This window comes from Salvia miltiorrhiza, chromosome 5 (assembly GCF_028751815.1).
Source record: "Salvia miltiorrhiza cultivar Shanhuang (shh) chromosome 5, IMPLAD_Smil_shh, whole genome shotgun sequence".
In the NCBI taxonomy this organism is placed as follows: domain Eukaryota; kingdom Viridiplantae; phylum Streptophyta; class Magnoliopsida; order Lamiales; family Lamiaceae; genus Salvia; species Salvia miltiorrhiza.
This window is the reverse complement of record NC_080391.1, coordinates 29,042,036-29,112,271: the sequence shown is the minus strand read 5'-3', so window position 1 is coordinate 29,112,271 and position 70,236 is coordinate 29,042,036. Positions and strand designations below refer to the sequence as shown.

General features: G+C 37.2%; 9 protein-coding genes, 1 non-coding gene and 1 pseudogene across 15 annotated transcripts in view; 7 read left to right on the top strand and 4 right to left on the bottom strand.

Annotated features, from left to right (window-relative positions):
• LOC131025767 (zinc finger BED domain-containing protein RICESLEEPER 2-like) overlaps positions 1–1,237 on the bottom strand; it is a 1,323-nt gene extending 86 nt beyond the window's left edge. The window contains exon 1 of the mRNA XM_057955552.1: positions 1–1,237. This exon is cut by the window's left edge and continues 86 nt beyond it. Within this exon, the coding sequence (XP_057811535.1) occupies positions 1–1,237 (1,237 nt within the window).
• LOC131026342 (zinc finger BED domain-containing protein RICESLEEPER 2-like) overlaps positions 1–1,506 on the bottom strand; it is a 4,871-nt gene extending 3,365 nt beyond the window's left edge. The window contains exon 1 of the mRNA XM_057956199.1: positions 1,383–1,506. The gene's annotated coding sequence lies outside the window, so the exon portion shown is untranslated. The remainder of the gene's footprint in view (positions 1–1,382) is intronic.
• A 3,239-nt stretch (positions 1,507–4,745) lies between these two features.
• Positions 4,746–5,570, top strand: LOC131025765 (uncharacterized). The gene has a single exon (XM_057955551.1). The coding sequence runs from the start codon at positions 4,746–4,748 to the stop codon at positions 5,568–5,570; it is 825 nt and encodes a 274-aa protein (XP_057811534.1).
• A 4,708-nt stretch (positions 5,571–10,278) lies between these two features.
• LOC130987291 (small nucleolar RNA R71) lies at positions 10,279–10,385 on the top strand. The gene has a single exon (XR_009089680.1). It is a non-coding gene; the product is annotated as a small nucleolar RNA R71 (small nucleolar RNA).
• A 20,363-nt stretch (positions 10,386–30,748) lies between these two features.
• LOC131025764 (uncharacterized) lies at positions 30,749–31,459 on the top strand. Its single transcript, XM_057955550.1, has one exon. It carries the CDS (start codon positions 30,749–30,751, stop codon positions 31,457–31,459), a length of 711 nt encoding a protein of 236 aa, XP_057811533.1.
• Positions 31,460–31,833: 374 nt separating this feature from the next.
• On the bottom strand, positions 31,834–34,912 carry LOC131026341 (alpha-glucosidase-like). The gene is made up of 4 exons (XM_057956198.1): positions 34,556–34,912; positions 33,828–34,483; positions 33,506–33,736; positions 31,834–33,445 (listed from the first exon to the last, which is right to left on the bottom strand). The coding sequence occupies exons 1-4, from the start codon at positions 34,771–34,773 to the stop codon at positions 31,902–31,904; spliced, it is 2,649 nt and encodes an 882-aa protein (XP_057812181.1). The 5' UTR covers positions 34,774–34,912; the 3' UTR covers positions 31,834–31,901.
• A 6,198-nt stretch (positions 34,913–41,110) lies between these two features.
• LOC131025763 (uncharacterized) lies at positions 41,111–41,716 on the top strand. Its single transcript, XM_057955549.1, has one exon. It carries the CDS (start codon positions 41,111–41,113, stop codon positions 41,714–41,716), a length of 606 nt encoding a protein of 201 aa, XP_057811532.1.
• An 815-nt stretch (positions 41,717–42,531) lies between these two features.
• On the top strand, positions 42,532–43,791 carry LOC131025762 (uncharacterized; annotated as a pseudogene).
• Positions 43,792–44,215: 424 nt separating this feature from the next.
• On the top strand, positions 44,216–47,874 carry LOC131026340 (gamma-soluble NSF attachment protein). 3 transcript variants are annotated; one of them, XR_009102247.1, is made up of 10 exons: positions 44,299–44,444; positions 44,561–44,628; positions 44,790–44,874; positions 44,993–45,151; positions 45,781–45,918; positions 46,250–46,328; positions 46,634–46,713; positions 46,937–47,066; positions 47,253–47,432; positions 47,646–47,874. XR_009102247.1 is itself a non-coding variant. In XM_057956197.1 (9 exons), exons 1-9 carry the CDS (start codon positions 44,401–44,403, stop codon positions 47,352–47,354), a joined length of 885 nt encoding a protein of 294 aa, XP_057812180.1. In that variant the 5' UTR covers positions 44,216–44,400; the 3' UTR covers positions 47,355–47,611. The 3 variants fall into 3 exon arrangements, 1 of the variants encoding a protein (XP_057812180.1); XR_009102248.1 differs by having other exon boundaries at positions 47,643–47,679; XM_057956197.1 differs by lacking the exon at positions 47,646–47,874 and having other exon boundaries at positions 44,216–44,444; positions 47,253–47,611.
• Positions 47,875–47,998: 124 nt separating this feature from the next.
• Positions 47,999–52,739, bottom strand: LOC131026339 (subtilisin-like protease SBT2.3). Its single transcript, XM_057956196.1, has 10 exons — positions 51,944–52,739; positions 51,177–51,330; positions 50,588–50,985; positions 50,370–50,465; positions 50,220–50,292; positions 49,754–50,036; positions 49,324–49,652; positions 48,973–49,243; positions 48,612–48,893; positions 47,999–48,533 (listed from the first exon to the last, which is right to left on the bottom strand). Exons 1-10 carry the CDS (start codon positions 52,174–52,176, stop codon positions 48,112–48,114), a joined length of 2,541 nt encoding a protein of 846 aa, XP_057812179.1. The 5' UTR covers positions 52,177–52,739; the 3' UTR covers positions 47,999–48,111.
• An 11,282-nt stretch (positions 52,740–64,021) lies between these two features.
• On the top strand, positions 64,022–67,943 carry LOC131026338 (probable ribose-5-phosphate isomerase 4, chloroplastic). Of its 4 annotated transcripts, none has more exons than XM_057956193.1 (9): positions 64,022–64,285; positions 64,464–64,591; positions 65,370–65,439; positions 65,721–65,825; positions 66,093–66,188; positions 66,267–66,323; positions 67,412–67,529; positions 67,604–67,670; positions 67,754–67,943. In XM_057956193.1, exons 1-9 carry the CDS (start codon positions 64,127–64,129, stop codon positions 67,830–67,832), a joined length of 879 nt encoding a protein of 292 aa, XP_057812176.1. In that variant the 5' UTR covers positions 64,022–64,126; the 3' UTR covers positions 67,833–67,943. The 4 variants fall into 4 exon arrangements, with proteins under 4 accessions (XP_057812176.1, XP_057812175.1, XP_057812177.1 ...); XM_057956192.1 differs by having other exon boundaries at positions 64,050–64,285; positions 67,604–67,651; XM_057956195.1 differs by having other exon boundaries at positions 64,152–64,285; positions 64,392–64,591; positions 67,604–67,651.
• Positions 67,944–70,236: the final 2,293 nt, after the last annotated feature.

Genomic DNA, 70,236 nt, shown 5'->3' with positions numbered 1-70,236 from the left:
CTTTCTCCCATTCCTCCTCACTCGGCAATGTAGTATATGAAGGATCCCTTTGTTGATATCTTGGAAAAACAGCTTTGAACTCCAAAGCACATGACAACATAAAATATGTTGCATTCCATCTTGTTACACAATCCAAGACAAGCTTCTTCGAAGATAATTCCAACTGCTTTGCAATTTCACCGAACATGATCACACGTGCCTCTGATGCTGCCACATACTTCACACTTTCACGCACTTTGGAGATCACATCCTGAATAGAAGATAATCCATCTTTGACCAAAAGATTAAGAATGTGCGCACAACATCTCACGTGAAATATTTGACCACCAAGAGGTAAAGTGTGTCTGAACAAGAGATTTTCTTTCAATATCCGAACAGCTACATCATTGTTGGAAGCATTATCCAAAGTGATTGTCCAAACTTTTTCCTCAATACCCCACTCTCGAAAGCATCTTTGCAGCACATCACTTATCACGACTCCCGTATGTGGTGGTGGAATATCACAAAAGTTCAAAGTGCGCTTTTGTAAATTCCAATTTGAATCCACATAGTGACCTGTGACAACCATATATGAAATATTTTGATCTGATGTCCAAAGGTCTGTAGTCACACTTACTCTACTAACACCTTTCAATTCGTTCATCAATCTCTTCTTCTCCAACTCATAAGAGGCCCAACAATCCTTCTTTGCTGTTGCACGACTAATCTTATTATATAGGGGAGTGGCGCTCTTCATCAACAAATTAAATAATTCATATTCAGGAAATCGAAATGGGAGCTCATGCACAATAATCATGTGTGAAAGTACCTCTCTGATCTTTGAGTGGTCATACTTAAAATTAGTGACAGAGCTCACCGCTTCCTTCTGAGCCATAGACATTGTGATGCTGATAATTTGTTGGCCTTTCGTGCTGTGAATTTGTTTAGCAGTGCATTTGGCACTATGTCTAGCCAAGTGAGTTGTACAACCAGTCTTGTTGACTGATAGCCGTGTCTTGCAGTGAATGCATTCGGCTTTCACATTTCCTTTTACATCAGTGATCTCTTTGAAGTCATCCCACACTTTGGATGTGCGTTTTCTTTTCTTTGTCATGTAGGGATTGTCTTGATTCTTTTCTCTAATCTCTGTCTCAACCTCATGGTTCGGATCTAGTTGATTTACATGGATACCAGCTGCTTGTCCATCACTGTGATTCTGAAGTGGCGCTGGAATTAGGGTTGATTCTTGAAGCGACATTTGAAAATAAAGACCTGCAAAAGAAACATAAAATATGCTAACTAGTAAACCATATTGGATTGGTCTGAAAATTTGCAGAAACCTTCGTAAGGCACTCTAGTTCTCTCTCACAAAGTTTCATAAATTTTGAAAAGTCCGAAGTCACAATATAATAGAAAAACAGAAAGTTCATCATAGTTAAACTATTTCTGCGAGCATCTTATTAAATTCAAGGAAAAATAGCAAAACATATTGGATTGGTCTGAAAATTTACAGAAACCTTCATATTACTCCCTCGTACTTTAGTACAAAGTTTCATAAATTTTGGAAAATCCGAAGTCACAATATAATAGAAAAACAGAAAGTTCATCATAGTTAAACTATTTCTGCGAGCATCTTATTAAATTCAAGGAAAAAAAGCAAAACATATTGGATTGGTCTGAAAATTTACAGAAACCTTCATATTACTCCCTAGTACTTTCGTACAAAGTTTCATAAATTTTGGAAAATCCGAATTCACAATATAATAGAAAAACAGAAAGTTCATCATAGTTAAACTATTTCTGCGAGCATCTTATTAAATTCAAGGAAAAATAGCAAAACATATTGGATTGATCTGAAAATTTACAGAAACCTTCATATTACTCCCTAGTACTTTAGTACAAAGTTTCATAAATTTTGGAAAATCCGAAGTCACAATATAATAGAAAAACAAAAAGTTCATCACAGTTAAACTATTACGTACTTGCTCTCAAAGTTCAGCAGCAGCGAGCATCGACCGACGGTGAGCAGCGAGCGTCGACTGACCGTGAGCAGCGAACGGCGGCGGTGATGGTTTGAAAACCTTGATAAGCTGAAAGATCGTGGGTATGGTGAACGGCGGCAAGAAGGGTTTGAAAATATGGAATGATGGAAAACGGAAAGACGCGTGAATCGTAATTACTGATTGTGAATTTGTGAGTTACGTGCTGAATAATAATTTCCATGTCTTTGTTTTTGCTTTTTATTTTTAATTTGTAATTTTATTTTTAATACATGTTCTGATATTTATATTTGAGTTTGTTAACATAATAACATATACGTGTGTGCTTATCCAAAAAAAAAAAAACATATATGTGTGTGTATATATATATATATATATATATATATATATATATATATATAAACTATTGATCAAAATAAGGATAGACTATATAGAGTATATTTATACGTTTGTTAACATAAATTATTAAAATATAGACTATATTACATGCATTATATATACAATATAGTCTATATTAAAATATAGACTATATTGCATGCATTATAAATAATACAATGATAGAATGATATAATATATTTATATTAATTTATTACTGTATATTATCTACTAGATATATATTTATTTTATATATTATATAGTATTATAATATGATGATAAAGTATACATGTTACTTATATAATTTCAATATGTAATGATATATATATATATATATATAGATAGACTATAACACATAAATTATAGTAGATAATTTGATTATATAGTATATATATGTTGTATTGTATTATATAATAATTTTTGATGTATTAGAATTTAAAAAATATGTATAAAATAAAAAAGAATAATGATAATATCGACTAAATGTAAGCGACGCTCATTCAAAGTATACAACATAACATGTATGATATATATAGATATAGATATAGACTATAACACATAAATTATAGTAGATGATTTGATTATATAGTATATATATTGTATTGTATAATGTCAATGTATGAAATTATTAAATGATATAAAAATGAACAAAGTAACAATGCTCGATTGTTCATTTTATTCGTTTATTTCGAGTTAAAATAAAAATGAACAAATTGAGTTTTGATTTCTTCAATTTGATAAATTAGTGATTTCAATAATAATTTTTTATGTATTAAAAATTTAAAAATATGTATTAAATAAAAAAGAATAATGATAATATCGACTAAATGTAAGCGACGCTCATTCAAAGTATACAACATAACATGCATGATATATAGATATGGACTATAACACATAAATTATAGTGCATGATTTGATTATATAGTATATATATTATATTATATAATATCAATGTATGATATTATTAAACGATATAACAATGAACAAAGTAACAAAGCTCGATTGTTCTTTTAATTCGTTTATTTGGAGTTAAGGTAAAAATGAACAAATTGATTTTTGATTTTTGCAATTTGATAAATTAGTAATTTCAATAATGATTTTTGATGTATTAGAATTAAAAAATATATGTATAAAATAAAAAAGAATAATTATAATATCGACTAATGTAAGAGGTGCTCATTCAGAGTATACGACATAACATTTATCCTTATACACACATGACACATACATCTATAATATATTTGAAATCAATTGTGTGACTATAATAAAATTGAAGGTTTATTAGTAAATTATGTTTTTCTTTTTATTTCTTTTTATAAAAGTTATATTTAATTAAAGATGTTTCAATGCATTGTCACGGAGCATGGTTGCAAATGCTAGCTACATATTATAAATATAGACATAGACATTGAGTATATTAATATATAAATATATATATATATATATATATATATATATATATATATATAAATTTATTTCTTACGTAATATACATAAAGTCATTTTTTTTTTTGTAATATATAAGAATTTATTAAGTTTAAATTTTACAACAATTGCTATATGTAGTTCAATGGCAATGGAAGTTGGAAGTTTATTTAGTGCTATTATGCCTTGAAGTCAAGGGTTCGAACCTTGTCTCATACAAAAATTTTTATTTGTCTTTCTTGAAGCATAAGCTCGATTGTGGGCTCGCGAACATGTTCGATTATAAACGAATCCGAACATGTTCGCGAGCCTAATGAGCCGAGCACTATAAAGCTCGGGCTCGGCTCGATAAAATTATCGAGCTCGATTTTAGGCTCGAGCTCGGCTCGTTTATTATCGAACCGAGCTTCGAACGAGCTTTTTTCGAGCCGAGCTCCGAATAGCTCGCGAATAGCTCTGTTCGTTTACAGCCCTAGTTAAAGTGTTGGGGACCACCTCTATTAGTTTAGTTGATTAGTTTTAGTTTAGTGTATTTGTGTATTTCTATTTAATGTTTTATTTGAATTTTAAATTTTGTAATTTTATAAATTTCACAAATGTTAATTAATTTAATTGTCCAGAATTTTTAACAAAATAAAAATTGACTTTTATTCATCCAGTTTTTTTTAAGCGTTTTTTTTAATCCAATTTTTGTTAATCATTATCCATATTCAATTCATGGTATATGCTTTTGGATTCAAGTCCAAATTAAATTAACACACTAAAAAGGCGTCTGCTCCCCTTTTAAAATGAAAAGAAATGCTCCAATTCTTTAATAAAGGCGCCAACATCAAAATTTCATTTCTAACTCAAGTTTCCCACCAAAATTTGACAACCAACCTTATAAAACAGGCTGCTCGTACCAGTTTCAAAACATACACACAATTTCTGTGTTAGAAACTCCACAGCCAAAAAAAGAAAAGAAAAGATGGGAAGAAGGAAAGATTTGTCAAGCCAAGAAAGGCAAGCCATGGCCTTCTTTCTTCTTCAAAACTTTACAGATGGGAAGCTCCGACATGGGACTATCACTGTTGCCATGGAGAAGTGGGGGTGTTGTCGAAGCTCCGTCGCGCGTTTATGGCAGGCTGCAAAAAAGGAGCACGCACAAGGTCAGTTAGTCTCCGTTCAAAGCAAAAAAATCAACAAATGTAGAAGAAAAAGAGTGCAAATAGATTTAGAACTCATAGCTAGTCTAGAGTTGCACAAAAGGGGAACCATTCGAAGACTTGCAACAGGTATAAATTGCTCGAAAAGTACAGTGGGTAGATGGATCTCTAAGGGGTTGATCAGAGCTCATTCAAGTGCTATCCGACCCGATTTGACGGCCCCCAACAAGTTATTGAGGCTACGGTTCTCTCTTGAACAGATTGTGTATGATAGGATATGCAATGTCCTAAAGTTCAAGAATATGCACAATGTAGTGCATATTGATGAGAAGTGGTTCTACATCACCAAAGCAAACCACAAATTTTACTTAACTCCAGAGGAAACTGATCCATATCGCACATGCAAGAGTAAGAAGTTTATAAAAAAAGTTATGTTCAGTTGTGCAGTGGCCAGGCCTCTATTCAATGAAGATGGGAGTGTGTTATTTGATGGCAAGATAGGGATTTTCCCTTTCACTGAGATGGTACCAGCCAAAAGAACAAGCAAGAATAGGCTGGCTGGAACAATGGAGGAGAAGCCAATCCAGTCCATCACTAAAGGAGTGATGAAGGACTGCTATATCTCCAAGGCAAGATATCTTAATTGAAGTTTATTCCAATTTGTAGTGTATTGCATTCAAATGTATGCAAATGAGCATTAATTTCAGTTTGTTATGCAAGATTTATTAATTTCAGTTTATTATGCCTTTTTAAATACAGTTAATTCCAGCAATTATGGCCAAATGGCCCCAATTTGCAAGCAAAACTATATATATACAGCAAGACAATGCGAGGCCACATATATTGGACAATGATCCAGATTGGAGAGCTGCGGCAACAGCCAATGGCTTTGATATCCATATTGTACAACAACCTCCAAATAGCCCAGACACCAACATCAATGACTTGGGTTGGTTTAGGGCTATTCAAAGCTTGCAAGTACAGTCAGTTGCCACAAATGAGCATGAGCTAGTAAAAACAGTTGAAAAATCATTTGAGGAGCTAAGTCCTCATACTTTAAACTCTGTTTTCTTGAGCTTACAGGGATGTTTAACTGAAATTATGAAAATAAGAGGGCAGAATTGTTACAAGCTTCCACACATGAAGAAAGGAGTTTTTGCAAGACAAGGTGCACTTCCAATGGCTTTAGAAGTGCCAAAAGAGCTCGTGGAAGAGTGCATTGGCTATTTGTTTGAAAAAGGAGTGGTGGAAGGCATAGACCAACTGAAAATGCAGTTGGGATTAGACCCCTCTCCATTTGAAGCAATGGAGGCAGCCTTCAATCATTTGAATATGATTGAGGATGCCTCCATTTAGTTAAAAATATGGTAGATATTTTTGTCAAAGCTTGAGAGCCTAATTTTTTGTAAAGCTCAAAGCATAGTTTTTTGTAAAGCTCATAGTATAGGCTTTTGTAAAGAACAGGGGGCAGTCTTTTGTAAAGCTCAGGGCATAGTTTTTGTAAAGCTCAAAGCATAGTAAGGACATTTTATTAGAAAGATCAGTTTTTATTAGAAAGATCAGGACAAACAAGAGGGACACACCCCTCATACCAAACACAATTAGTCACAAGAAAGAACCAGGGCACACACCATATTCAATCAAACACAATTAGTCACAAGAAAGAACCATGGCAACAACCAATCAACAAAATGTAGGGGACACAGCCCACAATCTCATTTTTTGACATTTAATCATAGATTTTTAGCATTATAGGGAAAATCAAACAAATGAGCATCAAGTTCATCATCTCAGCATTCAGCCCATCTACCACAACAGCACAGAGGGTCACACCCCTCATACCAACAGGACATAGAGGAACACAGAGGAATGAGAGCACAGAGGGCCACACCCCTCATACCAACAAGACATAGACGATCACAAATATCGGGACAATAAGAAAGATCTCACCCTTTTAAAGCAGGATACATGGTCTCCACCATCCTTCGCAACAAAGGGGAGCGCCGTCACCACCAGTCGCCGCCAACAGCCTCTTCCCGCTCGCGCACGACGTCGTCCCAGCTTTCCGTGCATAGGAGAGAGTCTAGCTCCGACACCTGCGCCTTCATCGCGGTAGAGGGGCGGCGATAGATGGGCCGCCGGATCAGACTCCTCGGAACCCTCGAATCCTCCATGAAAGCACCGCCGGTGGACTCCTCAGAACCTTGGAATCCGCCGCTCCCCTCATAGACAAAACCAGACGGCGGCGACGGCAACGGAGGTATGAGCTTAAAGAATTCTTCGTCCTCCGAATCGGGGACGAATTCGGAGTTCAAATATGCCGACCAACCCATATTATCGGCCATAAACGCGTATGGAGGTTGAGGACGACAGAATCTAGGGTTTCGGAGGAGGGCGGCGCGGATGGAGGTTGAGGACGGCAGAATCTAGGGTTTCGGAGGAGGGCGGCGCGGATGGAGGTTCAGGACGGCAGAATCTAGGGTTTCGGAGGAGGGCGGCGCAGATGAAGGATGAGGGCGGCGGTATCTTAGGGTTTCAGAGCGTGAGAGAGGCGGAGAGGCCGAGAGTTCGATCGAGAGAGAGAGAGGCGGAGAGGCCGAGAGAGTGAGAATGAAGATAGGGTTTTTTTTCCTTCTTATTTATACTACTTGAATTAAGGTGCAATTAGTAGTGTTAATTAACCCCTAATTCTTTCCTTATTTGGAGTGTGTCTTTATTATTGGGACATCCCAATAAGGAAAGTGTGTCTTCAATAGTGGGACGGAGGGAGTATTAAAAGTAAAATAAGAATAACCACCATTCATTCACAAACCCGAAATTCACATTGAAAACCTTATTCTCTTCCACAAATTCATAAAAATTAGCCAGATTCGAGACCAAAAACTAAGCATAGAAAAATAAATTTCGCCCAATTTATGAAAAATATAAGTTCCAAAACACCACCCCCACACTTAAAGTATGCCATGTCCTCAGGGCATAAAAGAAAGAAGAAGAGTTGAGAAAACATCCCTGATTTTCGGCATTTGAAAAACTGAATCATCGTGAGAGGTGGCGAAAAGGTGGGTTTGCGGTCTGTTGCAGAGGGGAGAATGGCTGCTCTGGTCAGGGCAGCGAAGTGAGTGGCTGCGCTGGACAGGGCAGCGAAGTGAGTGGCTGCGCTAGAATATGAAGACCTCCAGAAATCTGGCAGAGAAATCGCCATTTCTCTAGCCAGCTCAACACCGCACTAAAAACCCAAAACAAAACAAAAACAAAACGAAACAAAACTATACAAAAAGAACAAAAAACAAAACAAAGACAAACAGTTGGGTTACCTCCCAACAAGTGCTTAATTTAACGTCTAGAGCTCGACGATACCTCATGGCTCATGGAGGTCGGAAACAGCACTCTAACCATTGGAAAGCTTTTCTACTCTTGGGTGCTTTCTCCACCAAAACACTTCTCTTGGCTCTAACATCCTCCACAAGCATTGCCCCTTTCTCATTCTTGTTCCGAAAAATTCGGAATTTCACTTTCTTCTTCTTGGGGGTATGGGTTTTCAAAGACCCCCCATCATGCTTCAAGAACAAACACATCTCAAAAGTCAGAACTTCTTTTGGTTTTGGAGTCTTTTTCTTGGATTCATACGTGGGCAGCTCATTTTTCTCATCCTCTTCATCCTCCGAATTTGCTAGAAAACTGTCAGCCAAATTAATTACTTCGTTCTGGGGGACTTCCTTTGGTGGAGGTTTCTTGAAAATCACAGTTTCCCTATAGGCTCCCAATGTCATCGTCCCCCTTTGCAGATCTAGCTTTGCTCCACACGTGGCGAGGAAAGGTCTCCCTAACAGCAAAGGCATCTTTGGATCCTCCGGGATATCCAACACTACAAAGTCGACTGGGAAGAAAAAATCACTCACCTTCACAAGCACATCTTCCGCAACTCCCAGAGGTTTAGAGCAAGACTTATCAATAAGCTGAATTGTCTTGTTGGTTGGCTTCAAATCCCCCAGCTGCAACTTCCTATAAACTTTGAGAGGCATGACATTTATGCTTGCTCCTGTGTCACACATTACTTTCTCAAACAATGACTTTCCAATTTTCACAGGAATATTGAAGCTGCCCGGATCTTCTCTCTTTGGAGGCAACTGATACTCCTTTACTGCAAGCACCTCCTCAAATTCATTGAATGCACTCTTCTTTTCCATCACAGCCTTCACAATTTGCACCTCATTTGGCTTATTTCTCAAGATCTCCACGGAAGGAATATTCACAGCCAACTTCTTAAATGTCTCCAAAAATTGGGAGCTTTGCTCATCTAATCTTGGCCTCGGGAATGAAAGAGGGAAAGGTGCTACAGGCTTGTACTCTGGCCTGGGAAGTGTAGGAGTAGGAATAGGCTTCTTAACAGCAGAGGTTCCATTCTGGCCGTCCCGCTGCTCTGTATGATCTCGCTGCTCTGCAGAGGAATGGTGATTCCTCTGCTCAGTATGATTCCGCTGCTCTTCACGATTCCGCTGCTCTGCAGAGGAATGGTGATTCCTCTGCTCGGTATGATCCCGCTGCTCTTCATCCTCAACTGACTTATCAACCACCCGTATGGAATGACATTGCTGATTTTGCTGAGGCTGTTGATGTTGGCTCTTCGGATTGAACTGAGTGTTGCTAGGAAACTTTCCTGGTGTGTGCTGCGCAGCTACTTGGTTGGCCATCTGACCAACTTGAGTCTCCAACATCTGCACTTTCTTAGATAGTGCTGAAAAATTTTGCTCCATGTTGGAAATTTTGGTTCCCAGGTTTGTCGAGTTTGCCTCCATCCCGGTCACCTTTACCAACACTTGCTTCATCATCTCCTCTAGTGAATCCTTCTTCGGCTCATTGATGACTCCTCCACTAGACACAGAAAATCCCGGTGGAGGTTGCAAAGCATTGTTGGGATTTGAATAGGAAAAATCTGGATGATTCCTATTATTTGGATGATACAGGGGATTTCCACCCGGATGTCCCTGATAGTTTGGCCTATGGAATTGGTATTGCCGCTGGACAAAATTAGCATCTTCAGACTGTGCCACATCGGATAAAATCGGCTGCTGAGGGATTTTGGCTAGTAGTGCTTTTCTCTCCAACTCATACTGCTTTTGAAGAGCTTCGTATTTCTCTTTAAAATCATCTCTCTCCTCGTTCACAGCTGCAATTCTTCTCATAGAATTTTTGTCATTCGGCCATTGGTAACTGTTGGAGGCCATCTCTTCTATCACACGATAAGCCTCCTTTGTATTTCTATGGAGAAGGCATCCACCTGCAGTAGCATCCACCATACTTTTTGTCAGACCAGTCAAACCATTATAAATGTGAATGATTTGCTGATCCTCCGTGAAACCATGTTGTGGACAGTTCCTGAGCAGCTCACGAAATCTTTCCCAGGCATCATGAATGGTCTCATCTCCTAACTGGGAAAAGTGAGAAATCTCCGCAATGATTTTCTGAGCTTTAGAAGCAGGAAAGTATTTTGCTAGAAAAGCTCTACACAGATCCTCCCATCCAGTAATAGCACCTCTGTCCAAACTCTTGAACCACTCCTTTGCTCTGTCTCTGAGAGAGAATCCAAACATCTTCATTCTGATGGCATCAGGTGGCACTCCATTCTGCTTAATAGTGTCGCAAATATCTAGAAACTGAGTGATGTGAGCATGCGGATTTTCAGAAGCCGCTCCACTAAACTGTTCAGCTTGCATCATGTTTATCAATCCCGGCTTCAGCTCGAACGTGTTAGCCTGCACAGTTGGTCCCCATCTGCCTCCTTGAAATTGATCAACCCGAAGCTGAAACATGTGATTCAGTGGTGGCTCTGGTGGAGGAGCCCGGTTGCGCTCTCTCTCTTCGTCTAGCTGCCTCTGAAGGTTTTGTCACGGCTCGCACAAGAGTTTCAAGGTCCATGTTATTCTGTTGCTCTGCCATTGCTTGCTTCTTCTTTTCGCGGTTGTCTTTTTTGTATTGCTTTTCGATTTCCAAATTCAAAGGTTCTAGATGTTCTTTTCCTTTGGATCTCGTGATCATACACGCCTGAGACAACAACTAAGAACAGAAATTTAAAAACTAAAAAAAAAACTTATAATGCCTGAAATAATGCTTAAGTCTAATCAGAAATATTAAAGTCAATTCTAAACAGTCCCCGGCAACGGCGCCAAAAAGTTGATCACTAATTTCTTAGCAATAAAAACTGCAACTAACACAGGTAATTGTAGCAAGCAACAAGTAACCGAGTATCGTATCTACAGGGACTATTATGACGAATCACCTTAAGTAATCCTAATTTAACTCTAGTGGTGAAACGAGAAACCAACACCTAAACTAGAAAGCAGTAAACGACACTGGATTTACGTGGTTCGGTCGAGAAGACCTACGTCCACGGGCTGTTTTGGAGTTTTTTCACTATACTTCGAGAGAATTACATTTTTACAAGAGATGAAAGAATAAAATCAGATGATCCCCCCCTAACCCACTACTAAGTCTCTATTTATAAGCATGTAAGTAAGTCCTAGGGCCTCAAGCCCATTTACTAAGATAATTGGGCTTAAGCCCCTTTAATACATTGACCTTGGTCTGAATCGCCTGTGCTTGCTTGACTACGCCGGAAGCTCTATTATTAATTTTATTATCCCAAGTCTTCAATTAAACCTGCAGTGGTTAGCTTAATAATAATAATACTAATCATAAGCATAAATAGAAATGTTCCCATTATATAGTGCACAGCGCTGGTGCATATTTCAGTCCTCATCATCTAGTAATATTCAGGCAAACGAAAGTAAAGATTGAGTTACTTAAACGCAAATAACAATAATTAAAATCACGTAGGAAAAATATCAAAAATAAAAGACAACTGATCCTAGGGTAGTAAATTCATTAACTAAATCCATGCAATTAATCTATTAATCCTATGTACCAGTTTAATCCAGTTATGATGAGAGATCACTTAATTAATCAATTACTCTCGCTAGAGCAGCAACGATCGTAGATTAGTAAATTATCTATCTCCGTTAGGTCTCAAGAAAATCTACTAACTCCCAATAGCTCCTAAGAATAGCTCCCTATGATCCAGCTATCTCCGCTAGGTCTCAAGGTTAAAATCATATCATACATTCCTGAATCCGCTAAACAGTTATCTCCGCTAGGTCTCAAACCGAATAGCTAAACATGCAAACTATTGGCCAAATAATTCACAAGAAATTAAGCACCAGGAATTATGAATCATAAACTGGAAGGCACAAAGGTATTAACAAATAAATCACATAAATTCAATCAACTATTTACAAACCCTAGAATCAGCTAAAGTAAACTAGCCAGACATGCTTAAATAAAACATAAACATAATTAAAGAAAACGTAATTGTAAAAACTAAATTAAATAAAAGCTGAATAAAAACGATTGTAGCGACTTGAATCTTCAATCTTGTTCCAAGCCTTGAATACTAGAAAAACTAAAAATAAAGCTAAAACTATAAAACTGAAAATATAAGTCTGGGTGTCGGGGGCTGTCCCCCGAATAGGTCAAAAGAGAACCTATTCATAAGCTTCAGCTTTCCTTCAGATCACCATGGAAGTTGCCATGCAAAGTAGAATTCTAATGGTAATAGAATCGTGTGAATTAAGGCAATTCTCCAGCTGGATGCGCGCTTCTGGAAAACACTCCTACTCTCGCCAACTTCGCAGCTCTCGCCCGAGGAATGAGTGTCACCAGAGTAACGGGTCACGCCAGAAGAATGGGTGATTTCTCTGACCTCGCCAGCGGGATCGTCGCCAGCGGAATGATGATCTCTCTGCTATCGCCAGAGGAACGGCGATTTCTCTGGCTTCTCTGACTATTGAGCGCTGGACTTTACTTCTCTTATGCTGGCGCTTCTCGGCAGAGGAATAGGTGATTCCTCTGCTCTGGCTTCTCGATTCCTCCGACTTTTGATTCCTCTGACTAGCGACTCCTCTGACTAGCGACTTCGCTGATCTGGGCTTTGATTTCTCTGGCATGTTGATTTCTCTGGTGAAGTGATTTCTCTGGCGATTCCGCGCTCGCTTCGATTCCTCTGCACTGGAGACTTGATTCCTTTGACTCCAGTGGAATGGTGATTTCTCTGCTCTGGAGATGTCGGTTCCTCTGGAAAACGCCAGATTCATCCAAATTCATCCAAAACTGCATTCTTCCATCTCGAGAGCCTAAATCTCCTGCAAAGCATAAAATACACCATAAACGCACCAAATTCCAGAAGATTATCTTTAAACACGCACGTATAAACCCTCAAAAATAGAGTAAATTAAGCATAAATCAGTTCCGGAGGTTGATTTACGATCAAGCTTGCATCCACCGAAGTCTGAATCTGAATATCCGGTGAGCTTGATGTCGTCGTCTGCTGGGTACCAAAATCCTAAATTGGGCGTGCCTTTGAGATATCTCAAAATCCGCTTAGCTGCATCCAAATGAGCGTCCTTAGGATCTGATTGATATCTTGCACATACCCCGACTGCAAATGCGATATCTGGTCTGCTCGCAGTCAAATACAGCAAAGATCCAATGATTTCTCTGTACTTTTTCGAAGAAACAGAGTTTCCTTCTGAACCTGGATCAACTTTCCAGTTTGTGTTCATTGGGATCTTGACTGACTTCATGTGCTGAATACCGAACTTAGCTATCAGCTCCTTGGCATACTTGGACTGGCTGATCAGTATTCCTTCGTTGGTCTGCTTGACTTGCAATCCGAGAAAGAAATTCATTTCTCCCATCATGGACATTTGAAACTTGTTGGTCATGATGTCAGCAAACTTCTTGCACATGCGTTCGGATTTGGATCCGAAGATTATGTCATCGACATAAATCTGAACAAGCAAGAGATCTTCTCCTTCTTTGAAAGTGAACAGAGCTCTGTCCACAGATCCCTTTTTTGAAGCCTTGTTCAACCAGATACTCTGAGAGAGTATCATACCACGCTCTTGGTGCTTGCTTCAATCCATAGAGCGCTTTCTTCAGCTTCTACACCTTTTCTGGTCCAGCAACCTCAAATCCTGGAGGTTGTTCTACATAGACCTCATCTGTGAGCACTCCATTGAGAAATGCACACTTGACATCCATTTGGTGTACCTTGAAACCTTTGTGAGCTGCGAAGGCTAAGAAGAGTCTGACTGCTTCCAATCTGGCAACTGGGGCGAACGTCTCGTCGTAGTCGATTCCTTCTTCTTGACTGTATCCTTTAGCCACAAGCCTTGCTTTGTTTCTCACAACGTTTCCTTCTTCGTCTTCCTTGTTCTTGAAAATTCATTTCAAGCCAATCACCTTTGCATCGTCTGGTCGATCCACAAGCTCCCAAACTGAATTACGGTTGAATTCATTGAGTTCTTCTAGCATTGCGATGACCAACTGAGTAGACTTCAGAGCTTCTTCAATATCCTTAGGCTCTGTAGTTGATAAGAAACAGCTGAAATTCTTATCTTCGTTGATGCAGTTCTGGTTGATGTCGAAGACGAGGTTGCACATTGATCTCCTTTGAGTGGAGTTCAAACCATCTTCGATACTTCTTGATCTCTTCAGGGGAAGGAGGAGCTTCTTCGGTCAGAAAGCCTCTGGGGTGTTGAGCACTTTCTGGAGCAGGGGAGAGTTGAGCTGGGGCGGCTTCTGCGCGTTCAACTCTAACTTCAGCAATTGGAGTTCCCCCTTGACTGATGCCGTCTGTATTGGCTCCATTCTGAACTTCAGGCCTTTGGTTGATCTTCTGATACTGAAGCATCTCAGTATCTTCATCTTTGCCTGGTCCCCATATCAAGACAGTAGAGGGCTCGGTGTTGTGGATTTCAGCTCTGGAACCTTCAGTGTTTTGAACACACATTTCAGTTTCTTGTTCCCTGAAACCATCTGTAGACTCATCAAAGATCACATGAGGTGTTTCTTCAACACAAAGAGTTTGAGTATTGAACACTCGATAGGCTTTGCTTGAACGTTCTGTTCCAGAATATCCAAGAAAGACTCCTGGATCAGCCTTGCTATCGAAAGTGTTCAACCTTCTCTTATCATTGTTGTGTATGAAACACTTAGAACCGAAAGCATGAAAATAGGCAATCGATGGCTTTCTGTTCTTCCATAACTCGTATGGAGTTCTTCCATGTCTCTGAGTGAGGAAGGAGCGATTCTGCGTGTAGCAAGCGTTGTTGACTGCTTCGGCCCAAAACTTCAAGGGGAGTTTTAACTCGGCTAGCATCGTCCTTGCTGCTTCCTTTAGAGACCGGTTTCTTCTTTCTGCAACTCCGTTCTGCTGTGGAGTTCTTGCTGCATAAGTTTGATGACTGATTCCTTGTTCATCACAATACTTACGAATGACAGTATTGAGGAACTCAGTCCCACGATCTGATCTGATGCTGATGATGTTGACTTCCTTTTCAACGCTCAGTCTTCTCAGTAGCTTTGGCAGTTCCTCCAGTGTCTCTTTCTTCTTGAAGAGAAAGATAACCCAAGTATATCGTGAATAATCATCCACAACTACTAAGGTGTACTTCCTACCGTTGTAGCTTCTTGGAGTGATCGGGCCAAACAGATCCATGTGAAGTAGATGCAGAATCCTTTCAGAGGAGTGTCCTGACTTTGACTTGAATGACGTCCGCGTCTGCTTTCCTCTGAGGCATGCTTCACATTCTTGCTTCTTCTAGAACACAATAGAAGGAAGACCTTCTACCAGTTGATGTTTAGCAAGTTTGTTGATCGTCTTGAAGTTGAGATGGTTGAGTCTCTTGTGCCATAGCCAATTGAGCTCTGAGCTGCTCTTGCTGATAAGGCACGTTTCTGGTGGGCTATCCTCCCAAGAAACGACGTAGAGACTCCCTTGTCTGAATCCTTTCAGAACCACCTTCTTCTGATTGTTTCTAACAGTGAATTCATCCTTCTTGATCTTCACTGTGAAACCGTTGTCACAAAATTGACTCACAGACAACAGATTATGTTTAAGACCAGAAACAAAGCTAACATTACTGATACTGGGTTACCCATGTTGAGCACACCGTAGCCTTTTGTTTCTCCGATTGAGTTGTCTCCGAATGCAACTTTGGATCCAGCTTTCTCAACATACTGAGATAGATATTCTTTGTAGCCCGTCATGTGCTTCGAATAGCCACTGTCCAGATACCACGTTCTGATTGAAGCTTTGGCCTCTTCCTTCTTTTTATGTTTCCTGACATTGACCTGCAAGGAAGAGTTGCTTCAGGCACCCAATCAAGCTTTGGGTCCTTTGATGTTAGCTCGAGTTCCCTTTGGAACCCATATCTGCTTCAGAATTGGTCTGGCTGATCTCTTGCGCTTTGTTGATTGTCTGATTGACGTCGTTGGTACTTCAGCTGGCACATGAGCATTCTTCTGTTGAGAAATCCTTTTGAAGGTCTCACTCTTGTAGCAGTTCTGTCTGATGAGTGGATGAGGTCTTCTTTGCTCGGAAAAGTATCTTCCCTGAGATACACGAGTCTTTGCAGACTTTTGGAGACTTGACTGATGTCCAGTAGCTTGTCGTCGATGAAGTGGCATGGCTCGACTGGACTCAGCATTGCTTGATCTCCATGGATGTTGTTCCTTCTGAAACTGAACTGGGGATGTCAGTTTCTGACTGATATGGCTTTTCTTCCCCCTGGGTTGATGAGGAAGATTCTTCTTGGCTCCTGATGTTCCTTCCCTGATCTTTGACTGAAATCTGCTTTCCAGTCTTCTCAGTAGGATGATCTGGTTGGGGGCCTCCTTAGCTCGTCTGTAGCTTCGTGGAGGTGGAACATTTGATCTAGCCATCAGTCTGCGCTTGCGAACTTCATCCATATCATGATCTCTTGATTCTTCTGAGGTTGTGATTTCAGAAGGATTGTCCTTAGAGATGATCATGATATCCTTTCCTTTAACAGCTGCAACCTTTCCTCCGATGCTGTTGACCAGTCCTTTCGATGGAAAGTTGCTCATCATGGGGGACTGCATCATGCAGCTCTTGACTGTTTCTTCCAGTTTGTGATTGAGCCTCTTGATTTCATGAGATGCTCTTTCACATTCTGAATTGGAAATTCTGAGCTTTTTCTCCAGTCGGCTATTCTCCATGATTAGCTGATCAAGACAAGTTTCATCCGAAAAGTAGATGATTGTCTGATTCTTAGCTCGTTCATCATTGATCTCCTTGTCCAATGTCTGATTCTGCTTGAGGAGATCTTCGAACATTTTCCTCAGCTGACAGTGATCAGTCAAGAGCTGATCAAACTCGTCAGTTTCATAGGATGAGCTATCTCCAGATTCTGAGTGGTCTCCTGAAAGCATCAGGAAGTTATCAGTATAAGGAGTTTTTGAGAGAGAGTTTACCTCTGAGCCATCCATTCCATTGTCGTAGCTGTTGTCAACCACGCTTTCTGATTCGTTGGCCATCAGGGCTCGGCTCTCATCATCTGAGCTGGAACTGTCGAAATCGGATGATTCTGATGTGTCTTTGGAAGAGTCAGCATCGTCAGCAACCATCGCTTTCTTCTTCGAAAAGCCACGATCTTTCTTAGCTTTCAGTTCTCTGCGCTCAGCTGGAGTCAGATCAGGGCATTCATGTCGAAAGTGCCCTTTCTTTCTACATCCAAAGCATTCCATATCTTTGATGCCGTAAGCGGCTGACTTCCTTTCTCCGCTTCGATCTGTGGAATGTCTGGAGTTCCCTTCTCTTTCTTTTCCTTTGTAGTGCTGCTTGTGGAACCTTCTGTACTTCCAGAACTTGGACTCCATCTTGTTGAATCTTTCAGTCAACAAAGCATATTGACTGAAGAAGTTCTCTGGGTTGAATTCCGTTAGCTCCTTGATCTGCTTCTTGCCTTCTCTGGTTGAGGCCTTCAGTGCAACTCCTCTTGAGGTTGATGGACCGTCTTCGTCTGATCCTCCAACCTTCTTGCTACCAAGATTTCTCAGAAGGTCGAACTCATTTGCCATGAGATCGGAGAAAAGCTTGTTTGTCGGGAGCTGACTGAATCCTGGCTTATGCTGATGAGCGACTGAGTAGATCTGCCATTCTCCACGTGGCAGTGCTCGAAGAATCTTCAGGTTGATTTCTCTTTGAGTGTATTTGTCTTTGGAAATGGATTGAACTTCATTCAAGATTTGGTTGAATCTAAGTTCCATTTCCTCAACAGATTCATTCTTGAGCATGAGGAAGGAGTCGAACTTCTGGCAAGCTATGGATAGCTTATTCTCCTTGATTTCCTCAGAACCTACGCACATTCTTTCCAGAATGTCCCACATCTCCTTTGCTGTTCCGCACTTGATGATCTTCATGACATGCTTGTCTGGAACGGTGCCGGAGATGATGCTTTTGGCGAGGTTGTCTAACTCATCTTGCTTCCTTTCTTCTGTGGTGAAGTCTGCCTTTGACTTGGGCTGGACATCATCGTAAGGATCCTGATGGAGATCAGCAGGAACCCTTTTTATCGTTTCGGTGATGGTGATTGGTCCGTTGGTGATGACTTCCCACATTCGGCAATGTTGGGCGGTGAGGAAGCTTTCAAGCCGAAACTTCCATATGTCGTATTTTTCAATACTAAACATCGGTAGAGAAGACAATCTGCTGTGGTTAGTCTCCATCAAAAAAGAGAGAACAGATAACAGCAGATAGAGCAAAAAGCAAGTACAAAAAGAAAGAGTAAAACTTTTCCGAGACCTTTAAGACAAAGGATCTAGTTCAAGTAGAACCTAGTCAGATGCAGATAGTTCTTGCAAACAACCTGCTCTATGACAAACATGGTTTTCGTACCTCAATTCCACATGATTTGTTGTCATTTCCCTTCATATTTTACTTGCCAATGCGTGTTTGTACCATAATGTTGAGTTTTATGAAGATTTGATGTCTTGGTGTAGTTTTGGAGTAATTTCAGGAAAAATCAAGGATTAATTGGAGGATTTTGAAGATATTATATTGAAGTACGTCTCGAGAGGAATCCGTGAGCGCAAACGGCGATCAAATCCGAGTCCGGACGAGGGAGAACGGAGCAAAACGAGCGGACTGCGCATAACGCCCAGTAGCCCGCGGTCACCACCCGCGGCCGCGGGGTGGGACCGCGGGTCAGCTGCCCCCGACTCAGGAGACACCCGCGGTCACCACCCGCGGCCGCGGGGCGGGACCGCGGGTCCCCTGAGCATCCCCCACGTTTGAAGGCCGCGGACGCGGGCCGTGACCGCGGGAAAAGGGCGGGGCTTCCCCCAAGTGGGCCCCAGACGCGATTTTAGCCCCAAAACTCCATTTTTCCCTTCTTTTCTAATTCATTCACCACACACACCCACTTGGGGGAAGCCCCGCCCTTTTCCCGCGGTCACGGCCCGCGTCCGCGGCCTTCAAACGTGGGGGATGCTCAGGGGACCCGCGGTCCCGCCCCGCGGCCGCGGGTGGTGACCGCGGGTGTCTCCTGAGTCGGGGGCAGCTGACCCGCGGTCCCACCCCGCGGCCGCGGGTGGTGACCGCGGGCTACTGGGCGTTATGCGCAGTCCGCTCGTTTTGCTCCGTTCTCCCTCGTCCAGACTCGGATTTGATCGCCGTTTGCGCTCACGGATTCCTCTCGAGACGTACTTCAATATAATATCTTCAAAATCCTCCAATTAATCCTTGATTGTTCCTGAAATTACTCCAAAACTACACCAAGACATCAAATCTTCATAAAACTCAACATTATGGTACAAACACGCATTGGCAAGTAAAATATGAAGGGAAATGACAACAAATCATGTGGAATTGAGGTACGAAAACCATGTTTGTCAACCCCCCCAAACTTAAAGCGTTGTTTGTCCCCAAACAACAAAGAGAAGAGAAATAAAAGATAGCAAACATGTGAGAATGAATTGGTGTCATTTCAAGGGCTTCAACAATTTCAAAAATCTTTCAAAAGTGTATCACAAGTAGAAATGCATTCCAAAAAATCACAAGTGATGAAGAGTTCAATATTATGGCCTCCAAGCTTGAATCCTCACAAATGTGGATGTTTCAATGATGCACTCAACTCTCAAGTGTTTAGATTGGACGTGTTTGCACTCAAATTGAAACAATGTATACAATCTACCATAAGCTTGCCATTTATCCTAACTCTCTATACTTCAATGTGTTATAAATAATGATCAACAAGGGCTTTCATTGGGTTGTAATGAGGGCTCTTTGGTGAGGTGAGGTGTTTTTAGGCAAAGTGACTCATCCCACGATCAAATAATCATAATGAACAAATCGACTTTACTATTTCTCTTATCAAACATAAACCAAAATCCCTACATTTCATCTTTTCATCCTTAGTGATATCTATCATGGCTATGATTCAAAAGGCAAATCACTCCCCTTTATGCTCTTTTATTCACATTCATTTTCATTTCTTTTTCTTTTTGAGCTCATAGGGGATTAGTGATTTTCACACAATCAAAGCTTGATAAGCAATTTCAATCATTTCCCAAACTTTTTTCTTCATCAAAGCAACCACTAACACTCTAAGTTCTACCCCTTTATCATTGGTTCATTCAAAGAAAGGCTACAAGGCACAAAAGGGGTAAACTAGGATCATATGAGAATTTGGCACAATTGGGGTCAAGTGGCTAACAAAGATGGCCTTAAATCACTTCAATATTAACAACACATCTACTTTTATTTTCAAGAGAGGACTCATGGCAAGTTCTAGAGACCAACATACATGCTCAATCGATTTACACTCAAGAACAAAATGAGATTGTAATTGGATGACAATCAAGGGCTCAATTCTCACAAGCTCATTTTATTTGCAAGTTCTTGGAGGTAAAATATTTAGCTCATTTGTCACAAGTTCAAGCTCTACATGCAAAATCAACAAGTGAAACACAACAATTTCTTTTCAAAAGCAACATTCATATCATAAGCCCAACACACATTTCATCCAACTCATGTGTTTCAACAATCAAGCTCAAAAATAAAAGACAAGGAAAAGCTAAAAAAAACATAGACAAAACTAATTATTGTAACATAACTAAACTAACTAAATAAATAAACAACGAATAAATGAGATAAGTAACCCATCTTCACCCTCCCCCCAAACTTATTTCACACAAAGGAGAAATAAGTTTGGATGAAGGAGAAAATGGTTACTTGTCTCGTACTCACAAACGAGGTGGAGGCTTAGGCGGTGGCCATTTCTCATCAAATTTGCATGCTCCATCCACCGCGACCCAAAAATATGGTGGCTTTGCAATTCTTGAGACATCCCGGGCGTCATGATAATCTCGTTCACCATCTAGAGTACCACCACACTCAAACAATTCCTTATTAGACAAATCAAAGTGAAAATCAAAAGATGAAGATAAATAAAAGTGAAAGAAGCAAGCCTTCATAGAATCGCCCATGTCGAGGTAAGGATCGACAAAATTTTTGACTTTGCATTCTTTAAAACTTGTGAAATCTTCATCTTTTTGGAATTGTAGAGGTTGCGTTGGAAAAGTTGGGCTCTCGACTTCAAGGGGTTTGGAGAATTGATCCTCATCTTCTTTATACTCTTCTTCAACTTCTTGAGGCTCTTCACTTAGCATCGGCATTGGTTCCTCATACAAGGTTCCATTCCGTAGGCTAATGGCCATGCACAAATCATCAATTCGCTTTTGATTTTCCATAGTGGTAGCCAAAGACCTCCTTTGCTCATCTAGCATAACCTCCGATTTTGCTAGACTTTTTTCTATCCAAGCTTGTGTAGTTAAGAAGCATTGTAGGAGATCATCTTTCGAATTCGATTTCTCCTCTTGATAGTATCGATTTCCCCCTTGGAAGCCTTCTTGAGTGGAATAAGAATTTTCATAATTCCAACTATTGAAATGGTCCTCATACTCCAATGGTGATTGCCACTCCATGGCATTGCACCCCATGTCATAATACTCACCATAGGAAGGTGTTGGTTGGAAGGCTTTTTGGATCATTGGTTGCCTACAATTTCTTTTGGCTTCCAAAACACGCAACTTAAGTTGCATCAACGCCAATTGTAGTTGGAGTTGCTCAACCAACACATTCCTTCCATCATCCATTTTTGGTGCCGCTTTTACGGTTGTGGAGCAATTTTCTCAAACAAAAATAAATAAACATATAAATAAACAAACATAAAAACAATATCTAAATTAGATAAAAACAACTTTTCACAATATCAAAAGTAAAAATTCAACCAATCCCCGGCAACGGCGCCAAAAACTTGTTCGCTAATATTTTCACCACGCCGCAAGTATACGGGTAGTTGTAATATATGGAAGCAAGGTCGTATTCCACAAGGATTGGTGAATTTAAACTTCTAAATATTATTAATAAGTTATTTTCAATCTATTTAGACAAACCAAAGATGAAGAGATATTGAGAACTAAAACAAAGCTAAATAAAGCAAGTAAATAAAATAACGATAAGATAAACTTAGTTAATAAATTGGGGAATGACTCGAATGAAAGTTATCCTAGGGACTAAATTTCGATGGATCGTAATGAACTTCAATCTAAAGCAATATTAATCTTGATATGGCCTACTTATCTAGGGCGATCTCCCCACTAGTTTTAGCCCCCTCCCGGACGACTAAAACAGTAGATTATGGGTCATAATTGCCGTCCCCGGTCAATTTCTAACCTATAACTCCCAAGAGCACAAAAGATCAACAAGCCCTCACCCAACTCTCAACCTCCCGGTTTATTGAGATGATATGTATCAAACTCCTAATCTATTGTAATTATCCTCTCCCGATTCAAATCACAAATTAGAAATGCACAAAAGGTGGCCAACCAATCATACAAGAGATAAATCTAGGACTTGAAAAGATAACAATAAGCACAATCAAGATATATATAGAACAAAGAAATCAATCCATTACAAATCCATCTAATCTAATCCCTAAGATAAGAGATTTTAGCCAAGCATATTCATAATAAAAGCAAATCTCAAGTCATAAGAAAACATAAATAAAGATATAGAGAGATAGAGATTCATAGACAAATCCTATAATCTTGATCTTCAATCATGTAGTCTTGATGAGCTCCTTTCCAAGTCTTCCCCTTCTTTCTTTGATTTTGGTGTTGTTCTTGTGTGTGGAAGAGAGAAAAAATGGTAGAGAATAGAGGCTAGGGTTTGGAAATGGAGTGTTGGGGAAGATGAAGTGGGTGTGTGTGGTGAATGAATTAGAAAAGAAGGGAAAAATGGAGTTTTGGGGCTAAAATCGCGTCTGGGGCCCACTTGGGGGAAGCCCCGCCCTTTTCCCGCGGTCACGGCCCGCGTCCGCGGCCTTCAAACGTGGGGGATGCTCAGGGGACCCGCGGTCCCGCCCCGCGGCCGCGGGTGGTGACCGCGGGTGTCTCCTGAGTCGGGGGCAGCTGACCCGCGGTCCCACCCCGCGGCCGCGGGTGGTGACCGCGGGCTACTGGGCGTTATGCGCAGTCCGCTCGTTTTGCTCCGTTCTCCCTCGTCCGGACTCGGATTTGATCGCCGTTTGCGCTCACGGATTCCTCTCGAGACGTACTTCAATATAATATCTTCAAAATCCTCCAATTAATCCTTGATTTTTCCTGAAATTACTCCAAAACTACACCAAGACATCAAATCTTCATAAAACTCAACATTATGGTACAAACACGCATTGGCAAGTAAAATATGAAGGGAAATGACAACAAATCATGTGGAATTGAGGTACGAAAACCATGTTTGTCACTCTAATACCAATTGTTAGGTCCGGGGGGTCTCGAATAGGTGTATGGGGGGGAGGAATACACCTATAGGCTATTTTTACAACAATCTACCGACCTCAATCAGAGGGATCTCAGTCAGAGATTAGAACGAAACTTTGCATGCAAACAAGACACCTGTTTTACCGAAATTAGTTTTGACCAACAGGGTTGACGACTGATACTGAAAGCTCTTCAGTAAAGAGTTATCAGTTAAGTTGCTGGAACTTAACTGATCCAAGTAAGGGCTTCAGTCGTGTTTGCAAAGATAGAGATGATATCACTCTTCCTTACTATCAGAGGATAGTTCAGTCAGAATGATATCATACGCAGCGGAAATTAAACTTAGTTTCGTAATAGCCTCGGTGGAGCAGATAGTTGGATTAAGGTTTCTCTTTGCTGTTAGTCAGTGTTCAGTTTTATCAATTGAAATAGCACAAGTATGAATGTAAAACTGAAAGCTGTAAATAACACAAAGACTTTTACGTGGTTCGGAAAAACCCTTTCCTACATCCACGGCTGGTTGATCAGACCAACAATCCACTCCGCAAGTGCTTCACTGGTGCACTGCAAACCGTACCCGTGTGCTTGCCTGGTGCACACAACCGTAAACTGAAGATAACCCCTCTTCAGCACCCACACACCTCGCGTAGGATTTCCCTGCTAAGCACACCTCGTGCTCAGACTTTCCACTCAGAGTTCAGAGTACCTTCCTGAACTCCGAATCACTCAAACACTCTTATGGGAGAGAGGTTTAAACGAGTGCCAACTATACTTACAAAGAACAAGTTCTTTGAAGCAAGTTTGACCTTTGGCTTCTGGGTAAACAGATATATGCCTAGGGTCTAAGAGAATGTATGTAATCAGCAGCGACTGATTTTGGCTTTGGAATTCTCTTCTTCGATTCAAGCTTTGGGCGGTTAAGCTTTAGGCTGAGTAGCAATTTCGGCAGAGCTTCAGCTTATGTCGTTGAATCGGTGAAGATTGAAGTGATCATCGAGCGCTATTTGTAGGAGAACTCTTGAATAGATCCGTTGGCGTAAATCGTCCTCAAGATTTCTTCCGTTGGAGAGCAATTCGAATTTGGGCTGAGGCTTCAATCTTCAAGGTTCCTTGTCTGTGTGGAAACGGCTCTCTTTGATGGACAGGAGATGTGACATCTCTGAAAAGTAACCACCAGATAGGAATGACCTCTGCAGAGATAAGATATTCTGAGATCTCTGCATTTAATACGGCTATACTTGAGCGTACGTGGCTTCCTCTGAACGTTGGAAGATCAGTCCTAGGAGGAATGTTCAACTGATACTTGACTTTAGTATCAGTCCTTTGCGCGCATTAAATAATCAGTCTTCAACTGATTCTTCAACTGATTCTTCAACTGATACTTCAGTTGGTAACTCCAGTCTTCAGTCTTCAGTCTTCGTTCTTCAGTCTTCAGTCTTCGACACCGCAACTAAACTAGAAACGAACTCTAACACTTGAGTTCAAAACGATTCTAGTCTATTACACATAAGTCCTATGAATTTTGGTATCATCAAAACAAGGGTTAGGATATTCCACAAGGTTCCCAACATGCATTTTGTTTTACTATTAATTTTAAAGTGTCAATGTTAGTAACATATATGTATTTGTGTACAGCTTTAGTGTTCTTATAATATATTGTGATTGTTTTTTTTAGTATTTTTTTTTCCAGCGAATCCAATTTGTATAAGCAAAATGATGTGATTTAGAGAATAATTTGTAAATCTAAACTTTAAGATTGTTGAAGTGACAAACATAAAGTGGCGCCACTTATTTTTTTAGGTACATGGCGGTAGAATTAAATTTTCGTGTGTAGCGGTAAAATGAAATGTTTTGTTGAGAGGGAGCGGTAAATGAAATGTTTATAGTTGACATTCAATTTTAGATTTTATTAATTTATTTTTTATTTATTTTTATTTTCTTTTGATTTCATAATCTCCAATTAATTTTTCAGGAATCTTACTTCAATTTCATAATTTTCAATTGTATTTGCACAAATTTTACTTCAATTTTATAATCCCCAATTGATTTCCCATTAATCAAGATTCGATTTCAAAACCCCCCATTTCATTTCTCATTAATTTTACTTCGATTCAAAATCCCCAATTATATTTTTACTAATCTTAATTCGATTTCATAATCCCCAATTGATTTTCCACTAATCTTACTTCATTTTCATAATCCTCAATTGCATTTGCACAAATCTTACTTCAATTCCATAATCCACAATTGATTATGAACTAATCTAACTTCAATTTCGAAATCTCAATTGCATTCCCACTAATCTTACTTCAATTTCACAATCCCAATTGATTTTCCATTAATCGAACTCAATTGCATTTGCACTAATCTTACTTCAATTCCATAGTCCCCAATTGATTTTCCACTAATCGAACTTCGATTTCATAAACTCCCAATTGCATTTACACTAATCTTACTTCAATTTCATAATCCCCAATTGATTTCACACTAATCTTACTTCGATTTCATAATCTCCATTCTCCAATTGATTTCTAATGTTATAATTAGAAAATTCTTACTAAGAATCTTAGATTAAATTAGTGAATCGCTAATCAAATCAAGATTCTTATGTTATAATTCTAAGATTCTTACCAAGAATCTTAGATTAGATTAGTGAATCACTAATCAAATCAACAATCTTATTAAGAATCCTGATTTTTAACAAGAATCTTATGTTATAATTCTAAGATTCTTACTAAGAATCTTGAGTTCTTACTAATAATCTAAGATTCTTACTAAGAATCTTAGATTAAATTAGTGAAGAATCTTAGATTAAATTACTGAATCACTAATCAAATTGAGATTCTTATGTTATAATTCTAAGATTAATATTCTTACTAATAATTTTGAATTCTTACTAAGAATATTAGATTAGATTAGTGAATCACTAATCAAATTAATCAACATTCCGACTAAGAATCTAGATTTTTAATAAGAATCTTGAGTTCTTACTAATAATCTCTGTGTTATTTACAGCTTTCAGTATTTACCTTCTTACTTGTGCTCTTTCATTCTTAAACTGAAAACTGATTAATTGCAAAGAGAAACTTAACTGCTGACAACGTGATTAATATCACAGGCTATTTCGAAATAAAAGTTTTTCGCTGCGTGTGTTATCAGTCTAACTGATCTATCTTCAGATAGTCAATAAGATTCATAACATCTCTCTGTTTAGCAAACTCGACTGAAGCCTTACGTGTATCAGTTAAAGTCTTTGACTTAACTGATAACTCTTTACTGGAGAGTATTCAGTATCAGTCGCCAACCTTGTTTTGATAAAACTCTTTTCACAAAAAGGTTGAGTCAGTTTGTATTTAAAGTGTTTCGTTTTCAAAAATAGCCTACATGTGTATTCCTCCCCCCCCCATACACCTATTCGAGACCCTCCGGACCTAACAAAGAATATTAGATTAGATAAGTGAATCACTAATCGAAATAATCAACATTCTGACTAAGAATCTTGATTTTTAATAAGAATCTTATGTTATAATTATAAGATTCTTACTAAGAATCTTGAGTTCTTACTAATAATCTAAGATTCTTAGTAAGAATCTAAGATTCTTTCTAAGAATCTTAGATTGAATCACTAATCAAATTAAGATTCTTATGTTATAATTCTAAGATTCTTACTAAGAAACTAAAGAAGTAAGAATCGTAGATTAGATTAGTGAATCACTAATCAAATCAGGATTTTATGTTACAATTCTAAGATTTTTAGTAAGAATCTTGAGTTCTTACTAAGAATCTAAATTCTTACTAAGAATCTTAGATTAGATTAGCGAATCACTAATCAATTCAACATTCTTACTAAAAATCGTAGATTAGATTAGTGAATCACTAATCAAATCATCATTCTTATATTATAATTCTAAGATTCTTTCTAAGAAATTTGAATTCTTACTAAGAATCTTATATTAGATTAGCGAATCGCTAATCAAATCAACATTCTTACTAAGAATCTTGATTTTTAATAAGAATATTATATTATAATTCTAAGATTCTTACTAAGAATCTTGAGTTCTTACTAATAATCTAAGATTCTTAATAAGAATCTAAGATTCTTACTAAGAATCTTAGATTAAATTAGTGAATCACTAATCAAATCAAGTTTCTTATGTTATAATTCTAAGATTCTTAGTAAGAATCTAAGATTCTTACTAAGATTCTTAGATTAGATTGAATCACTAATCAAATCAACATATAGAATACCGCCAGCCGTTATTCCGACGGTAATATTTGATAATACCGTCAAAATAATTGATAATACCGTCGGACAAATTGAGAATACCGCCAGGGAAAATATAGAATACCGCCAGCCGTTATTCCGACGGTATAATTACACACCACGACGATATTCTCAATTTTAACGGTGGTATTCTAAAATTTCCTCAAGGTATAATTATTTAGCATACGAGAATTATGTCAAAATACCTTAATAATTTATAGAAACATTACATAAAAGTTATGAGACTTAAATATGTGTGATAATACCGTCGAAAAATGAGAATACCGTCGTGGTGTTTGACTATACTGTCGGAATAGTTCAGAATACCGGCTGGCGGTATTCTATAATTTTCCCGACGGTATTCGTAATTTACCCAACGGTATTCTCAATTAATCCGACGGTATTCGCAATCTTCCACTTTGATATCAAATTGGACTTACAAATGGGGTTACTACTTACAAATGCTAATTACTACTTTAATTTGAGAATCCCAAATTCATATCCATGAAATGATCAATGAATTTGAGAATCCCCTAATCAATTTCATCAAATCTTACTTTAATTTGAGAATCCCCTAATCAATTTCATCAAATCATCATTGAATTTGAGAATCCCCAATTCATTTTCATGAAATCATACTTGAATTTGAGAATCCCCTGATCAATTTCATCAAATCATCATTGAATTTGAGAATCCCCAATTCATTTCCATTAAATCATACTTGGATTTGAGAATCCCCTAATCAATTTCAACAAATCATCATTGAATTTGAGAATCCCCTAATCAATTTCATCAAATCATACTTGAATTTGTGAATCCCCAATTCATTTCCATGAAATCATACTTGAATTTGAGAATCTCCAATTCATTTCCATGAAATCATACATGAATTTGAGAATCCCCTAATCAAATTCATAAAATTATACATGAATTTGAGAATCCTCTAATCAAATTCATAAAATCATACTTGAATTTGAGAATCCCCAATCAATTTCATCAAATCATCATTGAATTTAAGAATCCCCAATTCATTTCCATGAAATCATACTTGAATTTGAGAATTCCCAATTCATTTCCATAAATTAGTAAAGAATTTGAGAATCCCCTAATCAATTTCATCAAATCATACTAGAATTTGAGAATCCCCAATTCATTTCCATGAAACCATACTTGAATTTGAGAATCCCCAATTCATTTCCATGAAATCATACATGAATTTGAGAATCCTCTAATCAAATTCATAAAATCATACTTGAATTTGAGAATCCCCAATCAATTTCATCAAATCATCATTGAATTTAAGAATCCCCAATTCATTTCCATGAAATCATACTTGAATTTGAGAATTCCCAATTCATTTCCATAAATTAGTAAAGAATTTGAGAATCCCCTAATCAATTTCATCAAATCATACTTGAATTTGAGAATCCCCAATTCATTTCCATGAAACCATACTTGAATTTGAGAATCCCCAATTCATTTCCATGAAATCATACATGAATTTGAGAATCCCCTAATCAAATTCATTAAAATCATACTTGAAATCATACTTGAATTTGAGAATCCCCAATTCATATCCATGAAATCATCGATGAATTTGAGAATACCCTAATCAATTTCATCAAATCATACTTCAATTTGAGAATTCCCTGGTCAATTTCATCAAATAATCATTAAATTTGAGAATCTCCAATGCATTTCCATGAAATCATACATGAATTTGAGAATTTCGTAATCAAATTCATAAAATCATACTCCCTCCGTCTCACAAAAACATGAACGTTTTTCCATTTTGGGGTGTCTCACAAAAACATGAACCTTTCCATTTTAGTACATCATGACCCACCACTACTTTTCCTTAATTAATTCATTACTCTCACAATACCTTTTAAAGTGGGACCCATTTTCCACTAACTTTAACTCTCAACTAACATTTCTTAAAACCCGTGCATTTCTCTATGTTCATGTTTTTGTGAGACGGAGGGAGTACTTGAATTTGAGAATCCTCAATTCATATCCATGAATCATCAATGAATTTGAGAATCTCCTAATCAATTTCATCAAATCATACTTGAATTATATACTACATTCGTCCATCAAGTGTATACAACAGTTACTCGATTTAACGTTCATTTGAGAATATACTATTTTTTTAGGATATGAATATTCTATTTCTAACCAAAATCACTCGTTTTTTAAATGGTGAGACCATTTTATTCCCTAAAAAAAATCTATCAATTTTTTTTTAAATAATTACTCACTATCCTTTATTTTCCAGATTTAATTTCTTAGAATTAATTTTGTTGACTTATTAACTTATAATTATTTTGATATTTATTGACTTAAACAAATGATTAATCAAGTCAACTAAAATAGATCCATGTAGTATTATCTTGAAAACATTCTTCTGTAATGTTAAAACTTTATATTTCCCAAATGTTTTTTTTGTTTTCTCTTGGAAAAACAAATTATATTTCTATTACTATATATGTTAATCAAACCGAAGGTAGACTATATGAAATTATATTTGAGCCTCTACGTACAAAAGTGGTTAATCTCCCAATTATCTGTATTTGGGCTTTTAAATATCTTTATAATATAACATGTATTTGCAACGTAAATTGTCGAAATCTACTGTTAGTATTAAATTAATATGCACATGTTCGGGTTTTATCATACATTAAAAATATAATAGTGGAAGCGGGAGGGATATGGGGACGTCTGGGGGCTGTTTTTGTGAATAACCTGGAACGTTCTATTGGAAGCGGGAGGGATACAAAGTTCTGGGAAGATAGGTGGATTGGGACTAAACCACTTAAGTTCAGTTTCCCTAGGCTTTTTCAGCTTAGCAGTAACAAAGAAGCAGTCATTAGTGATATGGGGACTTGGGAGGAGACAGAATGGATTTGGGACCTAAAATGGAGAAGGACTCTCTTTGACTGGGAAGTGCCGATTCTTAATGAACTGTTATCTTCTATCTCTGCCATTGTCCCAACTGCAGGTACGATTGACGGCTGGAGATGGACGGCATCTAAGGATGGCAGATTTTCTACCAGCTCCGCTTACGCCTGGATCAAAGAAAGTAGGTCACGTGAAGTGACGAGATCTTCCAGTAAACAAAAATCAGCCTTGGCCTGGAAAATCTGTGCTCCTCAGAAAGTAAGAGTCTCGGCGTGGAGAATTCTCAGGAATAGGCTTCCTTCTTGTGACAACTTAAGGAAGAGGAATATTCCTGTGGGTGAGGAGGAAATCATGTGCAATGCCTGCTGCCAGGAAGTGGAATCTGCCAATCACGTGTTCCTCACTTGCCCGAAGACAGATATGCTTTGGAGTGAGATCCAGAGGTGGACTGGTTTTCTTTCGGCACGACCTAATAGCATTGAAGGTCACTTCGACGTCTTCACACAGATGGGAAAAGGCAAGAAGAGTAGGAGGTTCTTATCGGCACTTTGGGCTTGCACCACCTGGCTCATCTGGAAAGGAAGGAATGAGAGTAGATTCGAAGGCAAGAACTGGGATGTCAAAAAGTTATGTGGAGAAATCAAAGCTCGGATGTGGAGTTGGAATAGAATCTTCAACTTTTTTTAGAAGGAGGCAAATTTCATGCTCTGGTGTTCTAACGATGTCTCATCTTTCCTTGTGTAACTGTTGGGTATCTCTGGTACCTAAACTTCTACCCTTTTTATATATAATTCCATTTTTTCTGACCAAAAAAAATATATATAATAGTATAAAATGTGCATAAAACAAAAAATAAGAGGGAAACCCCCGAAAAAATAATCTCATAAGTCGAGTGAATACTGGGGCGAAACGTGTCCTAGTAACAATTAGAAAATGAAACTAATGCCTACATAAATCCTAGGCACATGTGTCAAAGAGCTAAGGGGGGCAGTATTCTAAAAACAGTCAACGGGATTGAAAGTGGTATTATAATGAAGAAATCGGACCGGACCAAATTAAAGGAAAACCGAAGGAACTTTTGCATATGCTACGTGGCGCAATCTTATCGACGATGTGTATTACACATTGCCTAGGTTAGACATTTTATCTGCAGACATGACGCGATCTCGATTCTGAACTCTTTCCCCATAGGAAATGACATCTTCGACAACTCCAACCTAAGGAATCCATTGTTGTCGTCTTCAACCTTTGCATCCAACTTCACATCTTCCATGTTAATTCCACCTTCACATCCTTGTATCTTTTTAAACTCCCTCTTCACTCCAAGAATCGTAGCCTTATCAATCATCCACTTCTTGTTCAGAGCAAAATCCCCATTCAAAACTTTCGATTCAAGAAACACTTGATTCCCCACCAAACCAGCGTTAAATGTGAGTAAGCTCCATTTCCCTCCCTCACCTGCAAACTCCAAATCATCACCATCATCCAAGAACACTTGCCCGGAGCTATTCCCACTCTCACTCATCACAACCAGCAAATGGAACGGCGTGGCCCTCGCCCCCTGCGTCGTCATAGCTTCGCCCTGCATTGCTATGATGCTCCCCTCGCCAACATGCACGTTGATGGATTCAGCCGGCGCATCCAGCTGCACATACCGCCCCTCCTTGATGCTCAAGGAGCTCGAGTAGTTGAACATGTTGAACCAATTCCCCTTGGGAATGTAGGCATTCACTGAGAGCGCGCCCTGTTCCAGCACGGGGGAGACGAGCACGCTCCTTCCCAGTAAAAACTGGGCGCTGTTTCCGTAAGTGTTGGGGTCATGAGGGAAGGAGAAGAAGAGCGGCCTTGCCATAGGCGCGCCCTTGGTGCTGGCCTCGTACATCAAGGTGTAGAAATACGGTAACATCTTGTAACGAAGGGCCAAGACTATGCGAGCGGAGGCGGCCACGGAGTCCCAGACATAGAGCTCCTGAGGGATGCTGCCCTTCTCGGAGTGATCTCTGGCAAAGGGATAGAATGCCCCCAACTGGATCCATCTCCTGCAGAGTTCCTCAGTGGTGTTGCGCGAGAAGCCGCAGATATCGGCTCCCACCATGGGAATGCCAAACAATCCCGAGTTCAAGACGCTGGGGATGGAGTAGGCTAAGTCGTTCCACGTTGCAGCATTGTCGCCGGTCCAGTGCGCCGTGTACTTGCCGGCGCCCACGAAGGTAGACCTGCTCAGCACAAAAGGCCTTTTACCAGTGGCCTCAACCAGAGCAGCATGAGTAGCTCTGGACTCCAGAAAACCGTAAAGATTATGCACATTGTACTCTGTGAGGTTCCCAAAATGCAGACATGTTGCAGGCAGAGTTTTCTCGTTGATGGGGCGATGAGCTCCCGAGTTGTTGATCTTGTAGGGAGGATTGTCTAGGGATGAAGATGGAGTCGGGGGCGAGGTTATGAAGTTGGACACTTCATTCATGTCGATCCAGAGACCATCAACCGGAACAACATCTCGAAATATCTTGACCTCGTTAGTCCAGAATTCTCCGGTGGCTGGGTTGAGGAAGTCCGGGAAATAAGTTTTGCCCGGCCAAACTTGGCCCAAGTAAGGTACGCCGTCGCGCTTGATGAACACATCGGCCTGCATTCCCCGCTTGTAAGTCGGGTACGATTCGTTCACACTGATCCCTACACATTGCAGTTTGCGTCATATTTAGCTACGTACAATTAGTTCAAATATAATCTTACCGGGATCAATAATGACCACATATTTCTGAGTGTTTTTGTGAAGCTGATCCACGAATCTCCTCATCTCATCAGCGGGGAAGTTAACCGGATCCAGTGTGAAATCTTTGTAAGCATCCATGTAATCAATGTCGGTCCACATCACTTCTAAAGGAATGTTAGCTTTAGCATAGCTAGCCACCACATTCTCGACCTCGTACACAGATTTGTAACCATATTTGCACTGGTGGAATCCTATAATTACAAAAAAAATTATACTAAATCTCTAAGAAAAACAAGTTAATGAAACATGAAACTAAACTAAACTATGCAAGCATGTACTAACCGAAAGACCAGTATGGCATGGGAGCGGGGCGGCCGATGAGATCTGTGTACTGCTCCATCACCAACTCCGGCGTTGGTCCGGCGAAGAAATACAGATCAAGAATCCCTCCGATCACCTTATAAGTGATCCGATCGCCGGAATACACAACATCCATGGCGTTACTATTGAGCAGCAAGACGCCATGAGTCATCCCATTAGGCCTCACATCCATATAAAAAGGGTGCGATCCGTACAAATTCACATCAACATTGGCGCTGCCGATGTCGGCGTTCCATAGTGTCAGTGTCTGGTTAGGCTGAAGCCTAAACGACCCTCTTGTGTGCTCGCCGATGCCGTAAAGATTGGATTTTTGCGGAGGCAGCGACGACGACAGCTGGAGATATTGATTCTTGAAGACGAGGTAGGTGGAGGGCTGGTTTTGGATCGGGGCGGCGTCGAAGAGGGGGGCGGCGGCGCCGCGGCGGTGGACGGCGAAGCCGAAGGGCGTGGTGTTTTGGAGGGTGAAGATGAGGTCGGAGCTTGCGTCGGAGAGGAGCGGCGGAGAAATGCGGCCCCCATGGCGGCGCGGGGGGCGGGGGAGGATGTCGTTAGGGATTTCCCAACGGGTTTTGTCGGAGTCGGTTATGCTCACTCTCAAACGCTCTTTTGTTTCTAAGCTGTCGCGATTTTCAACTACGAATTAATGCTAAATTAATCCAACAACTCAATTATTAATGATTGTTAATTACCTGGCGGTGAGAGAGAGGAGTGGGAGATCTGGGCCGTACACAGAGGAGTGGTCGATGAGCTGAAGAAGAGAGCTGAGAGATTTTCGCGATGAATCGGCCTTTATAGATCGGAGACGGTAGCCATATCCGACTACTTCTGCTTCAGCTGAAAATGCTGAACAATTGAAGAATGCGACGAGAATCAATAATTGGAAGACTTTGGAATTTGGTTTGACCATTATGGATGGATCGTGAGTTTCAAGTAGTGGAATGAATCACTATCTTATCTATTACTGGACAACTCACACAGGAAATATCTAATCATTTATATATATATTAATTTTCATAAGGCAATATTATTTGGTGTGGTTAAAAGTCTTCCCAATAATGCAGTAACTATGACATTTTTTAGGTGGCGGTGTGTGAAAATGATTGACGTCTACATTGGCTTAAACTGTAATTAATTATAATATCGAGTACATTAGTTCGTTGTTTTCAAAATAGGCAAACTTCGTTTTCAACAAAAACAAAAAAGCGAATTTCCCGTTTCTCTAGCAATTTCCCCTTTTGGTTTAATTTTCTCCCCTCGGAAAATCAAGCCAAATCCTCTGTTAATTACTAGTACTTGTGTTGTATCTTCTATTATTACACTAGTAGATGAACGTCAATAGTAATTTTAAGATTTAAATTTCATAGTATTAATTATTGGCGTTAGAGAATGCATAAGACAAGATATAATTTTAGAGTAATGTTATTCATACATCTTAATATAATAGGATATTTTAGTAATTTTCTCTAATTAGTAATTAAGACTTAATTAGTGCTAGTTAATTAAAGTAGTACTCCATATGTTCCATTTAACATGACCATTTTTTATTTTGGATTGTCCCATTACAAATGGTCACTTCCATAAAAAAAATATTTATCTCACAAAAAGTTGTGAGCTTCACCGTTCTCTATCACTTTAACTTTTAATCACTCTTCTTCTTAATAATTGTGCTAGAAATTAAATGATCATGTTTAATATATGGGACATAGATACCCACACAAAGGCCCCACCACATGCACACGGCTACTACCCATACAACAGTGGAAAAATTATACCGCATGCACTCGTAATTGAATCCAAGGCCTCTCACAAATGAGAGTTTTTGGGTGTCTCAGTTTTACCACTTGAACTAGGCCTCATTAGCAGCAACTATATAAATTATTAGAAACAAATGATTTCATGTGTGTGTTGGTCTAATGGTAGGAGGTTAATGTCGGAGACCTAAGGTCCTGAGTTCGAGTTCTCTATCATTCAATCTTTGAATTTATTTATTTATTTATATAATTTATATAAAAAATGATTTCATATGTGTATCAATGAAATTTAATTAGAATAATATTTTAAAATGTAATGAAATGGATTCAATTTGAGACCTATCAATAATTAATCTAATCTAATTTTAGTAGCTACTAAGATCGCGGGGTTACGGGGTAACCCCCGTCTTGAATAGTAATAAATGCATTCATTAGAAAGTAAAAAGCTACATATTTAAAAATCAAAAATAATTTTAAACTAATTCAATATTTTATGATTAATATGTTTCTTTCTTCTTTTTTCATGAGCTTTTGTGTTGTTTTTTATATTGAACCCGAAACGATTCATATGTTTGTTTATTTTACATCATAAATCATAAATGATTTCATCATAGGTGTTCCCAACATTAATATAATCAGCAATTTTGGTTTGTTTACTTTTTTTCACTTACAAATGATGGTTCACTAATATAATTAACTGTATGATATTTTGCAAAACATATTATGTTTAAATTATTGAATGCTAAAAAAATTACTTAATTTCGTTATCATCTATATGTAACTACTCTTACTTCAAGGTTTTTTAATGTTATATAAAAATATATTCGTATATTTGACAATTTTTATATGACAATTGAGTTTCTAAAAAATTCTTATACATCAAAAGTTATATTTGGGTATAGCAACGTGGATAGTGAATATGATTGCTTATTAATATAGCTTATTATTTTGTGAAATAATAATGTTATAATATTAACGTCGATGCGGGGGGTTAGAGTGATGTCAGACATTGGGTGCCCGAATTCATTAATTAAATAATTAGTAATTTCTTTCAATCTAATTAATGTATTTTAATTTCATCAATATCTTCTATGTTTTTATAGTACAATATATTTTTATGAAATAATCTAACAATGTTGTCAATTTGAGGCAATATTCTCACAATTATAGCTATTTGTTTCAATTTTATAATGTTTGATTTCAATTTCACTTTATTTATAAAATAAACGAACAACACGGTCAATATGCGACACTATTCTCACCATAATATGTACTCATATAATTCTTTTGATATTTATTTAAATAATTAAACAATGTTATGAGCGTGTGACACTATTCATACTATTAGAGCATTGGCAACGGCATCCTCGATGCCTTACTCGCACTCGAGTAGGCGTTGCAGGGAGGAGCTACTCGAGTTTTCGAGTATGCTCGAGTGATTTTCTTTTCTTTTTCTTTTTTTTTAATTCTCTTCTCTTCTTTAAAAATTTCTCTCTCCTCTTTAAAAACTAAAAAAATCAAGTAGGCTATCAAGGAACCCCAATGCAGCACTACCTACTCAATAACACAACCACTATCAAGTAGGCTATCAAGGAGGCTATCAAGGAGGTCCCAATGCGGATGCTCTTACATCCAATCCTATTACTTTTCTATTATTTATTTTCAATTTCATAATACCTTATACTTTTTTTCTACAGTACTATATTTTTATAAAATAAATTTAATAATGAGATCAATGTATTATATTACAATAAATTATTATCTTAGTTATATTCCTTTCGATTTCATAATTTATAGTATTAATTTCACTGTTATATTTATATTATAGTTTAATTTAGATACTCTAGCTAATATGTCTAAAATTCCACAAATTAATAATTAGTTTTAACCTATAAAATAGTATAATTAATTAATTATATTTATAATTAAAAAACTATCTATGATTACTTCAATAAAGAAATTTTTGCATATCTACTAATGTTAGTTTAGATTTTTAAGGAATAAATCAATGATTTATATAACTGTATAAAGAAAGAAAATAGTAAAACAACATTGTCCACTATTTGTCAAAAGTAGGAGGGGTAAATAAGCCTTTGATTTACATAATTAATGCTTAAAACGGTCTAAAAGTAATAGACCTTACTTAGTCAAAATTTGAAGGGGTATTACTAGGGATGTCAATAAAGCTCGAAATTGATGGATCGATTCAAATTGGCCGATAAAAATGAGGATTGGGGTTGAAAATTTTTAGCTCAAAAAAAATTAGTCTGAATGACTCGAATAAAAAATAGCCCAATTCCAATAGGATTGACCCAAAAAACAAGTGGGTTGGCCTGATCTTAACCGAAGTTTTTCTTAATAATTGATTTTTAAACTTTATTACTTTATTTTTTTAATTTGATAATAAGATTTTGATACTTGTGGAATGTATTTTAGTTTTTTCCAATGGTTAATAACAACGTCTATGACATAAAAATCAAAGAAAAATAGTCATTTATGTTAGATATATATCTAATTCTTATCGATAATGAAGTTACATATTAACTAATAATTGAAATAACGCTATTTTTTTAATCTAATACGAGACGAAGTGTCTTGATTAAAAAAATACGGCCTATTTTTCTTACAAAATATGATTATCAATAATAAAAAAAATTATACAAGTAAATAAATTATAAACTTACGGATCCAATGGACTAGTCCAAAATCGAGTGAATTAAGGTTAGAGTCGAATATTTTAACCTGAAAAATAAAAAATTAATTAATCGAAACTAAAAGAATCGACATGATTCAAATCCTTATGTATTATGTATATCCATATTATATATGAATATATTAATCGACATTTTATACTAAATTGAGTTAACAAAGAGAATGAAAAATATATTTGGATAAAAATTAATATTTCAAACTCGATGGTCAAATTATGTTTGGTTTGTATAGTTTATCAATTTAAGGGTGGGACTCAATGACTCATCAGTCATCATGAACATGTGATAAAAATCTTTATTTATCATACGAATGTCAATCTAGTTTCAAATTTATGGATTGATTCAATTAATTCATTAATTTAAAAGGGTTAGGATTGAAAATTTTTAACTCGATGAAATTACAATAGCTTGATATTCGATATAATTAGCTAAAAAATAACTCGAAATTCTATAGAACTAACCCAAAAATAATATGTTCACTTGATCATATAAAATTTTTCTCGTTGTTTAATTTTCAACTTCATTATTTTATTTTTAAAAATTAGTATAATAAGATTTTTTTTCCCCCAAAAAATTTGTAAAATATATTTTGATTCAATATTAGAAAGACATACTCATCATTTCACTTTTCTGTAAATTTAATCCAATAATTAACATAAAATATTTAGATGTAAAAATTAAGAAAATGATAATTATTTGATAAAAAAATTGCATCTTATATTTTTAAGAGTTGTATAGTAATTACTTCCTTCATCAACGAAAAAGTGTCCCATTTGAAGTTCAGCACGAGTTTTAAGAAAATTATTAAAGTATGTATAAGTGAAGTAAAAGGAAATTTATAGGCGTAGTGTTAATGGCACGTTTTATTCCATTTATTTATTATTAATCCCAAATTAAGTTTTGAAGTTACTGATCTGCCGCATTCCACGCTTTTTCGAATCAAACCTGAATTTAAAAGTAAATTCATACTTTAATTTTTCAACTGAATTTAAAAGTAAAATCATACTGCAATCATTATCTAATTTATGAGAAAAACGAAAGATTTCAATCTCAAACTAGGGAATATACCTAGTGGTGGCATGAACATAAGAATATTTACCCTCAGATACTGAAAGTTCAATTGTCATCATAAGATAATATACGAAACAGACCAAGGCAGATGATCATACACAAAACATACCAACAATCACCACCAACAGATTAAACCAACATGCTCAGCAACAACATCATAAAAAAATTGCATCATCGGCCTTCAAACATCACCGGTCAGCCTTCTCCATCTCCGATGAAGCCATTCACGGTCAAATGAACATGCGTCAGAGGCGTTTCTGGCACCACCGTGTCCGGCTCGAAGGCCCACAAAGGAATCAAAAGAGATTCTATGTGGGTCGCTATCAACGACGGCGAAAATGCCGGATAGGATTTCGTTAGAGGCGTCATGTCACCGAAAGGCTGACCGAGCAACGACTCAAGAATCGGGGAGATAGGGGAAAACGTCTGTGAAACGCCTCCCCAAGGTCGGTGATTCGGCCGGAGACGATTCCGTCAGAAGCGATTCAGAGAGAGAAGCAGGAGGGAGGCTGAGATCCATCACGGAGGGAGGCGGCGATTTAAGGGAAAAAGTTAGGGTTTCCAACCGATGGACTAGAAACGAATGAGGGAGGCGATTTGAGGGAGAGAGTTAGGGTTTTCAGTTGGTAGACTAGAAATGAAGGAGGGAGGTGACACCTTAGGGTTTCGGGCTCAAAGGGAGGCGGCGATTTGAAGAAGGTGGCGCCTTAAGGCTTCGGGCTTAGAGGCAGGCAACGATTTTTTGTAGGCGGCGATTTGAAAAAGGACCCTCGAATTAGGGCTTGACACGGATGAAGAAGAAGGATGGAGATGACGCCTCATTGGTTTCCAGAATTTAGGCTAGCAAGAGACTTTATTATAGTCTTGCCACTTGTTAAGTTAATTTCTTTTAAATAGTTAATCGTATGTAATTAAGATTAAGTGATAAGAGTTCTTAATTATTGAGGTGGGTCCTTAATGGCAAAATAAAGTAAATTAACAAATTCATAAAGGGTCAAATTATACAAAAAAATGAATCATGATTCTTTTTCGTGGACAAAAAAATGGGTAAGTATGACTCTTTTTCGTGGACGAATGGAGTATTATGTAAGTCGATGTTGAAATATTACTTATTTATGTGTGCATTTGTTTATTATAAATATAATATTGTTAAGAGAAATATATTAGTTAATTTTTTAAATAAATTTTCGAGTTCGACTAGCTCGATGACCAGCCCGAAACCTAAACGTTTAAAGTTAGGATTAAAAACTTTTATCCCGAAAAATGTTCAATTCGATTAGTCTGCACCCGAATAATTCGATAATCTAATAGAACTAGCCTAAAATCTGATGAGTTGGCCCGATTGACATCCATATAGCCCTCTTAGACCACTCACATCGGTGAGTGTCACCGCAAAAGACAAACAACTGAATTTACAAAATTAAATGGAAATTGGAGCAATTAACGTGACTTTGGGCGGTTCACCGCCTTTGAGGCGTGAGAAAGTCATGCATATGTGGCACCCTTTCATTGGGTGCCACTTAATTAAATATATAATTTTAAATACTATTTTTTAATAGTTTATTGTAATATAAAAAAATTAAAAATTAGGAAAAAATTCTATATATAGACTTCCAATTTTTTTCATCAACACCACTTCAATATCCTTATTTTCTCATCAATCTTTCAATAGCCTTATTTTCTATCTTCATTTTTTCTTCATTTTGAAGCCATGGATCCAAACGACCCCAATTATTATTCAAATTTTGGATCTTTTTTTCACCCTCAAAAATTTTCAAATCCAGAAGATGTTCAAAATTCTCAGTACTACGAGAATTCTCAATTTTCTCCACACCTCAACCAAATTTCTACCCCTCACGAACATCCCATTTCACAAAATATCTCTCGAAATTTATTTCAAGATGTCGAACACCCAAAGAAAAATCAGAAAGCTGCAAAAAATGTAGCTTGGTGCGTGAAAGAAGATGTAGCGCTTATGTCTTCTTGGATCTGCATTAGCGAAGATAAGCAAAAAGGAAAAAATCAAATAGGGGCGACGATGTGGGAACGTGTGCAGAATATGTATCATGAAGCTCAAAAAGAAAATCCAGATGAGATCGGCCCAAGGAATATCGAATCAATGAAAGGTCGTTTTAAACGACTTAATGAAAATGCAAACAAGTGGATTGCTGCTTGCAAAGAAGCAAATGCTAGAAAAAGAAGTGGAATGAGCCAGAAAGATATAGAGATGAAAGCTCACTCAATTTATGAAGCAGGTGGCAGTAAATTCCAAGACTTGGTTGTTTTCAATGATGTTATGAGTAAACATCCGAAGTGAAACTTAGCAATCAATGAAGTTGGTGATGATCAAGAAAGTGGTGGCAGCACAAAAAGGTCTAAGACTTCTGAAGATGGTGATTACTTTATCCCGTCCAATCCAGAAACTCCAACTATTGGCGGATCTACTATGTCTCGTCCTACAGGTAGAGATAAAGCTAAAAGGAAATGAAAAGGTAAGGCAATGGCATCTGAATCAAATGAAATGTATGAAGAAATCCGTGCATTGAGACTTAGTAGAGATCATGAAAATGAGTTAATGACTGCTAAAATTGAATTGGAACGTGAAAAGCTTAAAATGAATTCTCTGAAGATGGAAAAGAAAATGTTGGTCGCATTGTTGGCAAAGGACCATTTGTCTGCAGAAGAGGAAGAGATGAAAAGCCACCTCATTGCTATTTTATTTCCTAAGTAGTTTTGCAATTATGTAATTTTAATTTATGTTTCAATGGTGTGATTTTAATTTATGTTATTTCAATTCTGCATTGCTCTATGTAATTTGTTTGAATTTTCAATCCAAGTGTTGAACATGCAAGTGTCTCTGACACTCTTCACGTGATCATAATTTTCTATCACACATTTTATGACATTTCACATGCACACTTTAATATCTGCCATTTACATGTCTTCTTTAATGTCTATCATTCACATGCACACGTAATAATTGTCCTGTCATTTCACATGTGAGTGTCTCAATAATGACAAATGAATGGTTCACATGCAGATGTCAAACAACTTAAATTAAATTTTATCACTGCATTTATTTTTCTATATAACATACCTCATATCCAGTACCTAACTCATTCTAAAGCCAAAATGTCTTCTTCATCTTCATCTTCATCTTCAGATGAATGGGAAGAACGACGTTATCAACAAAATCGTCAAATTGATCGCATTATTGACGATATGCTCATAAACAATCCCAATCTTATTTTAGGAACTTCTTCTTCCACCACTAAAAAAAGGTATTGTGATAGGGAACGTGAAGTTGGTGAGCAACGTTTGATGAGTGATTATTTTGTCCCTAATCCAACGTATACTCCGGAGCTCTTCCGGCGTAGATTTCGCATGCAAAAATCATTGTTCCTTCGTATAGTAGATGCTATTACTGCTAACGACGAATATTTTCAACAGAGACCCGATTGCACTGGTAGGCAAGGCCTTTCACCACTACAAAAATGCACTGGAGCTATGAGGGTGTTGGCTTATGGAACCGCAACCGATGCCGTTGATGAATACTTACGAATGAGTTCAACAGTCACGAGGGATGCTGACATTCATTTCGTAGAAGGTATCATTTCTTGCTTTGGTGACACATACCTTAGAAGGCCCAATCAACAAGATTTGCAAAGGCTACTCTATGTTGGAGAACAACGTGGTTTCCCCGGCATGATTGGAAGTATTGATTGCATGCATTGGGAATGGAAGAACTGTCCTACTGCCTGGGCTGGTCAATATGCAGGAAGAAGTGGAAAACCAACAATCATTTTGGAAGCCGTTGCATCATATGATTTATGGATATGGCATACGTTCTTTGGAACTCCAGGTTCGTGCAATGATATCAATGTACTTCATCGATCTCCCATTTTTAGTGATATTTTAGAAGGTAGAGCACCTAATATAAGTTATGTGGTCAATGGTCGTCAAAATGATAGAGCTTATTATCTCATTGATGGCATATATCCCTCTTGGGCTGCATTTGTTAAGACAATTTCAAGTCCAGTGCTCTGAAAGCACAAGTTATTCGCTCAACACCAAGAGGCTGTAAGAAAAGATGTCGAGAGAGCCTTCGGAGTTCTACAAGCTCGATTTGCATTTATTCGACGTCCTTGTCTCATTTGGGATAGGATTTTGATGGGAAAAATTATGATGGCTTGTATCATCATGCACAATATGATAGTGGAAGATGAACGAGACACATACCAAAACTATTATGATCCCACAGAATTTTTGATGGATTTACCTGCAGATGAAGATGTATCTATTCACTACTTAACTGACAGAATTGCAAGTTTGTCTAATTACATGATCAACAGGAATCGACTTCGCAATCGCGAAGCTCACAAAGCTCTGTAGAATGACTTAATTGAGCATATATGGGCAAAATTCGGCTCGACTAATTGAATATGTAATTTGCGTTTATTGTACTTGTAATTTTAATTTCCTATATGTATTTGTAATTTATTTTATGTATTTTTAATTTTGTTTTACTCGTGTAATTTTTATTGTATGATCAAGTAAATTTTTTTTATTATTTTTTATATTTTTTTCACTATTATTTTAATTTTTAAAATATATTTAAAAATTATTGTGACTAATATAAAGAATAAAAATAAAATAAAATAAAAAAGATAAAGGTCATGTGAGTGTCACTAATGGGAGTAGATTTAAGATAAAGGTTGGATTGTGTATGTGGAAGAGAGAGAAATGAATATTTTAATTGAAGGTTGAGTTGAGGGAAAGTCACTGATGGGGATAGTCTTACACATTATTTGGTATTGGCAGGGGTCACACAATTTGCGTTTTCAGTTGGAACTTGAGAAAATTGGAGAGAATGGAACAGTACCGGACCCAGATCCGAAAATGTAAAGGAGATTCCCGGGTCTTCACAGAAATATAAGTACAGAAAACCCGAATAACTTGACCCACCATAGGTGATTCCAGGACTCCGAATTTCGATCGGCGATGGCTACCGACCCCGACAAATTGATGGCCAAAGCAGATAAAATGTGAATTCACCTTCCTTCTTCTTTCTCCCATTGTTAGTTTCTTAAATCTGTTCATCTAGTTATGATTAATCTCAAAAATCGCCGTCTTTTTGGGGGAAAATTTTATCTATTTGCAGGACAAAACTCAGTTTGACGAGATGGAATGCTGATTGGAGGAATGCAACAGCTCTGTATGAACAGGCTGGTACTGTCACGCTCAATTTTTTTTGTATTTTCCTTTATATTAAATTTTGTTAGTGGGAGCTGAAGATTGAGAAAAATCAGCTAAGTGATATCTGAAGTAAATTTTTCCACGGTTTTTGATCAAAGTAGAAAGATTAATGGTATTTAGTTCTGCTATGGCAGGAAATGCGTACAGGCTTGCTAGAAAGTACGATAAAGCTAAGGAAGCATTTGAAAAGGCTTCCAAGGGGCAAGAAATGCAAGCTTCGTATGTTTTTTTTAATTTCGATCTATTTTTCCGCTGATGCACTATTTGATTCTATGAAGTAGATTTGATCAGTTTCTCTAGACACTAGTGATTGGGGCGGTCTTGATGAATGAATCAGGCCGTGGGATGCTGCAAAACATATGGAGTCTGCTGCAGCTCTTGCAAAGGAAGTAGGCAACTGGAATGAAGTGTCGGACTTCTATAGACGCGCGTCTGAGTTATACATTGAGTGTGGAAGGGCACAACCTGCATCGGATGCGCTTGCAAAGGGTGCTCGGTATGAATTTGTTTTGTTTTTAAGATTCATTTTATACACTATTAGTAGTCCTCATTGCACAGATGTTTTTTTGGTAATATGCTTATAAACTATGATTACGTGACTCTGTGACTGTGAATTTAGAAAGCGTTAAATGGCATATCAAAAGGATTGAGGTTTGGTGATATTGTGTACCCAATGTACATATTTATTTGCTCTTTGTTAGAAATGGATATTGGGCCCATTCCTCCCTTAAAAGGCCTTGTAAGGGAGAGGGTTGCCTGATGGGCCCAATATCCATTTCTAACATGGTATCAGAGCCAATCCAATCCAATGATGGCCCCCCCCAATATCGTTGTCAACAGATGGCGTTTGGGATAGTCCACGCTGCGCGTGCGGGGGGGTGTATTGAAGTGTCCCACATTGGATTGGAGATAGTGGCATGAGCCACTTTATATGGTGAGGCAACCCTCTCCCTTACAAGGCCTTTTAAGGGAGGAATGGGCCCAATATCGATTTCTAACACTCTTTAACTGCTTGGAATAATTGGAAATTTAGCTTTCCTTCTTTAATCGGAATACTCTCACCTTTTTTCATTGTACCCAATGATATCCTGATGGTTTCATAAACATGTTGTTTCTCTCTTAAAGTGCTTTAGAAGATGCGTTGCCTGATGGAGCTATCCAGCTTTACACTGATGCTTGTACTGTTCTTGAAGAGGATGGGAAGGAGCAAATGGCCTTTGATCTCTATCGTGCTGCTACAAGTGTTTATATAAAACTTGAGAAGTAAGCTTGCTTCCCTTTATTGAATAGATCAACTAATGGAGCAAATCATAGATGACGTTGAATTTATTAGTTGTTTGAGTGCGCAAAGTATAAACTGATGCTCTATCTAATCTTTAGTTGCCTCTTTGGGAATTAGTGTCTAACAGCCAGCTTACATGAAGTAGTCATCATAAATGTTTCTACTATGCAGGTTATTCATTTAGTGAAAACGGTTATCTGTTTCTTCTTAATCTGTTGTGTTGTGTATGTTAGTCCATGGAAAATGAAACTCTTTTCCTTATGTTACCCTTTCATAGATCATGAAATGATATTCTGATTTTCCTGCCAACAGGTACACAGATGCTGCAACTTTTCTTCTAAGATTGGCCCTAGCAGCTGACAAATGCAATGCTACACATAGCCAGTGCAAGGTGCAGAAATGTTCCACTATTTACTGTTTTCCTCCCTCTATAAAGATGGAAACATAGAGTTCATTCCTTTTAACAGTGAATAAGCCCTCCATCGTCACTCAGAGGGGACAAGAACTTACTCTAACGGCATGAAACCTATTTGACATTACCAGTCAGTGGCGCCTATTGCCTCAATGTTTGGTTTCACAATGAGTTTGAAAATTAATTGTCCCTGTTGTGCTAAATTGATAATTACATGCTTTGTAACAAACACAAGTTATTGTCTGAAGTCATGTTGTATACTAATATAACCTGTTGTGATGTAGGCTTATCTTAGTGCAATTATTGTGTATCTATATGCACATGACTTCGAGCAAGCAGAGAAATGCTACAATGATTGTTGCCAGTAAGTTGGCTTTCCTTTGCCCCCATCTTTTGTTGGTTTTTCTTTGTGCTTGTATGAAACATATGCTGCTCTGAATAATGTATTAGAGATTTAGACCATATTATTTTATGCTTTGTGCACTTTACTGAATTTATCTTATTTTGCATGATTGTAATTTTCAGTAATCTCTCTTGGTAATGTTCAATGATAATCAGCAATTTATTCTTTATGGCTTCTTTGGCAGAGTGGATGCATTCATGAATAGCGATCAGAATCGTGCTGCATCTCGACTTATGTCTGCATATACTGATGGGGATGTTGAGGAAATCAAACGTGCAGCTCAGTCAAGTATCATTTCCAACCTTGACCATGTGGTAAGTCTTTTTGATCCATTCTCAACCTTGTGGTGTTGCTTCATCATACTGTCACGAATTGGCTTCAACTAATCAACTTTAAATTGAATAAAGGGAAGGGTAAAAGTTGCATGATTTCTCTTTTCGCATTTTCCTTCTTATAACACCTCGTTCCACTATATTATGTTAATAATTCATCTGTTGCAGATCATCAAGCTTGCAAGGAAACTGCCTACCGGAGATGTCTCGAGTTTCAAGAGGGGTGCTGTAGAAACGGAAGATCCGTTGGATGAAGACGATCTCACTTAATATCATGCTCTACTGAAATGAATTTGCTCCAACAAATCTCTAACAGAATTACCCACAGTTTACATCCCCCATTTCATGGTATTGTGATTTTTGCAAATTTCTGTGGAGAGCTTACCATGTGATTATGTGAATATATATATCCATTTACCATCTAAAGCACATCAAAGGTCGTCGCTTCTGGCGTTTGCTCTTGTGGTTTCCCTGTATTATTGAACTGCCTATTTGTATTGCCTAATATGATTTTGAATGATTTTTTTTTCTTTCTCTGTTGATAATCTTTCGTTAAAGCAGGAAAAATTAAATAAAGGTAAAAAGGTTCGGGTTGCTCCAAGCCGTATCGAACATTTCGGTCCAGGATCGGGTCGGCGTTGACCCAAACAACCCAAGAAAACGTGTTACTTCAGTGTTGCACACCCTCCAAATGTATTTGAAATTAAAATTTGTCTCCTGACAAGTATTGACATTGTATTTCGAAATTCTACAAAAAATACGATATCATATTTGTCACTTTACATTGTCATCAGATGCATCTTCTTTAATTGTTCGATTTTTGTTGACATAGATTTTAATTGATACAAAGGACTGAAACAACATAGTTAGAGATTTTGGAAACTCTAATAATGGGGCTAAAATAAAATACAGACTTGTCAGCAGGCAACTACTATTTCTGCATCTCAAAGAATTTACATAGTAACCAATCAAAAAATCAAAATGTAGTTGAAAATTACATGGAATATCATTAGTATCCATAGTGAAATCAACCAGCAGTGTTATTGTATGAAATCTTGAGAATGACAGAGAGAGGAATATTGACAGAATGGCCTTGATTCCCAAACAACCCAATCCTCCCATAGCTTGCAACTGAACTGTTCATGGTGGCGTTAATGAACACAATCAACACCTGCTTCTCTCCACTACCGATAGAGAAGTGTGTCGGCGTCACCTTCACCGAAGCTCCGTAAGGCGCACTCCACCCCACACTGTACGTCTCGTTGCTCCCAACGTTGGTCACGACTCGTTGCACGCTCACGGACTGGTTCAGCTTCGATACAGTGATCGAGGGCAGGTTGAGGTCCGTGGCATTCAGGGTCGAACCCCCACAGCTCGCTCCCGTGTAGTTGAGGACCACCGGAGACGAACCGTTGATGCCACACAGGAATGACAAGTAATCGTCATAGCCTGCATAATATCGTCGCTTATTTTAGTTTACAAGGATAGTTTAGTAATTTAACAGAGTCGAACGAAAGAGAGGCGTACTTGAATCAAGAATGAGACCGGGATCCAACGCTCCGGTAGCATTAACAAATCCACTCCCCATATCGAAGGGAGTGGCCGGAGACTGGTTCACGTCGGGATTGGTGTAAGCGCGTTGCGCCATGATCGGCCCACCGTTTTTGTCATTGAGGGAAGCCGTTGTCGAGAGCGCGGATCCAATTGCAGACGGAGAGAAAGAGGGAAACCTCTGCTTGATCAAGGCTGCAAGTCCAGCAATGTGAGGAGCTGCCATGCTTGTTCCAGACATCATTGCAAAGCTCTCACCTGCATGCACAAATCAGAAAAATGAGTTCTGCTTCTATCTTCCCTGATGTGAAAGTAGGTCGTTTATATGGAGATATACCTAGAAATTCAATCGAGTCCATGCCACGTGAGCTCCAAGCAGACCATATGAAGTTTCCGGGTGCAACGACGTTTGGTTTTAGTATGTCAGCAACATCAAGAAAATTGTCTTCTGGATCTGGTCCTCTAGCAGAATAATACATAACCTTGGGCGCAGAGTGGCTGAAATTTGCTTTGATTCCACCAGAAACACTTGCTAGTCCCCCAAATTTAACAATTTTCTTTGAGCTTTCATCTCTCTCCAAAGAAGAATTGTAATAATGTAGTAAGATCTGCAAGAATATATAGTGTATTAGTGTTATAGAAAGACCATGTTCATGCAAACTAGGAAGTTGTAAGTAAGCATACTTACTTTTGAATCATCGGGTGATGGGATTATAATACCAGGGATCCTCATTGGAATCGGGTTGAGCTGGAAGCCGATAACATAAGGATCCATGTAGAACACGACGCCAGCTGCACTAAGGTTATCCGCGGTTTCTAAAGCTTGTTTGATGGTGGAGAGCCCGAGAACGAACCGAATAGAGTAGCTGCAGATAAGAAGATTCCCTTTGACAACACTCTGATTAAAGTTGCCGGCATCTTGGCATTCGCTAACATACATGTCATTAGCGGCTGCTGTTGTGTTTAAGGCGTGGACAGCGGAAACCAATGTGTACATTGAGTCTTTGTCGGTTCCAGCTGGACAAAACAGATAAAAAAAGGAGTAAACCGCTCGTTCGTTTATCTTTCACACGTGATTAACCAATACCATAGTAGTCAATCAAATATTTGAGGCTTACGAGCAAGTCCAACTCCGGAGATTGTGATGTTGTTGCCTAGGATTATAGAGTTACTATAGATCCTGTCGTGGGCTGCAGCGCCAACAGTGAAGATCCATGGACTAAAGGATGAGATGCTCTTGGGAGACGGCCCCGTGTTTCCTGCTGCCTGTACAACAAAAATCCCTGCCTTGACTGCCGACAGTAGAGCCATGTCTATGGGATTAAAGAAAGTGGCAATGCCAGGAGGTCGCCTGTTTGGAGTTATCGACAAGCTTATTATGTCCACTCCATCCTGTGCAGCCTATAAAAAGCAAACACATAACAATGGAAATTCGATTAATTCTAAAAAAACAATGGAAATTCGATGTGATATAACCAAGATTCACTCATAAGAAGAAGAAACACTCGGATTTTGATGAAGAATAGCTACTACATATACTTGACATTGTTACTTTAAAAAATCAAGCAAGTTTGTGAATAGTACCTGATCTATGGCAGCAACCACATCTGCAGCAAATCCTCCGAAACTCTTGTATAACGCCTTATAAACAGCAATGCTATAATATATTGGAACCGGGTCAATGCATAACTCAGCATACGAACAACAAATAGAAAGTCAAACCAAGATTCTTACTGCGAACGAGGAGCCATTCCACTGGCATTTCCAAAGGTATGTCCAGCAACTACAACTGCAATTCCATGATTTCCTGCTGCAATAGCAGCTGTGTGCCTGCAATGATTTCCGTACAAACTCTAATCAATATGAGCCAATGCAGAGGAATAAAACAGATACAAATATATAATAATAGTGAATTTCACATTCAAGCTCATATCCAGAGGGAGAACACGTACGTCCCATGGCCATCGCCATCAAATGGTGAAGCATAGTCCTGTGTGGCATTAAAAATCCCTCTGGTAATCGCAGAGGCTGCAAAATGGCGAGCCCCAACGAGCTTTCTGTTGCAGGATCCGGATGGAAAGTCTCGTGTGACCTCACAAATACCTGAGAAATGCTGTGGAATGGGGTATGGCTTTTCGGGTGTATCATCAGAGAAGCTAGGGTGCATGGGATCAATTCCAGTGTCGATGAATCCAATAACAACCCCTTCTCCCGCTGTATCAAATCCGCCTTCTTGTGCCCATGCTCCTTGAGGAAGACCAAGAAACTGGGGTGTATGAGTAGTAGCAGTCCTAACTGAGAAATCCAATACCACATTTGACACCTCCCTCCTTGTTGACAGCTTGTAAGCCTTCAAAAACATAATTGAAACATGTAATCAACACAGACGACAGGAAACCCTTTCAAAATACAAACGAACGGAAACAAGATAAAGAGGCTAAGAATATGCTCATGATGCTCTAGATAACACACGAAGCGTGACACACTGCTCGCTGTGTTAGGCAACGAGACAGTGACAAATTCAGGATCGTCAAAACTAACCTGCTGTTGAGTGACAAGCACAGCAAATCCATTTATTAGAAAACGGTAGCTGTAGAGCTTCAGATACTTTTCGCCCTTTAATGCTCGTTTTAAGAGAGAATCATGCACACGGTCTATGTACGGCTTATGACCCCTATCCATCCTTGATGTATTTCTGATTTCACCATGGTGCAAACACATTAACCACCACGATTCATCAGTGATGATAAGAACATAGCCAATAAAGAGGAAATCAATAAGTTGCAACCCCAATTGCCAATCATCAACGTAGAGTAAATCAAAATTTCACAATCAAACATAACTTTTATTATTCAACACTACCAAATTCTCATCCTATCAATTACATAACATTTTCTTACAAGCGGCTAACTCACGACAGTCTACAGTGATGTAATTCAGTCAAAGACAATAATTTTATAGACATGAATAATAACATTACTGAATGTTTTCCTACAATGACAGAATCAAATGCATCTCAAGTGCAATAAAATCTCTAAAAATCAGTTTCCCACGTTATACAAAACCAGTAAAAGGGGGCAAAACACCCACTACGGCAAAATCGGACAACCAATTCAAACTTGCCACTTGATTGGAAGCAACATTTGATTCAAGAAAACTAGAAAATGTGTCGATAAACACCGGACGAACAAAAAACAAGAAACAGAACATCAAATGCTGAACTTTTGAGGGGGGAAAATCTAATCTTGCCATAATCTTGAAAACAAATTATTCACAGTATAAACAAAACTTTCCCTGAAAAATAGTACCTTGGTTTATCTAATCTACTCATTCCTTCAGACCCATTGCGTTTATTATGGCGGCCTTGCTTAACTCTAAGCTCGTCATCGTAGTAATGAGAAGTAGGGGCTTGTTTGAGAGTCACAATATACACAGCAGTAACATTATCTGAATCACTCTGAGCAGAACTGCAGCCCACAAACACAGCCAAACAAAGTACTAAACCGAAAAACCCAACTCCCCGCCTGCCCTCCATTTGCATTGCAAAAGCTTCCCTTTTCAACAATCACCAGCAACTAAAAACACAGAATTCTCCCTTGAATGAGAAGGGCACGACGCTTTCTTCAAGAAGTACAACCTCCCAATCCCATATCCCAGAGAAGTGTCTCCCTGGCGCAAGATTCAATCTTTCACACTTTCTTGAAATGCAGAGGTACAACCCTTCCTCCAAGATGTACACAACTCCCAGCCTTTAATGGTTTTCCAGCACAAGCTTCTTCTTTTCCAGTAGAAGAAAAGAAACCCTTTTCCCACCACTCACCACCTGTAAAGAGAGAAACTCCGAGACCTCAATCACTTAACTATCCACATTTATTAGAATAGTTATTATAATTATAATAGACACACACAAATGTTAGGCACTATGTGTCTATGACCCCTGTCTGTTCATTAATGAGTATTGGCATTTATTTCATTCTATCGCTTCTTTTATTTTGCTTCTTTTCTCGTATGATTTATGCAATTCGTTGATGGGTTTGGTGAATATATAATTTGAGGGACACATGTATTGAAGCCAAAAAATAAGAGACAGGAGTGAATCTGCAACTTTTTTTGGGCGGCGTGCAGATGAACGTTTTGTTTATAAGTAAACAAAATTATCAACGGGTATGTTGAAAAAACTTGGAACTTTTTCTTTTGGTGTTATTCGTTTCCTTTCCAACTGTTGTTGTTGTTAGGTTTTTGTTCTGCCTCTGTTTCTTCATTCTTGCCGCCCAATGATTTTACCAATGGTGAGAAATTAGTTTTTACTGGTTTATCGTTAAGACGCACACATTTGACACTTCAACTATATATATATACGGAGTAATACCATACTCTCTTATTTTCAATCAAGAATGTATTAATTGGATGGATTCAATATTTGGTGTAGCGCAGTTGAATGTTGTTCTTGTAAATTATTGGTTGCATATGAAGAATTTGTGGAGGAAGTAAATGATGAGTTTGGCCTTTTTATTGTGGTAGGCCATTCGCAACTCCAACGTTCGAATTCTTTTTTGTTTGTTAAATGTTGGTGTGGAGTTTCACACTTTGACTAAAAACTATAAAGTGCTTCTTGTGACTCTCTCTCTCTCTCTTTACTTGCGTAGGCCCGTGACCGATTGCAACTCCTCTTTACTTAGCCATACATATAACATACACTTCTCTTACCGACTGAATTTCTGTACCAGATATTCCAACTAGTCTCTGCAGCCTCTTTCTCACTCTCAAAAAAAATAAAAGTGTCTATAAACTATTACTCCCTCCGTCCCCAAGATTATGTCACAATTATTATATTGGGCGTCCGCCAAGATTATGTCACTTTTCTTTTATGGCAATGATCCCACCATCCTTTTTAATATTTTATCCTTACTAACACTCTTTATTTACAAAAAAAATCACCCAAAATTCAATATCAATCACTCATCTCATAAAGTGGTGGGACCCTTTCTCTACATCAAAATCATCACCAATTTTATTAAATCCTGTGCCCAAGCAAATTGTCATAATCTTGGCGGACGGAGGGAGTAATAAATTTTTCATAGTTTAATGAATCGGATTTATATCAATTTTAAATCAAAAATGATTTTCAGCAGTTGGCAACAAGAGATGATACGTGATTGCTAACGTGGACATGTTGATGAAGAACTACTCCGGCATAATTTGACAGAAATTTAATTTGTTAATGCTTTGATAATATAATACTAATAATTACTGTGTTAAATTGTTACAATGTCAAATTATCTTAATAACCTAACGTATTTTCCTTAAAGATAATTATATATAATTTGATGAGTAAAATTTTGAAGTAGCCAAAATGAAGCATAAAACACAATTTATGGCCACACATTGAAAAAACACAAATTTTGGCCACTTTTATAGCTTTGGGACGCTTTTGCCCTTAATTGGGCGGACTGGGTAGGGTCAGACACGCGGGTCGCGTGCCGGGTCGGGTTAGGCACTTATGGCACTATTAGTGCCATAAGTGCCAAGATGGCACTTATGGCACTAATAGTGCCATAAGTGCCATCGAAAATCCAAAATAAAACCAAGTAAAATAGTCATTTTGGCACTTATAGCACTATTAGTGCCATAAGTGCCAACGAAATTCAAAATAAAACTAAGTAAAATGGTCATCAGCACAAATACAGAAACAACAACATCATTTAAACCCTAAATGGAACATCTAAACCCTAAATGGATAATCTAAACCCTAAATGGAACATCTAAACCCCAAATGAATAATCTAAACCCTAAATGGAATATCTAAACCCTAGGGGGAAGTGTGCACTTATGGCACTTATGGCACTATTAGTGCCATAAGTGCCATCTTGGCACTTATGGCACTAATAGTGCCATAAGTGCCTAACCCGACCCGGCACGCGACCCGCGTGTCTGATCCTACCCAGTCCGCCTCATTAAGGGCAAAAGCGTCAAAATCAATAAAAATGGCCAAAATTTGTGTTTTTTCAAATGGTGGACAAAATTTGATTTTCATTCTTCATTATGGCCATTTGGGTGGATTGTTTCTAAATTTGATTAGTGTTGTTATTTATTTATTTTTAAGAGAAAAGGTTGGTATGTAGTTTTGAGAAGTTAAAATATACGAGTTGAGAAAGTGGGTTTGTTGTAAAGTTTAGATGTGGTGAGCATTATAAAATGATGGGTATAGAAGTAGCATATTGGGGCCATTATATTAAAGCAGATTATCCTACCCTCATTTTCTGGCACTCAAATGGGGAGCACTACAAATGGAATCATTTTATCATACAACTTTTAGCACTTGCATGTTCATTTTCTCTCTATTTTTAAGAATAATTGACATATATTCAATTAATTCAATAAAATTCTACTCCACAATCCAAAATTTGTAGAATAAAATATTAGACGCGTTTTAATGGACTCGTAAAATACGAGTATAATTTTTGTATAAGACAATTACCCGATTATCAAATTCTGTTATATATACTGATGTAATTAATAAAGTAAAATGTATAATAAGCAACAATGAAACTTGCAAAAAAATAGAACACTTCAAATAAAATCCTTACTAGTAGAAGTGTATCATAAAGTAAAAGAAAAATCTAAAATAAGGCCATAAACGGGTCAAGTTAAAATGGATGACTAGGATATAGCATACCCAATGAAGTAAAGTATATGCACGTATAGCAATAATTCTACATTTGGAGTTGGAGGTATTCAACAACACGTGTATAATTAAAAAAAAAATTAAAGAACAAGTTCTTGATCTCAAAAAATGGAATATCTATTATTGCCGAGTTTTAGCAATCAATTATTCTCAACTTTTTAATTTCAAGACTCGAACATCCATACGTACTTGTATTAAGTCACCAATTATCTATGAATTAATTATGTATCGGACACATAATTATATATATTAGGATAAAAAAAAAATCATGCATGTGGAGTAAGGGATATTATCATTGTTCAGAAAGTAAGTGGATTATAATGATTCCATCGTTCCATGCCTCCCCACAATAAGAGGGCAATTTTGATTATTAATTATGATGAAAAATATCTAAAGTAAAAAGGCCAAATTTTAGGAGAGACGTTGATGAAAGAAGAGAACCCGATTCTTACAATCATCAATTTCACTTTATTTTGCTTCTTTTGTAATCATTTTATCTTTAACAAAGCACATTGCTAACACTATTTAACGGTGTGGTGTGGGCTGCCATCACTCTTGCTTTGCCCTTTTGTTTTCTCGCACCCTTTTCTTTTATATTGGTTACATATTATTTCATACATATATTACATATAATTAGTGTAGTTTAACATGCGAAGAACAAAACGTTTACTTATCCACCAATAACTTACACGGCATTGTAGCAACGGTGATGAACAATATAATATGTTTGTACATATCCATAAATTAGAAAGTTGTTATATAAATCGCTTATAAATGGGACCAATTTATGAAAAGGGCAAGTGGCTTAAGCCCATTTAAGTTACACTTTGTTTCTTTTATGGATTTTTTCATTTGTATTGATGTTGGGGTTCTGGAGGGTTGACTGGACAGGTGTATGGGGGGAGGGGGAATACACATGTAGGCTATTTTTCGCAAATCAAAACAAACTTAACCAAATTTCAGTTGGAAATAGGTTATAGATTGATACTGAAGAGACTTCAGTAATTTGACATCAGTTGAGCACTAGGCTTAACAGATATCCACGTATGGCTTCAGTTTATAGTTTGTAAAACATAGTAGAGTTATTGATCTTACTGACTATCAGTTGTGTCATCAATTGGATCAATAACTCAGCAGCGGAATTTAAACTTAGTGCGAAAAGCCTTTAGAAAAGGTTTATCATTGATAAAATCCTTAGTTACACTTTTCAGTTAATCCAGTTCAGTTGAAAACATTTTTCAACACAGATGAAGAAAAACTGAAAGCAGATAAAGAACACAAGAATTTTTACGTGGTTCGAAAACAACTTTCCTACTCCACGGCCAGATGATTAGTCTGACAAACACTCTGGGCTAATGCTTCAAGGTGCACAGCAAACCCACCAATCCACTCTGAATTGGATTTTTCTCTGACACTTAGCACGCCCTGACACTCGTGTCCAACCAGCGTATCGCTAAGGTCTTTGGAGACAGAATCCTTGGTCTGAACTCCCTCTTGGCTTACCAGATGCCAAGGTAATCGAACCGTTTAGTTTGCCTGGTACTAAACAACCACTCTTGGCTTACCGGGTGCCAAGGAACCGATCTGTTTAGTTTCTTGGTACTAATGAGTTCGGTCTTAGTCTCGAACTCTATTACAATCACTCTTCTCTCAATGAACAAAAGGTTATGTAAATAACCAACTAGGATTACTGAGAACATACTCTCAAGTAATCATCAACTAAGCTAATGATATATCTATTGATTTCCTAGAGATTCTTAGAGAGTTCTTGTAATCAGCTACGCTGATCATGTAGTCTCTATTTACTCTCTTCTTCGATTCAATGCTTGTGGAGGTTAAGCTCGAACTGATCCTTCAATGAAGCTTTTGCATTGATGATTGAATCGAATTTTTCTCTCTCCTATTCATCCCCCACTTCTTGGGGTATCCTTCTGAGTTATTTATTGGTAGTTCTAAAGAATATATTTGTTGGTGGAGATCCCATCTTCAAATCCTACCGTTGTGAGATGTAGTCCAAGTTAGCTTAGGTTCTTTTGTCTTCAATCTCTTTTTGATGAGTGGAGAGAAGGTTTTCTTGTTCTCCCAAGGAGATGTTGCAGACTTTTATACACAAGGAGAACTCTGTCATTTGCAATCAATGCATTGACTTCGAGCATTAAATGTGGCGTGTCTTGGACCCTGTCTACGTGGCTGAAAGACATCATTTCTTGCTTCAGTCCGCCAAGAGTCTTTAGTGTGACTGCACTTGTCTTCAGTTGAACTGCTTGTAATTACTCGAGAATTCTTCAGTTGAGTTGTCATCTTCAGTCTTGATCTACCTACTTGAAGAAACTAAAACATTTAAGTCCAAAAAGATAACCTCTAGCAAGAGAAAGTCTTCTAACAGTTTTGGTATAATCAAAACATAAGGGTAGGATATATCTTTCATTTCCCAACAATTGAATAAGAATTTCATAGTGTTTTTTTAGCCTACATTGATACATATAGGAGATTTTGCTTTGAGTGAGAAGATATGGTTCATAAAATAACTAAATTTAATCAAATGTTTAGTTTGCAAATTCAGTCTGTGAGGAATGATTCAGTCCACATTTGGTTCATAAAATAATTTAATGTAATCAAATGTTTAGTTCGCAGATTCGGTCTGTTAGAGATGATTCGGCCCACATTTTAATAATCTAATTAAGTAATTATTTATCATTGAAAATTGAATGAATTATTTAATCATCTTTCAATTTTATTATACGTATCTTTCATATCCACCAAACCAAATGTCATGCTTGGCTTCTGTTGAAGTGTAGGAGGTTTGTGCAAATTTGTGGGTATTTTATAATTACTAGTGTTGTATTCGTGCGATGCATTGTATCAAGATTTATAAAATTTTATCTACGTACGAAATTTAATTATAAATATTAAGAGAAATGATGAGAAGTAAAATCTACATCAAAGTTGTGCAATTAACATGGCTGAAATCTTTCTTTTATATTATTATTATTGATACAATTAATATTATTATTATTTCAGATATTTTGTGCAGTGCTGACTTTACAGGGCTGACCTTATCAATCGGGAATTATCTTGGCAGCTCAGCAACTCAACTCGAAGCTCAAGACTCATGTAATAAGGGCTTAGGCCCAATTATTTAAATTAATGGGCCTTAGAGTCAAATGGGCCCAAGTACCCTAGGTTTACTCTTATGATTATAAATAGGACATTTTATTATTAGTTTAGGGGACTTTCTATTCATTTCTCACCGTGTAAAATGTAAACACACAAAGTATAGTGAAAAACTCCCAAAACCCACCTGGATGTAGATATTATGATCGAACCACGTAAATTTGAGTCTTTTTATCATTTTTTATTTACGGTGTTGATTTTTGTTACATCAAGAAATACCTTAATAAACTAAATATAATGTATGAAACATCATATCAAAATATCTCACATCATAAATTTTGAGAATAACTTTATAGTACACAATTCTAAATAGACGTATTATCCTCATTATGGTCGCCACAAATAAAAATTTTCAAACTTCAACAATTGGTACCACTTCATAAAATTTTCAAACCTCAACGACTAATAATCCTCAATACATCAACGTAAATGTGACCATGAATAAAATCAGATATCTTTTAGGAAAAAATCTACATGCGATTGAACCTGATTTTCTTGATGCCCATCGTGTATGACACAATCAGTGAAAATTGGCGAACCTTAATTTCATTTTATCTATTTTGATTTTTTCTTGTTTACTCATTTTCATTATTTATGTATCTTAAATTATGTTTATCATTTTAATAATTGTATTTATTAAATATATTTAAAATTTCAATGTACATTGGGCTTAATTCAAAATTTCCGTTCTACAAATAATCAATATATTAATAATAAATTTTGGAAAACCTCCATATACACAACATTTTGAATATATATATGTACAATCTTCATCATTTTCTCTTCATAATAAAAATTTTAGACCTCGACAATTGGTAACTTTGATACAGCCACATACAGTTGCCCATGAGGCCATGACTAAAATAGAATTTCTTCAAGTACAATCCAACATGAGAAAGAGATTGACCTTGACTTTTATTAATCGTCATCGCATAAGACACAACTAATGGAAATGAACGATGTTGGAATTTTAACCAAAAAATCAAATCATATAATGCTTTTGGAGGACATTCCATTGTTGGGAGGTGAATTGTTGGGAAGCCGGGTTTATCTAGGAGCAATGGTTCGGGCGGAGCTTCTGAGATTCTCCCATCTCAGCTTCCTACACTTTTTCTTTCTAGACGAGTACTCATTTTTTCTCATGATGAGGTTTTAACGAGGTTCGGCCCTTAGTCTGCTTTTCTCTGCTTTCAAGGGTTTAGGTTCTGCTGTTTTCTTTTTTCCTTTTTAATGAAATCTTATTTTAATAATTGTTGGGAGGTGAATCTTTTCGTGGCCACAACATAATGAATATTTTAGTTCTTTTGTTGTTAGTCTAAGTGCCATTTACTTTATAAAACTGGATTGGGCGGAGTTGAGTGTGACGACGGTGGGTCGGGTCTGGTTGACGCTCCGAGCCACAATCCACCCGGTTAAGGATGCCTAATAAGAGACCAGCTTTAACCGTTGTAAACTGTAACACAAAACTCATCATTTTTTAAAAAAAACTAAACGTTATTTTCTTGTTGCGACACACCACATATATTCTCTACACTCATCTATAGTCTCTAGCTAATTAAATATTTGGATCCATAAATTATTTTCTCATTAAATTATTTGTTTAACTCATGAATTGATCATTTATTTTTAAATTAATAAAAAGTTAAGTCGTAAAATTTTAAAATCTTATAATATCGTTCTTGCATCATTCTTATTTAATTTGGATTTTTTAGTATACTTTTTTTGAATCAAACCGTTTTATTATTTATTTGTATAGTTTATACCGATGTAATTATTTATTTATTGTATTATTGTAAGCAAGTGAATATGAATCATTACATAATAAATTTAAATTTTTCTATCTTATACAAAAATGGTTCACATATTGGATAAATAAATTAATTTTGATTTACATTAGTACTATTTTTCTAAAAAAAATTATTATTATTAATTAGGTGCCTACACCTTCATTAATAAAATTAATTTGTATATTTTATTTGCAATTATAATATATGATTTTAAAAATACTCCATATTCCTTATTATACAATTTTTATACTTTTCCAGTTACCTATATATTTTTCTCAATTTCATATTAACCTACAAAAAACTTTTCAATTTTATTTAATGTATATAATTTATACTCCCTCCGTCCCACGAGTCTTGACACGTTTTCCTTTTTGGGCCGTCCCACGAATCTTGACACGTTTCCTTTTTTGGCAATAATTATTACCTTATCTCTCATACTTTATCACCTTTATTATATTCTCTCTCCTACTTTATCACTTTTATTACCTTATCTCTCCTACTCTATCAATTTTATACTTTATTAATTACACACTTAAAACACTAATCTACAACTCCTTAATTCCCGTGCCGAACCCAAACGTGTCAAAACTCGCGGGACGGAGGGAGTATCATTATTACATTTATCATATTTGGATCATAGCTATAATAAATAAAATTAACTATAATAAATAAGAACTAAAATAAATAAAAATAGGGATAATTGCGTGAAAATACACCAACTTTGCCAAAAATCCATATTTGACGCGAAGTTATGATTTTACATTTTAATACACCAACTTTCGTTGTTGTCCAAATTTGACACGACTTAAGTCTTAAAAATTCAAAAAATAACCCCTTTTTGTAAATAATTATACAAAGACCCACTTATGTTATAATTTGGGATATTTAAACCAAAACAAGATATTTCCTTATGATGTTTTCTTTTAATCTTTGATCCGCGCCTAAAATGGTTTAAAAGAAAACATCATAAGGAAATATCTTGTTTTGGTTTAAATGTCCCAAATTATAACATAAGTGGGTCTTTGTATAATTATTTACAAAAATGGGTTGTTTTTTGAATTTTTAAGAATTAAGTCGTGTCAAATTTGGACAACAACGAAAGTTGGTGTATTAAAATGTAAAATCCTAACTTCGCGTCAAATATGGATTTTTGGCAAAGTTTGTGTATTTAGGTGCAATTTTCCCATAAAAATATATGAATATTACGTAATTTTTAATAACTCATATTTTTTTTTGAAAAATCGACAACTAATACTAATATCATAATTTTTGAACCCTTGGTAAAGTAAGCTAAAATTTAAATCCTAAGGCCTAAAGTTGTTACTTCAAATAAAAAGAACCCCATGGCTTTACGCAAACAAACATCCCAAATTTTAAAGGGTTAATAGCCATAAAATACACGAACTTTCACCGAATTTACAAATTGCACATGACCTTCAAAAATAGCCTCAAAATACACGACCTTTTAATTTAATTGCAAATTGCACACGCGTTGACCAACACATTAATCCCTGTTGACGTGGCTCCCGAAATTTTCCTATGTGGACGACCGGCGATGATGGGAATACGATGTCGTTTTTTACTTACGTTTTAACACTCAAAACGACGTCGTTTTGAGCGATTATAAAAAAATCCCCAAATATGCAATCCACCACCACCACCGCCTGAATCCAGTCACTGTAATCCAACCCTGAATCCAGCCTCTGCAAATGGGATCATCATCTGTGACCTCGTCAAATGGGATCATCACCCGTTTCAAGAAGAGGGATCACCATCCATCGCCAATCCAACCCTGAATCCAGCCCTACGGGGACACGATGCAACGCATCGCTTCCTACTTCTGCGAAGCCCTAGCCGATCGGATCATCCGATCCTGTCCCCACGTGTACAAGGCCTTCAATTCGACTAAGGTTCCGGCCGTTGCAGAGGAGATCGCGGCGAGGAGGATTTTCTTCGAGCTCCTGCCGTTTCTAAAAAGTGGCTTCTGTAATCAGCAATCAAGCGGTCGTGGAGGCCATGGAAGGGGAGAAGATGGTTCATGTAATTGATTTGAATACAGTCAAGCCGGCGCAGTGGCGTGCACTGATTCGCGACCTCAGCGCCCACCCCGAGGGCCCACCGTACCTCAGGTTCACGGCGGTGCACCATCGGAGGAAGGCGTTGGAAGAGATGGCTCGCGTCCTCACTGAAGAAGCTGAGAATCTGTGCGTGTTTGGGAAAATGGGGAGACGGCGGCTAGGGCTCGATTTTGACAAAGAGAGTCTGCGCGTGTGTGGGTCGCGAGAGAGAAGACGAGACAGAGGGAAGACAAAGGACGATGAAAAGTGTCAGTGCTGGTGAGGGGGTCGACGGTAGTCGCCGCTGCCGGAGAAGAAATGGGAGCCGGGGGATAGTGCTTTGTGTCTGTGTATTCTAAATGTGTGTTGTGTGTGTGTGAGAGAATGAAACAGTGTCAAAAAAGCCACGTGTGCTGCCACATAATTTTAATAATAGTCCATGTCATTGTTGGTCAACGTTAATTTTGATCGGATTTCTCACCGTGTGCAATTTACAATTAAATTAAAAGGTCATGTATTCAGAGGTTATTTTTTAAGGTCATGTGCAAAATGCAAATTTAGTGAAACTTCGTGTATTTTTCAGCCATTAACCTAATTATAAAAGATTAATATATTTTACAAAAATAATTAAATTGAGCAAGAGTAACCCTAATTTCATTTCTAATAGCGCCGCTTCTCCCTTCTTTTCTTATTTCTTCATCATTCAACCAGCAATGTTCCTAATCAAATCCCATGCGTTCGCATCCGCAGCCAAAATCAAGTCATGGACGGAAACAACAAAATCCAGAACTCCTGGCCATTTCGCTTGACCGCTAGTCGGTTTTTTTTTTATTTTATAATTTTTTTGCTTTTCTATTTCTTCATCAATGCTGCTTCTTATTCTCTATGATTCTTCTTCTCCTTCTTCTTCTTGTATATATTTTTAATGTAACCAAAACATAAAACCCAACAGTATACTTTCAAAAACAATAGATCTGTCCAAGTATTGATTATATTCATATATCGATACTTATTTATTTTTATTTTTTTTACATGTGAATCGATGGGTGTTGAACCCTTGAAATCAAGATTAGGCTGGTGAGTGTGCTTAGACTTGATATTCTCTCCTTCTTGCGCTCCTCTCTTTCTTAGTCTCGCTTAATTTATTTCCAAATTCTAATCAATTTATACAAATGAGATGTACTGATATTTATACTAATTAGTTTCTTGGAGTCAAAGTATGTATCTGCATTTGTTTCAAGGATAATGAAGTATTCTAAAGGGTATTGACCAGTAAATATTGCAAAAGATCGATGTTATTGGCAGGAAATGGCCAAACATGGGGTTATATATATAACCCTCCGTCCCCCAAATAACTTTTTTTTTTTTTTTTGGGACGTCCCCCAAATAACTTTCTCTTTCTTTTTTTCCATTTTTGAACAACTACCCACCACTAATAATACTTTATTTATTCTTGTTTTTCACTTTCACCATTCTCAATACTAATTATAACACATTTTCACAACTTTCAATAATAATTATAACATTTTTTATCCACTATCAATACACTTTATAATTTTTTCTTAAAATCCGTGTCATCCCCAAAAAGGAAGTTATTTCAGGGACGGATAGAGTATATAGATATAGATAACGGCCCGTTTTGAATGTGAGCCACAGAGGCCCAAAACTTTAGAGAAGAGAGGTGGGCTTATGTCGCGGGCCTCGCGGCCATTGCAATCGTAAAAATTAAAATATGGACTTAAGTCTGTCCTGAAACACAGTTGAAAGCAGAGAAAATTTAAGGCGATAATGGCGTTATCATCATCTTCATCAATTCTTCCCTTCTCTAATTTCAGTGGCAACCCTAATTCCAGTAAACCAAGTAGAAGCAGTAATGCGCTATCAATGGTGGTTCGCTCGAGCTACTCTGACGACTCCGCACTTCTCCTCCAAGTTGCCAAATACACTGTAATTTCTCTCTACCGATTTTCTATCATTCTAGGAATACTGTTTTTATTCTTCCAAATTTTGAAGAGTGGTGGAATTGAATTCATCGTTTATATTCACTATTCAGGAGCGATGAAGTGGAATTGACTAGTGTACTATAATGAGATAGATGAATATGGTTTTTGTGTGTGTTGTAAAGGTTGATTCATTTGTGGAGAATGGAATGGTGATAGGGCTGGGTTCTGGTCGTGCTTCTGGCTACGCTATCCAGTATTTGGGGCGGCAAATTCGGTCCGGAGCCGTTAAACATATTACTGGCGTCGCTACGTAAGTAGAATTACTTGATTTAGGTACACTAATCATGAAGTTGTTGCAGTTTTGATTGTCGTTGGCTAACTTTGGCCTGGTTTATGTGAACTTAACTTAGTAATTGGAGTTTGCTGGGTGTGTGTATGTGTGTGTGTGTGTGAGAGAGAGAGAGAGAGAGGCATTTCATGCGTGTGATCTATGCTGAAAAATTACTGAACACTACTTAAAGAGCAATTTGTTGCTACGCCATATGAGAAGCAGCCTGATCTCGGAAACTGATGTGTGTATAGGGCAAAAGAACTCTTGTGTCTGCACATGTTGAGGCTTAATGAAGTTATGGAATATGGAGGCCTATAGTTATAGGAGGGAATTATTCTTGAGCAATTGCGATAATCATTATGATGAAAATATTGAGAAACTAGTACTATTAGGCCTAAGAAGAAGGCAAAAATAAAAATAAATAAAAATAAAAGAAAATGGATAGAAAAAGAACTAAGAAGAAAGGCGTAGTCTGCTGGATATCATTCAGCACTGAAAATTTATGCGCAAGTTGAATACGCTTCAGAGAAACAGTTTGCACTCTAGTGTGGATTGGTTATCCTTTTCTCTGTTCTTGTTTGTTTGTTGTGGCAAATACTGATTCGCTGCTCTGACAAGCTCTATCGTTCGGATCATGTAAACTTTTCAGCTTCAAGCATTTCTTTGTTGTGGCCTAAGGTCAAGATGCTAGTTATTAATTTAGTTAGTACTTATTTTATCATTAGGATTTAGGAATAACCAGCAGACTGTGATGTAGGTCTGTTGATAGTGCAAGTGAAGCAGCAAAAGCTGGTGTCCCTTTGGGCCAATACAGAGACAGCTCCAAAGTGAGCAAGTTTTCTTTTCTTTTCTATTTTCTCCTCAAATATTCTTAAAATTCAGGGATACCTTACTTTATCCAAATTCCTGTTTAAGTGAATAAAATATGTGTGATGGGTTATGAAAGAAGGGTCCTTTTCATTGTCCTACATTTAATATGTAAAATGTTCATAATGAAGTTGAGGAGCAAGCAAGTACATATTTCTTGAAACAGATACATACAAAGTGAGTTTACTTGGTATATCTGCTTGAATGGTACAATACATGAATCATATCTTCTTACCTGTAGATTGATTTGGCATTTGATGATGCTGATGTTATGGAAGAAGAGTCTCTTGCTGCAGTAATTGGGCGTCAGAAGATGCAGGGTGGTGAGTCGATAATTCAGGAGAAGGTCAGTCGTCACTCGGAAAGACTTGTTAGTACTTCTGTATTGTCTTTCGTAGGAGCAAGAGAAAGAACTAATACAAACTATTGTTACTTTGGCCACTGTTTGAATGTGTGTTGTAATTGATCTCTTATTCAACTCTCATTGTGTCAGTTGCAACTTGCAAGCTCATGCCAATGATGTGCCGTCTTGGTCATATCATATTTAAGCTTGCCTTCCTTTTCTCATTGCGATTTCTTGTTCAGATATACATTGGTTAAATCTGCTTTACAGACCATACTGAAAACAGCTGGGAAACTGGTCCTCATCGTTACAGCAAAGCAATATCAAGGTGCTGTCGAGGGATCCATTCCAGTTCTAATTGAATCTGTAAGGTCAAGTGCAAGTTATTGGACTTCACTTGGATAAAAGTTTCTCCGGAACCTTACAATTGATATTGCATATTAGGTCAACTGGTTGGAGACTGCTGAAGAAATTGATGACCTATTTCTTGGTGATGCTGAGGTAATGGCCAATGCACTGTTCCATTACTATTATTCTATAACGACGTCAATACTATTAGAATTAGGAATATTTCCATGCACCATAATCTTGTAACCAAGATTCTACGAATATCTGGTGTAGGGGTGGTAATCGGTCCGGTTATAACCGAACCGGTTTGCCGGTTAACCGGAACCGAATAGCAGCAAAAATGTTAACCGAAAACCGAACCGGTTTTTGGTTCGGTTAACCGATTAACCGGCCCGGTTTAATCGAATTAACCGGTCAATTACATGTCTGAGCAGTGATTGTTGTCTCGGTCGAATGATTTGGGGGTACGAATCACGGCGGCGACGGTGGCTGATGGACTGCTGCTGTCCAGCCGAGTGAGAAGGGGAGGGGACAGAGAGAAGAGGGAGCGGTGGCTGTTCACGGTGAGGATAGAAGAAGGAGAAAATTAGGGATTTGATTTAGGGAGAGGGGTTTTCTGAAATTGGAAGCGGTGGGCTGTTCACGCCAGCAGCAATTTCACGCCAGCGGAAATTGGAAGAGAGAAGAGGAGCTGTGGTTGTTCACACTAGCGACAATTTCACCGGCAACTGGAACTGGAAGCACAAAGCGAAGAGAGAGAAGAAGCAATTGGAACTGACAGTGAAGATTTTGAAATTTTATGAAAGTAGGTCGGCAGAGCACGCTATTATCTTAGATTTAATTTAATTTGGGAAGTGAATACATGTTGTTTCAAAAGGACTCGCTGGACTAAGTTGAAATACATTTGGGCCATAAGTTTTCAGCCCAAAACACACTTTTCCAGCCAAATCTCAATATATATATATATATATATATATATATATATATATATATATATTATATAATATTTAATTATATAAACCGGTTAATTTGGTTTTAACCGATCGGTTATCGGTTAAACCGATTAACCGGTTAACATCGAAAGTGATAACCGATAACCGAACCGAACCGGAAAATTTCGGTTATCGGTTAACCGATTAACCGGTTTTTCGGTTCGGTTACGGTTATAACCGAATAACCGGAACCGTTTTACCACCCCTAATCTGGTGACCTTTTATTTTATTTTACTTCCACAAATCAAGGTTTGGAGAAGATCATCTATAGGGCATGCAGGTCCACTGGGAGGCGACTTTCCCCTTGTGACTAAAGAAGGGCATAACGTTGTAGATGTAATTTTTACATCTCCAATTCAAAATCTTGGTACCTTTCTGCACAATAATATTGAGCTTTTCATCTGCGTCATCAATTCTTGAAATTGCATGAATTTGGTGCAGCTGAAGTGGGCGATAGTCTTGACCAAGTGGCTGGTGTCGTCGAGCACGGTATCATCTCCAGAGTCCCGTCAGTTCCCAGTACCCCTCCCTTTTTCTTTTATGTGATATGTATTTTTTCCATCAATTATAACATTGCCGCTGAAATGGCAGGTGCACGGCAGTCATCGCTGGGGAAGATGGGCTGCGGATTGTTGATAACATTCGTAAGATTGAAGAAACTAGAGTTTAATTACAACGACGAAAATACATATGTTGCTCACATGAATTATCTTCTAGTTGTATAAATTAAGGCTATACGTTTTTATATTTTAATAAGAGTTACTATAATTTTGTGTACAAATCTAGGATGAGTGAAGCTATGATTAATGTAAAGTTGTAGAATAGGAGAAGATATACACTGCTCACAGCCCAAAGCATATCGCAGAAGAGTCTTGTGCCTCTCACATTAAAACTAGTACTGCCATCGAAATTGAAATTAAATGATATGTTTAAATAAATAAATATATATATATATATATATATATAAATATTAAACAGAAACAAAATATAATAAATGTAAAATATGATTTAAAAATAAAATTTCGAATTTAAAAATGTAATTTTTAATCATGTATAAAGTGTAATGATAATAGTAGTTAAATTATTTTAAATTATTTGATAATGAAAATTAATATTACACATTATTATTATAGAATACTTCACATAATAATAAATAAAGGGTTAATTGCCCCTAAATACACCACATTTCCTTGAATTCTACAATTGCACATCACCTTTAAAATCCGTCCCTAAATACACCACATTTCCTTGAATTCTACAATTGCACATCACCTTTAAATCCGCCCCAAAATACATCACCTTTATATTTTTTCTGTTTTTGCACATGACTAAAAAATCCCAAGAAATAAATTAAAGTGTTAATTTATAAATTTAAATATCTTTTTAGCAGCGGAAATATAATAAAATAAAATTCTTTATAAAGTTTAAAATCGTGTATATATATATATATATATAAGTATTTTTGTAAAGAAATAAATTCTCTAATAAATTTTTAGAAAGAACTTGAATTAAAAAAATAAACAAGTCATGACATTAAGAAAATAAAAAGAAACTTTTATTTTAATAAATTTCACACGAATTCGATATAATTTGGAATTTAGAGTTACAATAATCAAAAGTACCACATGAATAATATAATGAGTTTGAAAGAAACATTTTTTTAAATTTTTTTTTAAAGAGGTTCGACGCGCCCATTCGACTCTCCATGCGCCTCCAATGTCATTTACCTAAAATATTAAATATGGGATAAGCATACATAGTATACTTAGTGTGGGAACATGCAATTATTGTCCACGTTAATAAAATGATAACACATACGATCATAACATTCAAAATGACACAGTTTTGCCAATCTGGAAGCCACGTCATTTAAAGTGGTAACACCCTAATCTAATTAAAGTGTTAAATATAAATTTAAAATATCTTTTTAGCAGCGGAAATATAATAAAATAAAATTCTTTATAAAAATAAATAAACACTTTAATTTATTTCTTGAGGATTTTTTTAGTCATGTGCAAAAACAGAAAAAATATAAAGGTGATGTATTTTGGGGCGGATTTAAAGGTGATATGCAATTGTAGAATTCAAGAAAATGTGGTGTATTTAGGGGCGGATTTTAAAGGTGATGTGCAATTGTAGAATTCAATGAAAGGTGGTGTATTTAGGGGCAATTAACCCATAAATAAATAACTATTTTCATACACAAACATGTAAAATTTTAACAAAGGAAAAGAAAATAAAATATTTTAAAATTGTAGTAACCTTTTCGTTTTAAATTCATTTTTGATAATTTTTATACCATATCAAAGATCTTTTGATGAACTTAAGCTTAAGATGCACATTGAATATTTTGTTATAAATTAAATTTGATAATGTTTAGAAAAGAATTAAAATTATAAAAAAGAAAAGAGAAAAAGTAGTAAAAAAATTGATGGGAGAAGAGAGAGAAAAAATGGAGGGAGAAATCTAGGGCTGTAAACAAACCAAGCCGCACGCGAACTATTCGGAGTTCGGCTCGAAAAAAGCTCGTTCAAGTTCGTTTATAGAAGCTCCATAAATAAACAAACCAAACTTGAACTTAGTAGTATTCGACTCGTTAGCTCGTGAACATATTCGACAAGTGATTCAGCTTGAAAAATATAAATTATTAGTATATACAACATATATTTATCCACTAAAATTAATAATAATTGTATTAAATCTCTAATGAATTTTATTTGTTATAAGAAAAAAATTAATATATTTATTATTTTGAATAAAATAATTTATTTTTAAAATAAAAATAATCAGTATTTTGAATATAAATATAAATTTAGAAAGTTTGTATAAATTCGATTAGGCTCGTGAGCCGCTCATGAGCCTCAAAATATTCGGTAAGTAAAGTTTGGGATTCGAATTCGACACTAAACAGATCAAACTTGAGCACACCACTATTCGGTTCGATTACACCCCTAGAGAAAACTCCTCTTTTATATATTACGTATATAGATAGTTATTTCAATATTTCTCTCTCTATACAAAGATACAATCAAAGTCGAACTAAGTATAATAGGAGAAGTAGCAAATAACCCCCT

What these genes read in the sequence shown, in the direction of transcription:
- LOC131025764 (XM_057955550.1), top strand. Translation starts at nt 30,749, where the DNA reads ATGGGGACTTGGGAGGAGACAGAATGGATTTGGGACCTAAAATGGAGA.
- LOC131026341 (XM_057956198.1), bottom strand. Translation starts at nt 34,773, where the DNA reads ATGGTCAAACCAAATTCCAAAGTCTTCCAATTATTGATTCTCGTCGCA. An exon ending in CTCCTCTCTCTCACCGCCAG is followed by an intron (nt 34,484 to 34,555) that starts GTAATTAACAAT and finishes AAATCGCGACAG; the next exon opens with CTTAGAAACAAAAGAGCGTT. An exon ending in CATGCCATACTGGTCTTTCG is followed by an intron (nt 33,737 to 33,827) that starts GTTAGTACATGC and finishes TTGTAATTATAG; the next exon opens with GATTCCACCAGTGCAAATAT.
- LOC131026338 (XM_057956192.1), top strand. Translation starts at nt 64,127, where the DNA reads ATGGCGTTATCATCATCTTCATCAATTCTTCCCTTCTCTAATTTCAGT. An exon ending in CATATTACTGGCGTCGCTAC is followed by an intron (nt 64,592 to 65,369) that starts GTAAGTAGAATT and finishes ACTGTGATGTAG; the next exon opens with GTCTGTTGATAGTGCAAGTG. An exon ending in AATACAGAGACAGCTCCAAA is followed by an intron (nt 65,440 to 65,720) that starts GTGAGCAAGTTT and finishes TCTTACCTGTAG; the next exon opens with ATTGATTTGGCATTTGATGA.
- LOC131025763 (XM_057955549.1), top strand. Translation starts at nt 41,111, where the DNA reads ATGGATCCAAACGACCCCAATTATTATTCAAATTTTGGATCTTTTTTT.
- LOC131025765 (XM_057955551.1), top strand. Translation starts at nt 4,746, where the DNA reads ATGGGAAGAAGGAAAGATTTGTCAAGCCAAGAAAGGCAAGCCATGGCC.
- LOC131026339 (XM_057956196.1), bottom strand. Translation starts at nt 52,176, where the DNA reads ATGCAAATGGAGGGCAGGCGGGGAGTTGGGTTTTTCGGTTTAGTACTT. An exon ending in GGAATGGCTCCTCGTTCGCA is followed by an intron (nt 50,293 to 50,369) that starts GTAAGAATCTTG and finishes AATATATTATAG; the next exon opens with CATTGCTGTTTATAAGGCGT. An exon ending in GGACTCGATTGAATTTCTAG is followed by an intron (nt 48,894 to 48,972) that starts GTATATCTCCAT and finishes TTGTGCATGCAG; the next exon opens with GTGAGAGCTTTGCAATGATG.
- LOC131026340 (XM_057956197.1), top strand. Translation starts at nt 44,401, where the DNA reads ATGGCTACCGACCCCGACAAATTGATGGCCAAAGCAGATAAAAT. An exon ending in CTACACATAGCCAGTGCAAG is followed by an intron (nt 46,329 to 46,633) that starts GTGCAGAAATGT and finishes GTTGTGATGTAG; the next exon opens with GCTTATCTTAGTGCAATTAT. An exon ending in TGCTACAATGATTGTTGCCA is followed by an intron (nt 46,714 to 46,936) that starts GTAAGTTGGCTT and finishes CTTCTTTGGCAG; the next exon opens with AGTGGATGCATTCATGAATA.